The following is a 70,302-nucleotide window of genomic DNA, read 5'->3' on the forward strand; positions in this document are numbered from 1 at the left end:
ATTTCTGCTGTAAAGAAGTCCCATCCTCAACTGCAGAAATTTATTATAGAAGAACTCTGTGAAGCCAAGTTCAGTGATAAGTTGACTATTGAGCAAAAAGAGAAGCTGTTTGAAGTCCTCTACAATAACAACTTTGCCTTCTCCAACACCAACCAGCCCCTTGGTGCCATTAAAGGTCATGAAGTTCATATCAAGCTGACAACTGAGAGACCCTATCCTCCTCTCCTCAGAAGACCTCCTTATCCTGCCAGCCCCAAAAGCAGAGAAGCTCTTGAGCAACACATTGAAGAGCTAGTAAACCTGAATGTTCTAAGGAAAGTTGGTCATAATGAAGTAGTTGAGATCACTACTCCTGTAATCATTGCCTGGCACAATGGAAAGTCCAGAATGGTAGGAGACTTCAGAGCTTTGAATTCCTACACTGCTTCAGACAGATACCCCATTCCTAAGATCTGTGAGACTCTGAACAACCTGGCCAAAGCTAAATATCTGACTAGCATGGATGTACTCAAAGGTTTTCACCAGAATGTCATTGCAGAAGATTCCAGACATCTACTCAGGATTATCATGCACAAAGGAATCTATGAGTACCTGAGAATGCCCTTTGGGATCAAAAATGCCCCCTCTCATTTCCAGAGAATGATGGACATTGAATTCAGAAAGGAAATTGATGAGAAGTGGGTCATTATCTACATTGATGATATCATCATTATGTCAAACACCTGGGAGGAACACCTCAGTAGGATAGACAGGATCCTGAAAGTTGTCATTAACATGAACATGAAAATCTCCTTGAAGAAGTGTAACTTTGGATTTGATCAGATCAAAGCTCTAGGCCATCTTGTGTCTGGTATTGCCATAGGAATAGACCAGAATAAAGTAGCTGCTGTCCTCCAAAAGCCTGTGCCTAGTAGTAGGAAAGAAATGCAATCATTTCTTGGTTTTGCTGGTTACTACAGACAACACATTGAGAAGTTTGCAGAGATAGCAAAACCTCTGACTGAACTGACAAGGATTGATGTCATATATGAGATGACTCATCATAGAATAGTAGCCTACAACTTGTTAAAAGAGAAACTGACCACAGCTCCATTGCTACTGTTTCCTGACTGGGCCCATCCCTTCACACTATATGTAGATGCTAGCATGACTGGTCTAGGTGCTGCTTTACATCAAGTCCAAGTCATTGAGGGAGTGAGAAAAGAAGGACCCATTGTTTTCATATCCAGACAACTGAAGGACAGTGAAACAAGATATGGTGCTAGTCAACTTGAATGCTTATGTCTGGTTTGGGCCCTGGAAAAACTCCATTACTACTTAGATGGCAGTGTCTTTCATGTTGTAACAGACTGCACAGCTTTGAGATCACTGCTGAACATGAAGACTCCCAACAGACATATGCTCAGGTGGCAGATTGCTATTCAGGAATACAGAGGCAATATGACCATAATCCACAGAGATGGGAATATTCACAAGAATGCTGATGGACTGAGCAGGTGGGCTTTACCAAATGATCCTAGTAACCCTGCTTATGACCCAGAAGACAAGGATGATGATAGATTCCCCATCATGGGCATACATGTCTCTACTTTCAAGAATGAGTTCTTTGACTCAGTGAGAGAAGGCTACAAGCAGGACAAGAACACTACCATATTGTCTGAACTTTTGTTGAAAGATGCTAAAGATGCCCAGCTAAAAAATTCCTTACAAGATCCTTGGAGAAAGCTATATGATGAAGGAAGATTCTCTATATTTGATGGCCTCATCTACTTCAGAGAGAAACACAACTCTGTCCTAGTCCTAGCTGACAAAGAAAGTATCAACACCATCTTGCATGAATGCCATGACAGTGTCTACTCTGGCCATCTTTCTGAAGATAGGACTTTAGAAAAAGTAGCTGATACTGCTTGGTGGGATAACTGGAGACAAGACACTAGTGAATACTGCTCTTCCTGTGATAGATGCCAGAAAGCAAATAAAGCCACAGGCAAAAGATTTGGACTGCTCATGAAAATTGAGGAACCTTCAAAACCATGGGATGTTATTAACATGGATTGGGTAACTTCCTTGTCCCCTGGAGGAGCTGCTAGTTTCAATGCTTGTCTGGTAATAGTGGACAGATACTCTAAGACCCCTATATTTGTACCCTGCTTCAAGGATGACTCTGCCATGGACACTGCCATTCTGTTTTGGAACAGAGTAATGCCTAGGACTGGCATCCCCAGAATCATCATCTCTGATAGAGACCCTAAGTTCACATCTGAATTCTGGACTGGTTTACATAGTATGTTAGGAACAAAACTCTCTTTCTCCACTGCTTACCACCCTCAAACTGATGGATTAGCTGAAAGGATGATTCAAACACTTGAAGATATGATCAGGAGGTTTTGTGCATATGGTCTAGAATTCAAAGACAATGATGGTTACACTCATGACTGGGTTTCACTTCTACCAATCCTTGAGCTAGCATATTGCACCAGCATACATTCAACCACTGGAAAACCTCCTGCCATCCTGGAAAAAGGCTGGATCCCAAACCTTCCCAGGAATTTCTTGAAGCAAGACTCTGTAGACATTCATCCTACTGCTCTTGCCTATGGAAAGATCTTTGAGAAAGCTAGAAAACATGCTGAGCAATGCATAACAGAAGCTACATCTTACAACAAAGAGAGATGGGACAAGAGTCACAAAGAACCATCTTTTAAAGTTGGTGATAAAGTCCTAATATCCACAGCAAACTTCAACAACCTGTCTGGCCCTAAGAAGATGAGAGACTCCTTCACTGGACCATTCCTTGTAAAAGCTTTACATGGGAAGAATGCTGTAGAAGTGATACTGACTGAAGAGTTTAGCAGGAAACATCCCACATTTCCTGTCAGCTTGGTGAAACCATACAAAGACCCCAATCCAGAAAAGTTCCCTTTGAGACAGAAAGTCAAAGTTGTCATTCCCCCCATGGATAAGACCCCTCAGAGTAAAGTCATACAAAAGATTCTCAGAGACAAGAGATTGAGAGTGGAAAACAGAGATGTTATGATGTACTTAGCTAGATACAAAGGTATGAGTGCTGATCATGATGAATGGCTCCTTGAGAAAGACATCCCAGACTCTGCTATCCTTCTCAGGAAATTCAGAAGTGAGAAGAGGTCTAACCCTGTGGTTTAATTTCTTACAGAAATCCAACCCTTTTGGTGGTAGGGAATGTCAGCCTTAGAGTCATCACAGCTGACCTAAAAGCTGCCTGTTCTACCTTTGTTACATATAAATTACTTTATATCTTTTTCATCTTAAGAGATAACCTTGTTTTGACTTCATATTCTGTTTCCTCATGCAATTTTAACCCTAGTTACAACTTATCAATTCCTTGTAACTATACTCCTTCCCTGAGTTACTGAGTTATGGCGCCCTTGCGCAGTTGTGACGTGTCAGCGCTACCAGGCGCGCCAAACCACATGTACATATGTAAATTACATAAGCAAACTGTGAAAATTTTCGTAGTCAGGATCCCCCTTGCCTGAGGCGGATCTACAGACTTCAGCACACCAGAACCACCACCCAGATAACCCCAGGATCACCACCAAAGAGCCTACTCTACTCCCAGTATACCTACCGTCACAGGCGCCTAGGATATTGACAGTAAGTAACCTCTTTCACTGAACCTTGATTATCTCAGAGGTACAACTCTGTGTCTTGCTTGATCTGCCTTTTCTTCTTGCTTTGCCTCCTCCTTGATCACAGGGCTGTCCCTTCAATTCTACAGGCCTTTGCCTCTATCTTGATCACAGGGCTGTCCCTTATAATCACTTGGCCTTTGCCTCAAAATCTAGGTTGCAGGGCTGTCCCTCAGGTTTCCCATTAAGAACCTTGACTGTCCAGAGAGAAGTCTAAAAAACTGTGGCTGGATTAAACTTATCTAATCCAGATACCCTCCTGAGAGGAAGCTGTAGCACTTCTAGCACAGATTAGCAGCACTCTTCTGAAGAGTAGCATTGCCAGTGGACGTGCATTCCCACTAGAATAACCTAGTACTTCTCTTCTATCTTAGCCTGCTTGGTTTCTTTCTCTCTCTTTCTCTTTTTCTCTTACAGTTGTATTTTCTTTATCCCAAGAAATCAAACTGTTGTCCCCCATTTCTTGTGTCCTGCTGTCACTATAGAGACTCAGGCTCACAATGAATATGACAATGATGAAGTCCACGGTGAGTTTTTTTTTTCTTTTCTGCTTATTCAACATTGTTTGTCATAACTAAACAAGTACTGGGCTTTTTTTGCTACCTACTCAGATGATATATTTGATCCGCAACTCTCCCCCAACAAGAGCCAAGCCACGCAGCCAGAGGAAAAGAAAAAAGGTCCTGTTTATACCGAACCCGAAGACTATGAGTTATGTCGCGCCTGGGTTCAGGTATCCAAAGATCCCGCCGTTGGAACCAATCAAGAAGGAAGCACTTTCTGGGAACAAATTTCGACCGTGTATCACAAAGCTATGCCTCATCCAATCCGACCAGCCAACAGCTTGAAAAAGCAATGGAGCAAAAACGTGCAGCCCGCAATAAACAAATTCCGTGGTTGTGTTAGTCAGGTTGAACAGTTCTACCAGAGTGGTGCATCTGTCGAGGACCAGTTAAAATGAGCTCTTCGACTTTACACCAAGGACCAGCATACTCACTTCAAACATTTGCGTTGCTAAAATCTCCTTGTTAAAAGCCCTAAGTGGACCGATTACTGTCGTGATAACAAAAAGAAAGCCAAAGTTTCTAAGAAAAAGAGAGCCGCAAGTCCTACTAGCAATCCCCCACCATTGAATGCATCCAAATCAACTGCAGCAAAAAATCCCGCACCATCCAATGCTGTTTCAGAGTTTGATGGTACTGGTACCAATCCTTCAATACTTGAGCGACCAATTGGAAAAAAAAAGGCAAAGTTACTCAACCAAATAGCAACCAAAGACCAAGAATGGAAAGTCAACGTTGCTGATGCTCAAAATAAGATTGCATCCAAATCCAAACAATTCAACGACATCATGAACAGCAATTCACTTTCCCTCGAGCGCATTGCACAAAATGGAGAACCCATGGCACAAAATGCAGAGACTGCTTCTGAGCTATCCATCATGAATAAGAATCTTGCTGGGCTTGACGACGAGCAACAGGAGTACTATAGGTTGAAGAGAAGGGAGATTCTCCGATCTCTGCGTGAGAAAGACAAATCCACATGAATCTCTCTACCTGTACTTGGTCTCAATCACTGTTGTGTTTTCTGTCTATTGTGCATGATCACTTTTTTTCTTTTGCTCTTGATCACTTGTTTTTCTTGTCTCTAAAACTATTGCTTTCAATTGCTAGTTTTTGGCCTTGATAAACCTCCATTGACCTTGAAAACTCTCTATTAGCGTTGATAACTTGTCTTTCCTATCTTGATTGCTCTCAATATCTCACTCAATCAATCACTCATTGTTTTATTGCAATTTTCTTAGTATTAAAGCAAGAAAACTATCTAAGGAGAAACAAACTAGCTAACTGAGATGACAAACTAGCTAGCTGAGATGAACTAGCTAACAAGAAATGAAGATATAAATTCAAGATAATATTGATAAGGAACTTATTGATAGAGTCAAGGTTCTTCTTCAAGTCAACCTTTGATCTCCCATTGATGTCTAACTATATTGCTGCGGAGCTGAAAATGTGTGCTCAAGTCTCTCATTGAATGATAGTTTTTGATGAAATCGGAAAAGTAAATTGATGAGCCATCTCTTGAGATGTCGACCTCCGTGATGATTGCACCAGTAGGGTTCTTGTCAAAGGTATATTTCAAGTAAGTCCCAGCTTGTTCATCCTCCACAATCATGTTGTGGAGGATGACACACGCCTTCATGATGTTTGCGAGGTTGTGATGCTTCCATCCTCGGGCTGGGCGAGCAACAACGGCAAATCGACTTTGAAGTGCCCCAAATGCACGCTCCACATCTTTGCGTCAGGCTTCTTGGAGCTTTACAAAGTGTTTCTGGTTGGCTCCCTGGGCCTGCAAGAACGTCTTCACAAAGGTTGCCCAGTCTGGATAGATTCCATCGGCGAGGTAGTACCCTTGCTGGTAGTTGTGTCCGTTGATTGTGTATTCACATTGCGGTGCCTGACCATTCAAGAGATTCTCAAATAGTGGTGAAGTATCAAGGACGTTTATGTCGTTGTGAGAGCCTGGTAAGCCAAAGTAGGCATGCCAGATCCATATATCTTGTGATGCAACTGCCTCAAGAATGACTGTTGGTCCCTGAAAATGATAGTACAAGGTCAGCATGGTACATCTACCCCACCTTTGCTGTGGGGCCCTTTGAAGCTGATAAGCCTTCATGGCACTATATTTCCACTGGAAAGATTTGCCATGATACTAGGGCAATTCAATCGCATGTGTAGTATAGACCATGAATGCAAATCCTACATTCAAAGGAACCCAATCCATCAAAGCAGTCGGTGAGGGACCATAAGGAAAAAGAAAGTTAATACTTTTTCTTTTCCTTGAAATGCTCCCGCCCAGCCGGATGGGCAGTTCTTCCACTCCCAGTGCATACAATCGAGTGATCCAAGCATGCCTGGGAAGCCTCGGTCAGCACCTTTGGAGAGGAGTCGCTCCAAGTCGGCAGTTGTTGGGTGTTGAAGATATTCCGCCGAGTAGATAGCAACAATATCGTTGCAAAATCTGTCCATACACTCTTGAGACGTGGACTCTGAAAGCTGTAAGTATTCGTTGTTGCAGTCGGCAGCGGCTCCGTATGCAAGAATTTGCAAAGCTGCTGTTATCTTGACAAGGGGCCTCACTCCAGGTTTTCCCAACGTGTCGGCCCTGAGCTTAAAGTAGGCATTGAAGTTTTCAACAGCGTCGGCAATCTTCAAGAAGAGGGACTTTCCCATACGAAAACGTCGCCAGAATACTACTTTGTTGTAGAAAGGTCGCAGGCAAAAGTAATGACCAAAGAGTCTCTGGTAGGCTCCTTCAAAGTTGCGTGGACGGTTGGGCAGTTTACCTGGTTTTGATCCACCATGTGAAGGGAAAATGTTGTCCTCATCTTCATTGTCATTGAGCAGAATCGGAATGACTTGAAGAGCTGCATTTACAGTGGTTCTGAGCCTTGCCACTAGTTGCCTTTGTCAGATTAATATCTGCAATACAGCAGGGTTGAGTACGCCTGGGTCGTTTTCCTCGTTCTCCATGGTGATTTTGTGTTTCCATTTGCTTGCTATACGTTTGGTTCCTGGGATTGTTGAGTAGGGGGAATTGGGGGTACAGCCTTTCACAAGACCCAGGTCCTAATTTTAGGACCTTGCAGTGTGAAAACGATTTTGGGCGGGGGACTATAACTGCGCCGCAGTCGCGCAAGTTGGGGATTTAGTCCCTCAGATAGTCCCGTGCGGTGGAGATGCTCTAATGCTTTGCACCCTGAAGGTTGCCAGGGCCCTGCGCCTGGGCAGGCACAATGCTGGCCTGTACACACTCATCTGGGTGGTTAGTCAGCTCGAGGGCCTAAAGAGGGGGCTATGTCTACTCACATCTCTTCTTGATGACCGGTCTGACTGGTCATCGAGGGGACTCACCTCAATGACTGGCAAAGACCGCTGATTGAGAGGACTGACAGCTGTTGATGACCGGTCTGTACTGGTCATCAAGGGGACTCACATCTCCTCTTGATGACCAGTCTTTGCCGGTCATTGAGGGGACTCGCATCTCCTCTCAATGACCGGTCTGACCGGTCATCAAGGGGACCACCTCCTGATGACCGGTTAGACCGGTCATCAAGGACTCACCACCTCTCAATGGCCGGTCAGACCGGTCATTGAGGGGACTCACCACCTCTCGATGACCGGTACAGACCGGTCATTGAGAGGACTCGCAGCTCTCAATGACTGGCTTGTGCCGGTCATCGTGGGGACTCACATCTCCTCTCAATGACCGGTCTTTGCCGGTCATCGAGGGGACTCACCACCTCTCAATGGCCGGTCAGACCGGTCATCAAGGGGACTCACCACCTCTTGATGACCGGCACAGACCGGTCATTGAGAGGACTCACAGCTCTCAATGACCGGCTTGTGACGGTCATTGTGGGGACTAACAGCTGTCGATGACCGGTCTTTGCCGGTCATCGAGGGGACTCACATCTCCTCTTGATGACTAGTCAGACCGGTCATCAAGAGTAGATGTGAGAATGTGACTCCCCCACCCATCACTTCAGGTCGCATGGTCCCTTCCCCTGCCGTACTGCTTGCGAGTCAAAGGCCTAACTTAACTAAGTCCCTCTATTGGGGGGGGGGACGCCGTCCAGGGACCCTCCAAAGGAGGGACTTGTACACTAAGTGGACCCCGCGGCTTGGCAACTCGGCCTTTTCCAAGCCTGTTCAGCTTCATCACATCACATTATGTGATTGAGTTGTAGGGGAACAAAATATGCACAACATCTAGGAGAATCTTCCCACCTATTGTGCTATTTTTAGGGATATTTAATGACAGTGAAATGTCTTTTTTTGCAACTTCATTAGTTGACTATATCCCGTATCACACATGTTGCACTGTACAGAATCTGAAATACATGAAGTTACAACTCTGATTGCAGCTCAACAAGAGGTGTTGAGGATGGGAAAAAATGATGGAAAGATAGCGACAGCTTGGGCCGCCCCAGAAATGTAAACAATATCAAAAATGGTGCAGAGGCTCATGAGTGAGATTGATTCTAAAAAAGTCCCCACCAAAAGTCATAATTCTCTCAGGCTGCGGGGTCCACATAGCGCATAAGTCCCTCCTTCAGAGGTTGCTTTGCTCCAAGGAGGAGGGAATTAGCTAAGCTAGGTTGAAGGCCCCCTCCCAAACTGACAGACATCCCACAGGTAACCTGAAACAGTGAAGTGAATACAGTTCCTTTGAGGCAAAAAGTGACACATCAGTCTGCTTTTTTTGCATAGCTCTGACAGGTGTATGTACAGAGGATGAAAATCAGAGGCAACTTTGCTTTTTTTGATGATGATTGCAATCTGTGAGACAATGCCCCTAGGGACCCACATCTTACTCATTATGAGGCCTTCTTGCTAGCTGATTTCTTGACCATTAAGGTGGGGTGATATATAACAAAACAAATACTGATAGATGCGCAGGCTTCTTGCCTGTTCATGTACATTGAGCAAACCTGACATGCCAAAAAAATATATTTTTGCAAGTCCCTCATTTGCAGGCGGGCACTTTGCGCCCAGGAGGGACTGAGTTAAGTCCATCCCCCTCTGACCAAACACCCTTGCCCCTGCACAGAGCAACTGGAAAGTGTCAATGGCAATCCCTGCCGCACCCACTCCAGATGCTTCTCCCTGGGGCCCTCCTCCCGGCAACGTTGATCAAACTCCAGATGGACTGGGTCACACAACCAGACAGCGGGGATCATGGAGAGAGATTGCTTGGATATGGAAGAGTATGAAGTGATTAGATGAATCATAATCAAAGTGTCCTTGGATTTTTTTAATCATTTTTGCTATAAATTAATCAGTCTCACAAAAACATTGTGGCTTGACTTATTCAGATTAAGACTTGTGCAATCCATTTTTTTTTTGCATGAAATTGATTTGAATGAGAAATTTGGATTTTTTGCATGCATGGGATGCAATGGAGTGTGTGTTCCTTAGCAGGGAATGGGGGATACTTCACAACAGCCCACTTAGCCAGATTTAAAATCATTTTTGCCTATCTAATATGGCTAGCCTGTTAAGGGAAGGGGTGATTGAAAGTGGCGGAAGGGCTATTGAATTTGCAGCGGCAAAGCCGCCTTGGCCTCTAGTATACACAAATCCTTTGTGAAGATTACAAAGATCTGATTGCTCAGAAACTTCCAATTAGGTGCAGATCACTTATTTTGTAAAAGTTTGTTGACAATGATGTAAAATTGAACTTTGAAACCTACTAAGTTTTGGAGCTCACAATTAACAAGCTACAGCACTACTGAGGATGTTAAACAGCTCCAAATTCAGACCAGAAGTGAAAACTGCACAACCACTCAGCTAAAAAACTTATTGTGAAACTTACTAGCAATATTGAATGGTGTGGAAATAAAGGTTGGTCTTGGTAGTAAATATCCAAGTCCTTCTTCTAGAAGAATGTTTTCCTGGCTTGAGTGATTATCAATGACATCTGCTCTGCATTACTATTTTCTACTAATCTTCAGTACTCCACAATGAGCCTGATCTTTACTGTAATAATCCACATGTGAGCCTGAGTCTCTATAGTGACAACAGGACAAAAGAAAAAGGGGGGCAATATTTGGATTTCTTTGGATAAAGAAAATACAAATATAAGAGAGAGAGAAACTGAGCAGAGTCAAGAAGAGCAGATACTCAAGGTTATTCTGGTGGGTACCAACAGTGGGTAGTTACAATAATGGTAACGGCATTGTAACGGTACCGTATTGGTTTTTGGTGGGTTACTGTTGGGTGCAATACGATATTTTTTTGCGTCAGAGGTTATAATTTTATTCAATACAATAGCAGGAGATGTGTTTATTAATTTTTACTGGTAACAAAATCTATGTACGCAAGAAGGATTTGGCATTCAAGCGCCCACATTCTTCTTGGGTGCAGAAACCAGAGCTGCCAATGCTCTTCCCGCCTCCTCAAAGTCACCGGTGAGAGGGAATTGCTCCCTCAACCACATCAAGCTGCTGACACAGCGAGCGGGGGTTGAAAATAACCTAACCAATTCCTCATTTGGTTAAATCTCCATAGTTACTAATCCTCCAGAAAAATGATAAATGCTCTTACATACCTTACTGATTGGGTTGGGATGATGAGCACACCCCAACTGTGTTTGCCCGTGCACCTTGTGAATTATTTCCTAAGTTGAAGCTCCCCAAGGAGAGCCTCACTTTCATAGAGGCCCATATAATGGCCAGCTTGCCCCTCTGTTAACTGTCATCCCACTTCTGCTGTTTCATTTCCTAGCATCACCCCCAGCTGCTTCCCCATCTTAGTGTTATTCAGGCCCGGTGCCTCCCTTGATTTTCCAGCTTTGTTTGCAACCCTCCATTTTTCAGCTTTTTTTATTCTTGTTTGTGACACAAGCTACATACCTCGTTTTGCATATTTTGCCATAATTTTGAGCTTCTACTTTATCATCACAGCACCGCAAAACTTTGCACTTCCCCAATTTTCCCCCTCTTGACTCCGCACAAGTTTCCCTCTCTTGACCGCTCTCAACCCCTTTCACCATCTTTCGCCCAACTTTCTCCTCTCAGCGCCCCTTGAGTCGACTCTGTCCGCCCAATCTCTTTGATTCCTGTCTCTCCGCTTCTCCCACCAACAAAAAGCCAATCCAATAAATTTTGCCATCCTAATCCCCAACCATGACAGAAACCTACCCCTTCATTGCCAACATCGAAGACCTTGTACCCAAACCCACCACCTCAGAGGTGCCAGCCCCCTACGGCACAAAAGCCCACCTCTCTGCAATGCAAATGGTCCAATGGCTAAATGGTGTAGCCCCGTCATTCCCACAACACCCATTCTGCTTCTCCATACCCGGTCATTCTATGTGGGACGCATATGATTTTGTCAAGAAGATGCAGGAGACGGTGCGATGGACCCGCCAGAACGGATACGGCAATTATAAAGCTATTGCCGCTGCCGCTGCCTCTTCATCTCAGAAAGCCGGCCGCCCACCAGAGTACCACTTCAAGATCTTTTACACCTGTCCTTGCAGTGGCCACCATGAAGCACCCCTCAATTCCCGCAAAGAAGCATCTGATAGAAAGTGTGGCTGCAAAGCCAGGTTCGAGATTTCACACCACCTTGCTACGAACACCATGAGAGTCAAGTGGCATTGGAAGCACAGCCACAAACTCAATACTCTCAAGGACATGCAGGCCACCCGTCTTCCTGTCTCTGTGCACCAGTGGGTTGTTGACCGTTTCAATTTGGGCATTGGATGGAAGGGGATTCAAAAGCTCCTGTTGGCCCCGGACCTCAACACAGTAAGACAAATTTCTTTTTTCTGATTGGACAAAAAAAGACACTGATTCCATCTTTTGACACATCATCAGCTTTGCAAGACCATCTATGCTGCCCCCGAGGGCCGGCGCATTATGTACAACCTTGTTCACAATCTCATTCGCACCCAACTTATTGATCCAAACGTCTTCACCTCCTTGGCCCTCTGGCAATCTCACCTCAACGGGCTTGGGTGGTACACTTTTGCCCCGGCACTTGTGGACTCCAAAATGTTTCTCTTTGCGCTCCAGTCCCCATGGCAACGCGAGATGATGCTTGCGCACGGGACCACCATGCTGTTTGTTGACGCAATTCACAACGCGGTCAGCAACCGTTTCCTTTAAGGTAATCGGAAGGCCAGCCTCTATACCATCATGATCCGCAATCCGGTCACAGGCAAAGGATTGCTGGTCTGCTGGGCTTTCACGGGATCACTTGCAATGTCAGTGGCCCAATCTCTCATTCTTCCTTGACTTGCAGCCCGCTAATCTCTTCTTGGTTTTTAATACAACGCTTTAGTGAACCCTTGGAACAGATTCTCAGGTGGTTACGGTCCTCATCTGGGCTGGTCCCTCATGCTGTCATGAGTGACTGTGCATTGGCAATCAAAACAGCTGTTTCCTCATGCTTTTGCAACCTTGGGGACGGAGCACCAAGGCACTATTGGTGCTACTTCCACTTCATGAAAGCCTTCATGGCAAAGGCAAGATTATATTTGGGTCAACATTCAGCCGAGGCGATCAGTGACTTCCAAAATCTGATGCATGCAAAAACGTTCCCGAAAAGTCAAGCAATCATATTCCTCAGCAAATGGCGCAAAATTAACAAGCCCTTTGTGTTGGAATTTCACATCTCTGTCACTCACTTCTTTCCTGTCTCTTCCCTGTCACTCCCTTTTCTCCTGCCAGTTGCATATGCAAATACCATCTTCTGCCCACATTTTGTCCCCCCAATGTAATAGCTTAAATATCCGCTCAGATAGATAGAAATAGAAGCATCAGTTCCTGCGCCTTTTCCCTGAGACCCTCGAGTCTCTTGTAGTAAGAGCATTTTTCCCTCTCACAAGCTAGCAGCCTAGCCCTCTTTGAGGGCTTCCTTGTTTTGTGTTTCCGCCTCGAGCTTTTTTCCTCAGGCTTGTTTTTCGCTCTTCCCATTGGCTCTGAGTCCAAAATTCTTCACTTTGCAAAGTACGTAGACTCACAGTGGTACACGCATATCAAACATTGGTCAATGTTCTACAGAGTTGTAAGTGCTACATTTTTCTCTTGGCTGTTTAATACCATAAAATCTGACTAGAGAATCTTTTGTCACAAAGACCGCTCACCAGAATATGCACACCAACAATTACACCAAAGCATGGCACCTCGTACTCAAGACCAAATTCATTCCCCCACCCGAGCGTCGTCAAATCAATGAGCTGATTCAAATCCTCTGTGATGTTGTTGAACCTCACTTCAGCCACGGGTTCTACCAGGTGGATACTGGATTCCGCAAGCAAGTGGCAAATTTATACCAGGAACAATCAAAGACCTGGGCAAACAGATACACAAGGGAACATTTGGCAGTGATTGGTGCCAATGTTCAAAAGTTTGCAACACATGTTAGTAATATTTTTCATTGCGCATGGAATTGATGTACACAATGTCTAATTGCAATCACTACAGTTTGTTGTCTCTTCTTTCTCATCCCCGGGCTCACAATTCTACCAAGTTAATTACGAGGCAGCGGTTGGGCATTCAAAAGTGCGCCTAATCAACTGCTCTTGCAATCATTTCACTTGAGTCGGCAGCGGTTGTTTGCACATGTACTACCTCGCCCAAGAGCACCAAATGTTGGTCGTCAAGTGGGCGCCTACCAGCCATCATGTCATTGACCCAATACATATTGATAGTGACTCGGAAGTTGAGGTCGTCCAGACCGCACAACCAGTAGGCCACAAGGGAAGCAACTCAGGTGTCCTCTCGCCTTGTGAAACAACTGGTCCTAAGCGCAGCCGACTTGAATCATCACCTTTCCCTGCTTTCAGCGCTTCACACCCGAGCCTATGTGTTTGACCGCATGACCTGCCAACTGCGAGTACTAGTAACCCTACCCACCCTGGCAATGCTCTCCCGACCCCGTTGAACCACAATCTTTATCAACAGACATTCGACAAACCTCACTTCAGGGGAGAAGTTGGCAGAGTACTTACCTCACCAATGAACACCCTCAAGCAAGCCATTGAAGCACTGAAGAAGAAGAAGGCAAGGTCCTAAATGGCTGATGCCACACCGCCCGCAATCATGAACCAATTCCAAGGGGTATGCCATACCCTTTTGCAAATGGTGGAAGAGCGATTGCCGGGACTATCTCAGACGCTTCCACCGGTCCATAATGGGATCAAAGACACATCTTGGCTGAGTAACGCGGAGGTTTAGGTAATGATCCTTCAGATGCAGGAGGGTGCGCTGGCAGCTTTGAAGAAAACCTATGGCTTGTTGAGGGTCGACAATCACTCAAAGGCGTTCGTTGCAAATTCAAGTGAGTTATTGGTGGGGTCGTTCAGAGAGGAATGTTTTCAGGTTGTTGGCGTAATTGAGGAGGCGAAGCTTTTGGCCGCAAGGGTTCAGGTGCGATAAACGGATTTGAGGCAATGAAGATGTGGGTGGATAAACAACTGTCAGAGGGTGTGATGAAGAGTGTCTACCAGATTTTTGAACGGATGGAAGCCATGCAAGGAGGGGGTTTCTACAGATGGGCGTTATGGAGCTCCGTCTGGTGCTAGGACGGCAGCAGCGCTGGGAGTGGAAAAGGTGTTGTGAGACTGCCCTCTCGGATGGTCCAGAAATGAGTCGTGAGGATTCGAAGTGATAGCTGGGGGGAAGTGGTTTTGAGGTAACGTCGAGCTGTGGAGTCTCGACAGCGGGTGTTGGTTTGGATGCGTGAGGATTCTGGAAGGGACTGGGGGATCGGATGAAGGACTCGGACTCGGGATTCTTGATGATGATCAAAAAGGTGATGCCCTTATTCTTGGATCAGAATGGCATACCGCTCCCTTCCTCCAAGTTCTGCAAACTTGGACTCAGGGAGGCAACCTGTCACATGAATTTCATCACATCCTCTGTGCGCTACGCGCGCACAGACAACAAAACAGAAGAGAGAAAGAAAGAAGAGAACAAAAAAAAAAAACAAAGAAAACACAACACAAAAGAAAGGAGGAAACAGAAAGATGAGAAAGAAAGAGAACAACCAGGACCAGAGAGGAAGAATAAGATGAAATGGAAATCACAAACAAAACACAGAATAAATCCACAGCAGATGCTGTGTTAGGACCAAGAAGGATGGAAGGGAAGTGGGTGAGAGGGGAGACAGTAGAAATAAAAGAAAGAAGTTTGGGGATGGGAATGGAAAAGTGGGGGGGGGGAAGAATTTGAAGGATAAGAAAGGGATGGGGAAAGGGGAAGTTCTTGAGGATCTTGAAGTCTTGAGGATGAGTGAGAATCTTGATGGTTGCTTTTAGATCTTGATGCTTGCTGAGTATCTTGCTGATCTTGATGGTGGTGGCAGCAGACTGCTTCTGACTAGCTGACAACCAAATGGGTCACCACATCCACCCACCACTTGGAGTCTGTCCCCAGACTCCTTTGATCCTCCATGCGGCAAGAGAGAGGTAGATAGATCTGAACAGAAAATAGAAACAGAGGTCCCATGGGCGGCTCACGGCAGTGGCTAAAGTAATGCTTACGACTAATGGTAGTAGAACCCAAGGTGCATACTAAGGAGGGGGACTTACTTTTAGTCACCAATGCCCCCACGTGAAAAGACTCTCTTGAACGGATCTGCTGCAACATCTACAGCTTCCAAATGAAACAAGACTAGTTTATCCTCATTGCGGAGGCTGATTGGAGACGGAAGTGAGGATAGACACTTGTCAGACTTGTGTATGGATTGAGGGGAATCATCGCAGAGGGTCATGGAATCCAGATCAAAAATTGGCAAAAGAGGATGATCGGTGGAATCGGATGATAAACGGAGGGAACAAGATGAATTAAATCCCAGTGCTAAATCTTCAAACACTAGGGGAGGCAGCTGATAGTTGTTGGTGGGAGGATTAATGATCAAAGGAGTCGCTAGTTTAACCTCATCTTGGAGGCGGTCGGACAGGGTTGAACGCTCTGCTGATGGTCGGAGCTGGCTACTAGAACAGCGATTGGGATCTGGATCGGAAGATCTCGAGACTTGAGAATTGTCTTGGTACGAACTGTGAAACACCAGATGGCAGCTGTGAGCTAGGAGGCCGATGATGGGAAGCCGAGACAAAAGAGAAACGAGAAACGGAGCGACTTATGCACCTGTGAAACAGATGGCAGCTGTGAGCTAGGAGGCCGATGATGGGAGGCCGAGACAAAAGAGAAACGAGAAACAGAGCAACTTATGCACCTATTCGGGTGCGTGAGGAGAGAGACAGGAACGGATGAGTGAATTGCATGGTGAGCATAAGAAAAGAGAAAGACAGAGAAGAAAACATCATAGGGAAGAGAAAGAAGAAGAAGAAGCAAAAAGATACCTGTGAAACACCAGATGGCAGCTGTGAGCTAGGAGGCCGATGATGGGAGGCCGAGACAAAAGAGAAACGAGAAACGGAGCGACTTATGCACCTATTCGGGTGCGTGAGGAGAGAGACAGGAACGGATGAGTGAATGAGAAAAGAGAGACGGAGCCGCTACAACTATCAGACTAGATACAACAGCTAAACCTAATCTAATGATGAACAGAGTTGAGCGGATCCGCACGCTCGCCCGCCTTGCCGCAGTAGCCCCACGCCCTTCTCTGGCCTGTAACGCCACACGAACTAACAAGTGAGAACCCCCTTGAATCAGGGATTTGATCTTGAAAGTCGGAACATTTGACCAGCTTGACTGGCACCGCTGCAGGAGGCGCGACGGCAACGGGGGCAGATATCGATGATTTTCTCTTAGAAAGTTTGGACACAGAAAGACCAGGTTCCATGATCTCAGAGATCTTCTTCAGGATGGAGTCTATTGCCTGCCTAGATGGGGTTCAAGACGGTGGAGGAGCATGATCACATAATGCGACTCCGGGATGACTAGGCTCAGAGGCGAGTGACTTGCAGATTGATCGACAAGGATGAGGCTGGGAAACCGGGGGATCTTTGCAGGGCTGTGACGCTTCGTGCTTCTTCCTAGCAGATATGTGTCTTGGAGATGGTGGTAACGGAACAGCAGGCGAGTACCATGGCTGGAGGGCGCCACAACCAGTCCTGAAAGGTGCTGAAACAGAGCTACTTGATGGTTGAGAATCATTAAAAGAGGCCACCACTCGGCGGATCGGGCGGCTGCGATCGAAGGGAATGAGCGCGCCGTTGGGGAGGAAAAAGTTGCTCCCTTGCTGCTCGAACAGACCGTCATCCCTGTCTTTCTGAAGCTCCAGACATCCGGCAGTACCATGACGCTTCCGGTGACAATAAAAACAGGTCATGGCAGGTCGATCAGCCGGGTTCTGAGCCAAGTCTCTCTTCAAGTATTGTTCCAACGACTGGAACATCCTAATAAGCTCGTCAATTGAGTGGGCCGGTACCGGGGCAGAAGTAGCTGGGGTCGGTTTCTGATCCTTGCTCAACTTCTTCATGATCTCGTTCGAGGCTTGGAACGGTGGAGCTACGGGGACCGCTGATCGAGAGTCCTCGAATGTTAAGGTGATCTGACCCTCCATGACCTCCTCAACCGCAGCTTTGAGGACCTTGAACTCAGGGAGCCTTCCTCGATTGTCCAGGGTGACTACCATAGATTTATCCTTGATCAACTGCGCCCGAATCCGCTCCTGAATACTGAACGAGAAACATTGATAGAACTCTTTTCTGATCTCCTCCACCGAATCAATATGTTTCTTCGCGACGAGATATGACTGAAGCGGGCCCCAGGTTTTGCGAAACTCCTGATAGTCGGCGACCGACGATACACCACCCTTAGCCTGCCAGGTCAACACCAGCGCCTCCAAGTCGCGCTGAGTGTACAGCGCCGTATCGAGTTTGCCCCAGTGAGAGATCATGGCGGCCTTGAGTTTGGTCCAGTCAGGCGGCTTGTAGCCATCGAGTGTGCTGAGAATCGTGCGCGTCTCTCCCAATTCAACAAAAGAGCCGACCTGACAAGCCTTGGCATAATCCGACGCTCCGTCTAGCTCCGCGGCTAGCTCATAATCGTCCAGAAACTGCTCGACGTCGGATCCGCTGAACTTCAAAGCCTTATCTTGAGGATTAATCTTGACCATCTTCCCTTGAGGAGGATCCGCGGTGACATTGGCCATGGCGAGGGAGGATCTGAAGAAAGAAACAAGCGGAAATCGAGGAGGTGGCTCACAGCGGTGGCGATGATGCTTTGATGATGAAGTAGTGCTTCGGAGGTGCTGCTGATTTGAAAGGGACTTACTTTTGCACCTTCAATGCCCTGCCGCTGAGCACCTAAAAAATCAGAAAGAGAAGACGAGGCCTGAAACGAGGGCTAGTTTGTATCCGAGCTTCCTTTAGGCCTCTGATCGAGAGAATGGAGACTTGGTGCTTTTGCAGAGAACTCTGGCCCGTCCGACAGCAAGATACCCCCACCGGGGAGGTGTGCAAGCTGGAAGATGCCGATCCTTCGAGTGGGAAGAGGCCGTACAGGCTTGATTGTTGATGTTTGTGACTAGGGTGAGTCCTCAGGCAAGGGTCTGGATCTTGAAACAAGCTAACGGGTCCGATTGTTCGCCAAGCGCGCTCGAGATCAGTCAATTTGAGTGATAATCAAGGAGAAGCACTTTCAGCTCTCCTTCCAAAGAGGATCAAGATTGAGGCAAAAGAAAAGAACCCAAAAATCAAAATAGAAATAACCGCCAAGCGCCTCAAAACCACAGTGCGAGACTGTAAATCTTGAGGTTGCTGGTTCGATACCGGCTCGGGGGACCAAATATGGAGCTCCGTCCGGTGCTAGGCCGGCGGCAGCGCTGGGAGGGGAAAAGGTGTCTTGAGACTGCCCTCTTGGATGGTCCAGAAATGAGTTGTGAGGATTCGAAGTGATAGCTGGGGGGAAGTGGTTTTGAGGTAACGTCGAGCTGTGGAGTCTCGACAGCGGGTGTTGGTTTGGATGCGTGAGGATTCTGGAAGGGACTGGGGGATCGGATGAAGGACTCGGACTCGGGATTCTTGATGATGATCAAAAAGGTGATGCCCTTATTCTTGGATCAGAATGGCATACCGCTCCCTTCCTCCAAGTTCTGCAAACTTGGACTCAGGGAGGCGACCTGTCACATGAATTTCATCACATCCTCTGGACAACAAAACAGAAGAGAGAAAGAAAGAAGAGAACAAAAAAAAAAAAAAAAGAAAACACAACACAAAAGAAAGGAGGAAACAGAAAGATGAGAAAGAAAGAGAACAACCAGGACCAGAGAGGAAGAATAAGATGAAATGGAAATCACAAACAAAACACAGAATAAATCCACAGCAGATGCTGTGTTAGGACCAAGAAGGATGGAAGGGAAGTGGGTGAGAGGGGAGACAGTAGAAATAAAAGAAAGAAGTTTGGGGATGGGAATGGAAAAGTGGGGGGGGGGAAAGAATTTGAAGGATAAGAAAGGGATGGGGAAAGGGGAAGTTCTTGAGGATCTTGAAGTCTTGAGGATGAGTGAGAATCTTGATGGTTGCTTTTAGATCTTGATGCTTGCTGAGTATCTTGCTGATCTTGATGGTGGTGGCAGCAGACTGCTTCTGACTAGCTGACAACCAAATGGGTCACCACAGCATAAATGGAGGAGGGGGAAAGGAGGATCCCTTATAAGTGATGTGTCTCCATCTAGGTAACTGCGACTTTGCTCACTGAAGGGTAGAGTTTGGTTGGCAATGTCAATTACACTCTGGCACATTTTTATTTTTTGTTTCCTATGCTCCTCCCTCGTAATCATTTCATTCTTTGCTGCTCTTTGTTACATCACAACTCAATTAACTTTATGTAACAAGAGATTGTTTTTTTAATTATACTTTTTTTTTGCACTTCGGCGCAAATCTGCAACTGTAATTGGTTAGGTTACATTTGGGAATGCCATAGCAAGACATGATTGAAGGGAGTAGGCCACCTCGCCTACTGCTGCAAACATCAGAAGCAGCCAAAAATAATCACTCAACTGTGCATGAACTCCCCAAGCAACCAAGGTATGCGCAGGCCATGCAAGAGAGTGCCGGATAGGTGGTGCCGTTGGCCTTCCACCACCTCAACGGAGTGGATTTGTTGTGTATTTCCTTGTTGGTGAAGGTCAGATCCACTTTGAGGAATGTCTTGACCTTGTTTTTGTGTGGAGTTGCGGGCTTCTGAGCCATAGAAGATGCCAGGCAAGCCATGAGCGAGGATGGCTCTGTCTCCAAGTCCAGTGGTTCTTCAATGAGGGTGACCTCTGCTTCAGGGTTGTCCAATGTTGAGACAGAGACACCTGGTTTTTCCTTGTACTCCTTGAATCTGCAATTGAGGAGTTCAACACACTCCTTGACCTCGGCACTGTCCAGTCCAAACACAAGTTTGAAGATATGTATCCGGTAGCACGGATGCAGAATAGTCGCCAGTTGGAGTGTCTCACACGCCATGGCTTTGGCCAAGTACTTCTCCACGCGCACCAGCATTGAGCAGTACATTGGATACAGCATGTCCGACTCTTTTGACCGGTCCACTTTTCCAGAGAGCTGCTCCTTAAGCTCTAGATATTTTGGTATCACATGCGCGCCGGTCCCCTGATTTCCTTCCATGTGTAATGTTAGTTTGACAAAGACCTGTTGATGTTTTTTGTGTCAGTATAATAGCAGAGCAATTATGTTTAGTATGAAACCCACATACCTCAAGCTTGCGATTCAAGTTGTCAATATTTTTCCAATCCTGAGGAGAAAACAGTACATCATTGAATATTCCAGCTTTGTTCTGCTGTTGATCTTCCTTAAGAAGTTGGTCAATTACTTCTCTGGCATCAATGGCTTTGCGGTGGCTTTTGTATTTTATGTTCCATCAGATGCCGTAACCGGCAATCAATGGCGCTACCTTTATGCCTAATTTTGCTGCCATACAATCAAAACTGCCTTGCTGAGCAGCAGATCAGGTGATCTGTTTGATCACTGTATCAAGCTTGTTGATGAGTACTTGAATATTGCTAGTCTTCTTGTGCTTTTTGGTAGCTGCTGCAGTGGCAGGTTGATTGCCATTGAGAGCATTGTGAGAGTTGCCGGTATCAGTATCAGAGAGTTCATCATTCGTAGTTGCTTTCAGAAGCACAATCATCTATGAGGGAAGGTGTGAGGGCCGGTGATTCTGAAGGAGCCGCTAATCCAGCCGCGCCATTGAGATCTTCCTCAGCCTCCTCGGAGATTCTCCCCAGAATGGGGAAGAATCCTAAGACAGACTCCTTTGTTTTTTCTGGAGGAAGAGTTTTTAGTGATAACGCATTGAGGCCAGCTTGTGACAGAAGCACCAGATGTGCATAGTCATTGGATCCCATGAGTCTGTGTTTGGCGGCTCATTGGCATATAACAAGCTATGTATACATTTTGTCGGCCATGGTGTTGTTGTTGGAGCCAGAGTCGGTAGTCTGCGCCAACATCTTTTGAAATAACTTCTTCTTGTTGAGGAGGCTTGCAATGGGCCGCGCAAGCAAATTACCATAATGTTCCCATGGAATAATTTTAAGAGTCAAATGTTGGACTGTATACTCCCAGTCCAAATTGATGTAAGCCACTGAGGCACCAATGAAGGCAAACCGGTTCCCCTTTGTTGTCCATACATCATGGATCAGGGTGAACTTGGTGTTGAGGTTCTTCATCAAGAACCAACAGTGTCAGTTATACACTCATATTCACAAGAAGGAAGTGTAGAAAATTTACATTCAACTCATCAAAAACTGTCTTCTTGAGCATTGAGTACAACTTTTTGGACTCATCAGCCAACCACCTTTGACCGTATAGAAAAGCCTTTGGATTTGTGTACTGAAAGGCCGCACAAAGTGTTGGGTCTTCAATCCAAGACCATGGCAGCGCCTGTCAGATCTTCCAGATCATTATCAATTGGTTTAGAACCCAATTGACAAAGATCTGCTTGTTCTGAAGAAAACCGCTGATGGCGGGCTGCTTAGGATCACCCCCGCCATTGGCTTGGGCAAGATTGCACTCAGCCACTGAGAGAGGTAATTTTGCACCTCTCTTCTTTGCTTCATCTTGCCTTGCGCAGCCGTGGCTCTTCTTTTTGGACTGATTGGAACCATCACAATGTACCTTCAATTTCCCTTTAGAAGTCGCATGCGCACAATAAATTTCTCCGCACCATTTACATTGATAATTTATCGGAGTGTTTATCTTGTCGTTTTTCTTTTGAAACGGCTCTTCAAAGTAATCCAAGATATTGTCATACTCTTTTTCTATTTTTTTTTTAGCTTCCCTCAGACCAATCTCAATCGACGCATCTGTATCCTGACTGAAGTCATGGGCTTTGCCGTTTGATTTCAACTAACAACCACGCAGTAAATATTGTCAACATGATTTTTAAGGTAAGATCACCCTTCTACACGCACCTTTTCCTGCCCCGGTGAGCTCTTGTTAGTTGTCTTCTTCGGCTTTGTTTTTTTTTGACAATAATAGCAGGGGAGGCTTCCGTTGCAGACAACTCCTCTTCAATCACCATTTTCTTCTTTGGCCTAACCCTGGGGCCCGGGGCTGTTGAAGCGCCAGATTCCGAAGAAGGGGCCGCCATCTTTCTAGCTGGTTTGGTCAATTTGAGCCGGGAGTCAGAGCCAGTTGGGACCATGCCTGGTTTGACAGTCACAGAAGAAGCTCAATTGGAGTGACGGAGTTGAGACTGGTCCGTCGTGTATCTGCTGGCATTCGCGTCTTTGGTACTATTAGTTTGATTGTTTGATTTTGGTGGCATTGTTGATGAGTTTGATTGAAATAGGCAATGGCAAAAATGAAGTTCAAACAGCAAATACAAGGCTTTTTGAGAATCAAATGACTACAGACTTTTTTGAGAGATCCTGTTGGGTAATAGACTTTATCCTGGACAGTTATTCACGATGCATTCCATTAAACTGCAGGGGTGACACTGAAACTCAGGGGGGTACAGGGGTCAAACGCGTTACAGGGCGCTACCACGCGTTGCAGCGCGTTTTGTTACTGCATCCTCAGCCCAAAAAACATTTTGCCCTTGTTACGTTACCCCCCAACCACAGAAACAGCCGTTACTGCTAACGGTAATGGTCCATTTAGATAACGGGGGTCAATTCAATACAAAATTGGGCCCAATATCATATTAAATCATATTGACCCAGTGTTGTGGGTACTAACTTCCACTGGCAATGCTACCACCTTAAGGGAGTGCTGCCAAGCTGTGCTGAAGAATGCAACAGCCTCCTGTCACCAAAGAAACGTGGAGGGCTCCTGGATTAGACAAGTTTAATCCAGCAACAATTTTTCAGCTTCCTTCTGGATAGTCAAGGTTCTTTAAAGGGAAACCTATGTGGTTTGTTTCTTACAAAAACCACAGAAAAAGAAGGATGTAATGCAGCAGAATCCTTTGGTTGATGAAGTCAAGACAGGTGCAGACCTGTGATCAAAGATGGGGCAAAGGCCAGCAAAAAGGAGAGCAATCAAGCAGACACAGAGTTGTACCTCTGAGATAAACAAGGTTCAGTGAAAGAGGTTACTTACTGTCAATATCCTAGGCGCCTGTGACGGTAGGTATACTGGGAGTGTTGTAAACTCTTTGGTGGTGATCCTGGGGTTATCTGGGGTGTGGTTCTGGTGTGCTGAAGTCTGTAGATCCTCTTCAGGCAAGGGGGATCCTGACATCAAAAATTTTCACAGTTTGTGTATGTAATTACATATGTATATGTGATTTGGCACTCCTGGTAGCGCTTACACGTCACAACTGCGCATGCGCGCCACAACTCAAGAGCTCAGGGAAGGAGTAGAGTTACAAAGAAATGATAAGTTGTAACTAGGTTTAAAATTGCATGGGGAAACAGAATATGAAGTCAAAACAAGGTTATCCCTTAATATGGAAAAGATATGAAGTAATTCATATGTAAAAAGGTAGACAAGGCAGCTTTTAGGTCAGCTGTGTTGACTCTAAGGCTGACACCACAGGTGGTAAAGCTCTGCACTCTGCAAGCACTAATTCCGCAATAGCAAGTAGAATAAGGGTCATGTAAAACTCTTCTGATACTTGAATTACCATCTATAAGTGTGATTACAATGATAAGTAGTAAGATGATGAAAAAGGAAGAGAAGAGAAAATGTAAACCATTTTTCCCCTCCTCCCCTCCACACTTGTCTGCCTCTTTTCCCACCTGATTCCACGCTATGAAACGTTCCCACACTGTTCCACCATCTTTGCCCAACATCTGTATGGTGAACTCCTCTCCAACACTTGACCTCCCATGTCCTCTGGTTAGCCCCTGACAGTCAGTCTCTCACCAGTGCCCCACCCCAGTTCCACCCGCTGGTGGAACCCTGCCGTGCTGCTGCTATCCAGTCCATGCCTTTGGTATTCCACAGTCAAGCTCTAGCTCTCTGCTTTGGTCTGCCTATCTGGTCTGACCTCCTGCAATCCACAATCTGTGAGTTGTCCTGCCCTGTGATTTCCATTTGTGCAGCTTTCCACATGCATTTGATTATGCTTTCTGATGTCACCATCCACTATGAAAAAAACTCAAGAAACTGGTGTCAGTTGACATGCAGCATACTTGAGTTCAGTCTCCCTTAGAACAAGCTTCATACAAAATGAATCCCAGGGTGGTGCACCCTGGAATATTTGGAATTTACTCAACGGTTCAGGCTAAGCAGTATGTTGAGACTCTGCTTAGCCACACTAACTTTGGAGATGCTCAGCTGGCACAGCAGTGGCACCTAAGTACATACACTACCAGTGCCCTTGTCAACTGGGAGGCATCCCTCCAGCAAACACACAAGGCCTTAAGCTTGACATACACCCGGGAGGGATCCCTCCTGGAAAACTGCTTCATGCACCAGTTGTCCGGGAGGAATCCCTCCCAGACTACAGATACATACAACGTCCATACAGCAGTCGTCCGGGAGGGATCTCTCCCGGACGACTGCTTCATACACCAGTTGTCTGGGAGGAATCCCTCCCGGACGACAGATACATAAAGAGTCGCCCGGGAGGGATCCCTCCTGGCCGACTGCTTCATACACCAGCCGTCCGGGAGGGATCCCTCCCAGATGGCGGCCCCATACAACAGTTGCCCGGGAGGGATCCCTCCCGGACAACTGCTTCATACACCAATTGTCCGGGAGGAATCCCTCCCGGACAACAGATACACACAAGAGTCGCCCGGGAGGGACCCCTCCTGGCCAACTACTTCGTACAACAGCCGTCCGGAAGGGATCCCTCCCGGACGACGGCCCCATACAACAGTCGCCCGGGAGGGATCCCTCCCGGACGACTGCTTCATACACCAGTTGTCCGGGAGGAATCCCTCCCGGACGACAGATACATACAAGAGTCGCCCGGGAGGGATCCCTCCTGGCCAACTGCTTCGTACAACAGTGGTTCAAGAGGGATCCCTCCCAGGAGACTCTTGCATGTATCTGTCAACCGGGAGGGATCCCTCCCGGGCGACTGCTGCATGGGGCCGTCGCTCGGGAGGGATCCCTCCTGGACGGCTGGTGTATGAAGCAGTCGGCCAGGAGGGATCCCTCCCGGGCGACTCTTGTATGTATCTGTCGTCTGGGAGGGATTCCTCCCTGACAACTGGTGTATGAAGCAGTCGTCTGGGAGGGATCCCTCCCGGGGGACTGTTGTATGGGGCCGTCGTTCGGGAGGGATCCCTCCTGGACAACTGGTGTATGAAGCAGTCGGCCAGGAGGGATCCCTCCCGGACGACATTTGTATGGAGCAGTTGTCCGGCAGGTGACAACTGTTATGCAAGGCCATCGTCCTGGAGGGATCTCTCCCGGGCGACTGTTGGAGGGATTCCGCCCGGTTGACTGTTGTGTCATGTTGTCAACCGGGAGGGAGTCCTCCCAGGTAAGACAGTTGCATATAGCTGTTGACCGGGAGGTATTCCGCCCGGTTGACTGTGGTGTTGCGTTGTTGACCGGGGGCAGGAGGGATTCCTCCCGGTCGTGTTATGTTGTTGACCGGGAGGAATCCCTATTCCTCCTGGTCCACGTGGGTGGGTGTATGTGGCCTTGTGTGTAGGAGGGAGGGATGCCTCCCGCTTGAAAGGGTGCTTGTATGTATTCTGCTGTGCCCAGCTCAAAACAAACTGTGCACAAAGTTAGTGTGGTGGCTGGTGTGGTTAAGCAGAGTCTGAACATACTGCTTAGCCTGAGCTAATCCATAAAAATACATGGAATCAACCAGGAATAAAGCTGGACAAACTCAGGTATGTGGCATTGTATCAGCCCGGATCTGGCATGTCAACTGACACCAGTTCCTCAAGTTTTTTTTCATAGTGATCAGTGCTTATTTCACCAAACGTGGGGTGAAATCAGCAGCACATGCATTCCCACCCAGGCTATTGCTGGGTGGATATTCTGTTAAACACATGCCCACATAAACCACCACAACAGTACTTTTTTTAATCAAATGTGAAATTTATGGTTATTAAACTGATACACAGATCTCAACTCTTGCCCAATCACACCAATTGAAATTGGCCCTTATTTCCTCAACTCCAAGTAAGATACAATAGCAGGGCACACAAACAGGATTTACAAGGAAGGAATCAAGGGCACTCAGTATCAGTGGGAACTGCCATGAAGCTTCACTTTCTAGTCAAAATAAGTTTCTTAACAGGATAGATGACAACTTCCAACCTTTGGTTGTTAATGTGGGTGTTATTTACTTGTAAATTGCAAGAGCTCAGTAAGAACCTCAGATTCCTGAGTTTCTTGCCAAGAGCTTAAGATAAAGCTAGAAATTCAGAATTAATGAATTCCATTGCTGAATTCAGCCTACCAATTACTTCAATGATGGTAGAGTCTTTTTAAAAAAGAATTCTTAGCACACAAAAAGCCCTGGGTTATCAACAGTTTTTGTACTGTTGTATTGGATTACAGAACCTCAACACCCCAACTGAATTCATCAGACATGGTCAAGTGGTGTAAAGTAGGTTCCCAAGAATGGTTTTGTCAACCACAAAAATGAAAACAATTGATGAAAACTTGAATAAAATTGACATGTTTCAATTTTCTTGAAGAACCTTGTGACTGCTCTAACAAAGCACCAAAAATTGGAACAGAAATGTATGACATGTGAGAACAGTGATAAAAAAGGAAATAAGTGATCATCAACAATTGCTCAGGGCCCAGTCTGTCCATACTGTTGGCATACCAAATGATATCGATTTTGATACTTCCAAGAAATACATACCAAAAAGTACGCCACGGGCAAAGCTCAACAAAATGATTTCAATTGCCAGCTGATATCATTTTGGTTGGTCTGCCTGCAAGGGGGGACCGTCGCCAGACAGTTGGCGTTTTCACTGGAAAATTCCAGGAACCCTACTGGAAGGCAATCCAAAATTATTTTGGATCCCCAACGCACTTCCGAAGTGCTTTCGTGTGCAATTCGGAATGGTTACGGGCCGTCACAGGTTTTGGAGGGCTCAAAACAAGGTTTCGGCAAGGTGGGCGGACAAAAGGGAGGCTTGAACATGCAACATGCTTCTGATCCACCCCAACCAACACAGCGGGCAATCGGGTGTCGCACGCAGCCCGCAGCAACACCCGCATAAAGGGGGTCCCCTTGGCTCGGGTGTCGCCGCGGGCTGCGTGCGACATCCGATTGCCCGCTGTGCAAGCTCCTTGCCAACTGCCCCAGACACACTGTGGTATGGGGGTGCTGTTATATATATAGGACCATGCTTCTGTGAGGTGTGGTCAGCCATATTTGGAAATATTCCGGGGAAAATCCAGGAAAAAACCCGGAATGGTCTGTTTCCTGGAATGAAGTCGAATCAATTTCGACTTCATTCCATTTTGGACGCTACCCGAATTGCGATCGGAATGGTTCCGGTACTTTGACCATACCGGAAGCAGTCCGATCGGTTTTCGGTCCTTCAACCATACCGGAACGATTCCGATTGGTTTTCGGGTTTTCCTACCATCCAGTAAATTTTCTGGATGGAAACTTTGAATCTTCAATCCTGATCTCCATGTCCTTCGAGTCATGGGTTCCGCTGCATGAAGAACACTACCACGGGGGTTCGAGGCCTCTTTGAGGTCCGTTGCAGCCCCCCGTGGTCACCGAAGGTGGTATCCCTGCTGCACCATCACACGTAAAAAGTTTGACGAGACGATCAAGACATCGTGGAATATCCCGTGCTGATATTAGCAAAACCTATATGTATGTGAGTGGCTCTTCTTCTTTTATTGGATCAGGATTCCTGATTTTTTTTTTCCCACCACAAATGGTGCAAATAGGATTTACGATGAACGTTCCCGTTACCCCAGCGCCCAGACGGCCAGGCAATGCCGGCGTTTCGCTGCGAACCCAGCGTCCGACGACCTACTACGATGGCGAGAAGGATGCATCATCGGGTCCGCTCCCGACTGAAGGTGGTCGCAAACCTTCGCGGCCAGCGGCAGGGATTGATGGCCTCCCGGGAGGACCGAGACCTTCAGCCAAAGGAGGACATCCTAATCGGTTTCCTGCGTCCGAAAACACGAGCAAGGGAATACCGATCGATCGACCTGGCGGTGCGCGTTCCACCGAGAAGAGTAAAATTGGCGAAGCCCTGTTGAACAAACGACAAAGTGTTTCTTACGGCCATGCCCAGCCCAAAAGCACCCCGCAACCCATGCCGCCCATGCCAGCAATGCCCGGTCGCTTTGGTGGACACAGGAACGATGACCGGATCGCCGGTCGTGTCAGAAACCAAGTCTCATCTGGAGCGCCCCTGATTAATATCGATAGTGAAACTTTGGCCCAAGGAGACTTTGACGCCGAAAAATGTGCAGCCCCATCAGAAGTACCATTCACAATCATTATCTCAATATTTCGCCTGCTAATTAAAGATCGGGGACGTTTTTTTTCTAGTCATGATGATTCACTTGGCCACCTTAGGAGGAGGAGCCGCCGAGCCAGAAACCCTGAAGGCATTCAAGGATTCACTCCGTGCCACACATCTGACCACCAACCAATCACTCCAAGAAAACGCCTACAAGTATGTCTTTGATTCATTCACGTCATTATGGCCCATAGCGCATGTACGTCTTTGTAACCCACTGACGCCACATTGTTTTCTGCAGGAACTACGGGGCATTTGTTGCAATCAGTAAGGAAATTGCCACGCTGGAAAACGAAATGTTGGAGTTGAAGTCTGTTCTGGAGGAATTCAAAACTCTACCGAATGATCTGGATATGGGCCTGGGTACGATGGCCGAAAGCAGCCTTTGTGAGTGAAATCTGCTGAGGAAACCGGATCCCGGATCGGACTGGGGCTTCTCTGGGATCTGATTCAAGGTTAGTCTACTTTGACAGCGGGGGAGTCGAAACGGAAGGCGGCGAGGAACTCCATTGCCGACGTGAACGCTCTCTACAGAAACCAACTCGAGTCGCTCTGGGAGAGCGTGGAAGGCTCACAGAAGTTCCTCCCGATCCAGCCCGGCCGACATATCCTATCTGAGACCAAGTCCTTCGTCGAGCTCAACCCAATCACATACCAGCCCAAGCAGGCTGTTCATCTCTTCTTACTCGACGACAGCCTGCTGATCGCAGTCCAGAAACAAAGCCGTTCAAGAACCGGAAAAGCCAAGCTGATGGCCGAGAAATGTTTCAATCTGGCCCAAATTTCGATCGTCGGTCTGGATGATGGCCCCGGTTTGTTTGATTGCATTGTCAAATCAAATCTTGAATCCAAATTTATTTTTGCCACCTCCCCCTATAGATCTTTCCAATGCACTTCAGATCCAACGCAATCAGGAAAAGGTTATTCTGCGAACCGATCGCCCTCAGGAAAAGAGAGAACTTTTAGACTCCTTCAGAAGAGTAACCGAAGAGATGGCTCGCAAGAAACGGAAGCAGAGCACTATGGACATTGGCATTCCGGTCAGACTGCTGAAATCTCGATCTTGACTCTGATGATGATCATCAGAAAGAGCGGAACTCACCCATATCTATTTTTTGTTATACTTACAGAATTCTGACCATCCGTTTCGAGCCAGCCTCCTACTGTCCTCCCAAGGCTTGGAGGGTGGCGCGAGCCAGTTCCCTCCCGGGAAACTGCTGGGCTTGGGAAAGGATGACCGGACACACAAGATGTACAGCCGGGTCGGTGATCTGCTAGACGAGGTGTCTGTAGGGATAGCCTGTCGACGGTACGAGAAGGCAATTGAGCACGTCGAGCTGGCCCGTAAGATGGTGACCGAGTGGGCCGCGGGTGAGGCTGGGATAGGGGAGGTTGTGAGTCCGTTGGAGGGACGCATCGAGGCCCGGGCACAAGACCTGGCCGACCGATTGCTGGCCGAGTTGGCCGAGACGAGCGTCAAGAAAGCCCACTTGGTCCGGACGGTCACGCTGCTTGGCCGGCTCGCCGGCCCATCCGCGCCCGTCGAGCGTGCCAAGGAGGCCTTTCTCGTCATGCGCTCCGAGCTCGTCCGGCGACAGATTGGTCAGATCAAGTTTGAGGGTGATCTGGCCCTCTGGGTCTCTCAAACCTCCTTTGTCCTTTTCACCCTTGTCAAGAATACGTGTGAATGGTACATGACCGCCTTCAGGGATAACCGATTGGCCTCTGGTGCGTCATCCCCCCCTCCATACTCAGACCCTGCCAACCCATTCACGCCTTCCTTTCTCCCCCAGGGTTCGTCAAATGGGCCGTTGATCAGCTCGACTTTTTCGGCGAAATTTTCAGACGTCAAGTATACGAAGGTGATGAGGATCAATGGACGATCAAAGAATCGATTTCTGTTACTCGAACGCACGCAGGCATGGTTAGCCCTCTTTCACGCTTTTCTATCACCAGTCAATATCAGTTCCAGTTTTGAGCATTGGTTATTTATGTTTCTATTTAGTTGAAAGAAGTTGGATTAGACTTCGGCTTCCTCTTGTCCAGCGTCTTGTCCAACCAAGCCCAAGCTATCCGTAGCCGTCACCGTCTGACAACGACTGGCAAGCCTCGGGCCCTCTCTGCCGATCCGGAACGTCCCCGCCGACTTCCAAGCACCCTTATCCCTACAGAATCGCGTTCCACAACGACGGACAACACTAACCGGCTGGGATCGAGACCCAGTTTTCTTGGGGCTGCTTGAAAGGTTGTTTTCCAATGAAGCATTTTGTTCTTGACCACCCTTCACTTTCCCATGTTTTTGACATTCATGTGGATGATCCGTATGTGGCCTCAGGGCAGCTCACAAGCCAACCTGCCCTGGCTCATAATGTTCACTTACGGGCTGGGTCACACCCAAATATCCTCACCAGGAAGAATGAACTCTGACTAAAGGTGACACTGACATCACCTTGAGTCCAATGAGCTACCCGTCGTGTGCAAAGTTGGTTGTGTGTACCACCCCCTAAAAGACACAAATGAGACATTGTGGTCGAGTTGTTGTAGAGCCCAAGCATGAACAAAGCTGTAACCATCACTTTTCATATAGTGACTGCTGATTTTTGCTTGTAAAACCCTACCCTGCTGAAACAAATGGCTCAAGGGGATGGCCTAAATCCCCCGTAGTATATACTTGTCCTGGCTTCATGGGCTGGGACCTTCTGCTTTGACAAAGCTGATCAAAAGAACCAAAAACACTGTAGGTTTTGGCACGGAGTTTTTTGTAGACACCCTTGGTCAATATGCCCTGATCCACCTTAGATTTCGAGAAAAAGCCAGCAGCTGCGAAAACAATGACAAGCCTTCACACCCGTATCCGCAAAGAAATGAGAGTGCAGAGCCTTTACATCCAGGAGAGTCGAGGGCCTGATTTCAAGCCGACAAGATGACCAAACTCCAGAAACCAGACGTCAGAAGTCCTGGGCTTCGGGCAGGGGGAGAATGCGCACCCAAAAAAATGAATAAATACATGATGCTTGAACGAAATTGGAAGTACGTGATGGGCGGAAAAAAAACACGGCGTGCGAGGATGCCTCGGAGGCGGGACTTGCAGAGAACTTAAAATACACACCTTTTTCGTGTTGAAGGGAATCATGGACAATGCACGTGGAGGATTACTAAGTAGTAATGATTAATTGACACCCAGCCATTGAAGTAATGTTTATACAACTTTTTTTCTGAATTGTGGAGTCTCCATCCTGCCAGTCAATCAGTCGTCGTCTGTGGACACAAGATACAGACACAAAGAAAAAAAGTAAATCGACCACACAACGAGGAGTCTTCTCTTTTCCGCTTGCGCACTACTTGGCTCTTGGTGGCTGATCGAGTAAACTATTGTTCATGGGGATTTGTGGAAGGAGAGGAGACCATGACGTTCGAGATATTCTCTTTTGCAGCCTCCCATTGTTCCAAATTCTACGCGCACACACACACAAACACGGTCAATTTTCACCCCGTTCATTCGAAACGAAACGGATGATAGGGGACAAACTTTTTTGGAGATCTCGATATGTAGGCGCGCAAAAGCCAAACACATCTCCTTCAGATCGGCGACTTTCTGGCGCTGGAATCGGTCCAGATCAGCCTGGATAGTTTGTGAGCAATATCTGAGATCAGCCGCGGCCGCACGAAGCCCTTCTTCGAGCTACAACGACAATTAAAAGGTGGGACGGAATCAGTAAGAATGATCTATGTGAATGGATGGACGCGAAGAAGAAGGCTGACGTTAGAGATATAGTCTTTATTTTTCCCGATGCTATTTCTGCGCGTGCTTTCGGGATCAACATCAGTAATTCCATTCAGCGAGTGACGAAGCGCGCCGAGGAATCCCGTGGAAGCGGGTTTACGAATGGGAGTGATGAGGGCGGGGCCGGAGGAGCCGATGAGATGGGAGGTAGCCGAGTTAGGCTCGGGGTCATCGGCGGATTCCTTGGAGGATCGTTCGAGGTCGAGCTGGCGGACCCGACTCAGGGCGCTCTCGAGCCGCTGCGCCTCGCTCTCGCTCCGCTCCAGATCCTCCAGCACTAGTCGCTTCGTATCCAAGATGTCTCGCGCCATCTCGAATTGGGCTTGCTTCATGTGGCGGAAGCGTAAGAGGTGCTTGATCACATTCGAGAATTGCGCGTATTCGTGCAGCGGCTCTGTGAACTGACATTCCCAGTCTTGGAGCTAACAAAAATGAAATCACTGTATCAGCGGGGATTGAAGACAAGGTGGGTGTAGGATTGAAGTGGTGCACCATTGCGTTTGTAGAAACATAGGTGGCATCTATAGCTTGCCCTGTTCTTTCGATGGCTGTGCTAGTGGCCTCGGCAGTTTCCTGAGTACTAAGCTGACCATCACCGACGATACTCCCTTCGACGAGAGCGAAGCCATTGAGTACGCCTCCGAGTTCGGCCTGATCCACGGCATAATCTTGCCAGCGTTTCATGAGACGACGGTTGATTTTCTCGAGACTGTTAGTAAGATGGGAGGAGAACTTTTGTGTGAAGACTTCGGAGTCTTGGAAGCGTTGGTCGGGGTCTTGGAGCGGGACTGAGGACGAGGAGGGGACGGGAAGGTGGGAGAAGAGTGCCTGGAGGTCCGGGTCCGCGGGGTTGTGAGCCGGCGCCTTCAACGGATTCTTCGGCAGATTTGTCAGCGGCGGTTGCTGGAGGACTTCAGACCACGACACATCCGGGGCTAGGAACTGCCACAGGACTCGCTCGCGGCCCAAGACGGGGTGTCGAATCAGGCGGTTGAGGAACACGGCTAGCATCCGTTTGCGACGAGCAACCGTCACCGGATCTTCTTTAGTCTTGGCCATCGAGCTCGGATGAAAGGCATAATCACCTAGTGACTAGGAGAATAATGAATAATCGTGTCAGTATTACATTACTAATTTTCGTGGGGTTGGTTGGAAATTGAAAAAGTGGGAAATCAAGCTGACTTGTTTGTCTGGAATGGGGGGAACGATCAAGACGGGATATAGGGCCACAAGGGACGATCGAAGAGACTCGAATTCCGAGTACCTGTGCCTCGACGTTCCGCGCTACGAAGGTGACATTATTGATCCGCGTAAGGGGTGCCAAGTCAGACCTTGAGAAAGAGGATGTGATGGGGGGAGGGACTTGTATGCGGACGGGGAAGAGCTGGATCTGGAGGACTGACACTACTTTGAATGACATAGGCGATGTACGAAGATGCACCTCCCTCGCTGGTTTTGATGGCCTCGGTGACCTGATTTTTTGGCAAGTGTCAGTGAGGGTCTGCCTGGATGTGAACAGATCGAGCTGACCCTGATCTCTTCGACGTCCTTAAGATCCCTGAGGGTTGGACGACCGCCGCGGCCGGGGGTGGTGACAGCAGCGATGGGCGGGATTGGCGATTTGGGGGTGTTGATGGAGGAGGCGGGCGAGAGTTGATTGGGGCGGTGCTCGACCTGGTAGGCATGAACGAAGTGGGTAGTTGGGCTTGATGAGGTGGGTTGGAGTGAGCCTCTCCGGGTCGGCGAGCTGCTACTGGGGCCGGCTTCGTAGGTCGGCGATGGCTCGCGGGGAGGGGAAGGGCTGTTCCTGGCCGGCTGGCTGGGCTCAGGATATATCGTTTCCTTGAATGGATCGATGTCGAAGTCGGTGGAGCTGGCCATCCTGCTGAGCCACCAATATTAACGAGTCCGTCCGGCTCTCCGTCAGAAGATTGCTAGGTTGAAGATGTCCAACTCGGGTTACATATAATTTGCCGGTTCTCAAGCGTCGAGGGCTGAAGCTGGATTTTCGAGACAGTCGGGCAGAGGTGGTTGGATCGAAGAAGTCGATGATGTCAAGCCAGGGCTGGAGGGGGCCCGGGCTCGAGGGGGGCTCCCGGGGGACCACTGCGCATCTGCGGCCAGGCAAACATTGAAAAAAGGGTTTCAAATTGGGATCACCTTGTGTGAAGGGTTTGCCCAATCCAAACTTCCGGAGGAGTTCCAGAGTAACTCTCATACAAGGATAGCCATGCGTAGTGATCTCATCCAGGAACACTGAGGATGAGTATCCCCCAACCCCGAGTACCCACGCATCTTTCGTCACCGAGTGATGTTAATGGCAATGACAAAACACTCAGCCGCCCGATTGTTTCTCCAAGCCACGCCTCTCGGGTCCCACACAACCACCCATCCACCTTCCACGTATCAGAGCAAAGACAAACTGATTTCTTGGTGTGAAAAAAGAGACATGAACCAAACAAACAGCTTCTATGTTGACAAAAACAGAGAGAGAGAGAGAGAGTGGGGAAGGGGGAGGGATTGGAAGAGAGAGGGAGGAACGATAAATGGCGATCATATAAACACATTCGAACGCGATCATAGTTCATCCCTACTGCCCCCACCGTCATGGCCACCCGGCGAATGTTGATGGTCGTCTGCAGAGCCATGCTTGCTCGGTTGGCTATCCGGGAGGACATCCTCTTCTGCAGGCGCAGTGGATGCGCGCTCGTCGTCGTCGATTTTCTGGCCGGCCTGGACGGTGATCATCGCCGCCGGGTCGTCCTCGCCGTGCGTATTCTTCTTCACCCGGCTCGCCAACCCCGCCACTTCTTGGTCGTAGGCGTCCCATTCCGGGATCAGTCGACGCGCCCGCTTCAGCTTGGGCTCGTGCGTCAACGGGTTGTTGCATAGATCTGGGCACACAAATCGCATTTATGAATCAGCTCAGATTGGACTCGCTGGGGAGGCGGGCGCCTTTCACCTATCGTCTTCGCCGTCTTCAAGCCTTCGTCCGAGCACCACGTCTCACACCACAGCCAACTTTGATCCAAGGTGAACTATAAAGAAAAAAAAAAAAAAGACAGATGGCCGACGCCTTCAAAAAAAGGGAAACACGGCTTTTCTTCAAATGGCAGCAACAAAACTGACTATGGGGAGGATTCCTTGCATGTTGTTGGGCAGGTCTTGGTCGAGATTAGCCAAGCTTCCAGGGTCGGCAGACAGGGCTTGATAGTGTTGACGCAGTTGGTCGCCCGCAGCGACGGTTCGGAAGACCCGCAAGTCAACGACGTACAGCGCGCTTTTCAAAGCGAGGAAAGATCACTCAGAAGTTTCTCAACACAAAGTAACAACCGACGGCGGATAGATGGGACGGTACCTGATGTGATACGGCCGGCCTTGGAGACTCTCCTTCCAGTATCCAGTGTCCCAGAATCGGAATCCCTGATAAGATTCATTCAGATCAGTCAACACACCTCAATTAAATAGGGAATGGGAAGAACAAACCTTGGTCTCGTTCCGGTCATTGCACATTGGCGCATACGCATAGGGCGCTCCCCCCAAGTCGAGGTCGACCAACGCTTTCAAATCCGTCCGGACGATCTAGCAGACAGACAGACAAAACCAAGAAGAAACCACCGATCAGTTCAGAAACGCGAGAGTTATGGGAGTGGATTCGACTGACCTGATCGGAGTCCACAAAGATGACCCGGTCGACCTCTAGGGGGAAAAGGACGTCCAAGAAGAGGATTTTATAACTAGCCAAAAAAAGATGCACCGAAGGTGAGCCAGTCGCTCATTGAAAAAGCGGGGCGATAAAGAGAGAGAGGAGACGGACCCCCAGATCACGCGCTGTTTCTCCTTCTGCGCACGCAGCCAGGAGGGCCAGCGGTAAGTGACCAGCTGGTAATCGAAGCGATACTCGCGGGCCAGGTGAGGGATGAAGCGCTTGAAGGAAGGCGAGAGGAAGTTCGAGATGAACCAAACTGCGAAAGACATCGTCCCAGATCAGATGCCATTTCTTTCGAGAAAGAAAAGGGGGAGAGAGAGAGTACATTTCACCGGACTCGTGGTGTGTCGCATCACACTGACACACATCAGATACGCCATACGCTGTGGAGATCGGCTTCGAGGTCAGCTGTACGCAGTGAGAAGAGGAGAGCGGTCGTCACAGACCTCGTACAGCAGTCCCGACGCAACCGTAAACACATTGATCACTGAGCGCGAAGTGCCGTTGGCGAGATCGAGTCCATGGCTCTTGAGCATCCCCGTCGCTCTAAACGAAAGCCAAAAAAAGGCTGGTTCATATCTCCGGAGATACACGACGAGATGCGCGAGCCTGGAGAGGACACGACGTACAGATCTTTGACCTGGCCCATGAGCTTGGAAAACTCGCCCGCGGGGCCTTTTCGGGAAGAGGTGGGGGAGGTCGAGAGCGGCTGGATGAGGCTTTCGGCGGATTTCTCGGGGCGTTTGCGGACGCGAGGGTAGATGGTCAAGCCGTTAAAGGTGGCCAGGGATAAAGCCTGGTAAGGCTCGGCATCCGGCCCGCCCGACTCAGGCTTCTCGAACTGATACAGCTCCAGGCTGCGTCCGGGACGGATGGACAGACGATGGATCCCCGGCGCAGACTTGAATTGGAAGTACCCTAGCTGCGAACCGCAACCTCACTTGGATTCAACGGGTGTGTCTGAGAGACCTCAATAGAAAGGGAACGGTGAATTTCTGCACTGACATTGGCCATGATAATCGTGTCGACTTCGGTATTTCTGAGCAGGTCTGATAGCACTATTTGCAGGCCCCTCGGCGGGATGTCGCTGGGCACCTCGCGTGCGTGGCCAGCCAAGATGATGTGCTCCAGCTGGAAGATCGCCTCGACTCCCTGAGAGCTGTAAGCCGCCGGGAGCTCCGAAAGCATGATGTTATCGAGGTCATGGATCGAATCATGGGGAAGTGCTAGCCAAGCCGGCGGGGTGTCTATTGCCAATGTGAACAGTGTTTCGGTCGGGATGCCCTGGAAACTGACCAGCGCCGGGACGACTCGGCTAATTCGACACAACAGAAAAGATGCATGCGTGAGAGCTCAGGGCACCAGTCAATCCACGATTAAAAACCTACCCGTTCTTGTCGAACTCCAAAGAATTCGAGATGGCCGTCCTGAAGAAGCGCTTGATTGGGAGCTCGGTGAGCTCCAAAGAGGGATTGAACCAAACCTTGATCGCGACATCCGAGCGGTGCGATAAAGTCTACGAAAAAAAAAAAGCTAGCAATTCTTAGTTATCTGCTTTGCCTTCAAGACGGACGATCAGCCGTACCTCCAGCAGCGCCGACCATCGCTGAGCAGCCTCGCTAGCGGGATTCAGGACGACGCTGAAGTCGAACAACGCCTTTGCATGGTCACCGTGTTGATACGATCTGCCACGAGCCGCACTGAGACCAACGACCGGCGTCCTGGAGAAGGGGATTGACACTCACGAATAGCGGCCGTTGCGAGAGAGATGCTTGTCCGAGCGGGTCTCCGCGGGAGAAGACGAGTCGTCGCTCGAGCCCACCAACACATACCCGACCGTGGCCATGATCATCGGCACATTTGCTCGGTGTCGGCCGAACTCAAATCTGTGGTCGAAGAGAAAACAGTCAGCTGATTAGACGCTTGCTGGATGCATGGGACGGGGCAACTGACTCGTCCAGACCCTTCAGCGCTTCCACCAACGGCGTGATGCGCTGCTGGGCTTCGTACTCAACAAGCAGCACGAGATCTTCGCTGAGCAGCTTTGTGCCAGAAGAGACTTGCAAAACCTAGAGGGCGAACCAAAGTCGCACTCTAATCAGCCAGCAGATCCGGGACCGTCACCCCCTCCAAAAAAAAAAACAAGAGCAGTCATACCCGGCCGTTGATGATGATCGCGATGCTACCGCTTTGGGCGCGGACGGCGCTTGCAAACTGCTGTGCGCCGACCCATGCGGCGCTCTTTGTGGGGGCGCGATGCAGCCGATTTCTGCGAACGATTCTCAAGACCAACTCGTCGGTGTCATGGTCGGAGACAGCGGACGTGCCCTGCGGGTCTGGAGCGGCGACTGGATGGCCATGACGCCTCAGCTGGGCGAGCAGATCCTGGACGGCGACCGGTTCGTCGCCAGAGCCAGTGATGTGTGTCGCTAAGCCGGCCGATATCTCCGCGGATGTCTCAGCCTCGTCGGAAGACACATGGACGAAGGAGACTTGCACAGATACGTCGGGGGACGGCTTCATCTGTTGCACTCAGATATTAGAAAGAACACAGCACTTGGAGTCTTGCGAGGGAAACGATGCGCACCAGCACGCCCAATGCGGCTGCAACGGCCGCCATTCCGCCACTGGAATCGAGATCTCCGACGACCCATAAGGATGCGATGGGGCGCGCCGCATCATCGTCCCCAGGCGCATCTACACCAGTCGACGAGAGAGTCAGATAGAAAAGAGGGGCCCAGGGGTGGGTGGAAGAGATCACGGACCATGGTTGTGGAAAAAGACATTAGCTGCAAGGGCGTCGGTGGATCGAAGCGTCTCGGCCAGGTCGACGAACCGCAGGGGTCGGGCCTCAGAGGGGAACACGAGGTCGTTCCGGGCACGATGGACTAAGGGAAGATCGTAGAGGTACTCGGCCACATCCGCATCGTCTTTCAACAAGTTGAAGTACACTTGATGCTGGATGAATCCCGTATGGAGCGTCGCCGTCTCTTGCAAATGGCTGCGATAGTTCTGGGCAGCAAAAAATGGCGGATGCAATACACTTATCAAGCGTTGAGAAAGCCGTGTCTGTCAGAGAGAGAGAGAGATCCAGAGGTGCCGAGCTCTCACCTCTTCCATGGGGAAGAACCGCCCATTGATCATCATGCAGGCTGGAAGACTGTGGTCGTTCGAGCACAGCGACAGTCTGGACGAGTACAGCTGAGACTTGGCGAGCCAGACGGCGAACTTCTCGTCCTGAGAGGGGGCATCGTCGGGGGACCCATTTGTGGCCGAGACGCGTTGGCTAGCCTTGGCAAGGAAGTCCTCAACATCCACCGTTCCCGCATCGGGCTCGAACTCTGCTGTGAACTGAATGCGAGGAAAAGGCGGGGGCCAAGTCAGCCACGCAGGAGGCACGCGCGAGCGGGTCGACGCCAGACCGGCGTACCTCTTTGACGAATCTCAGGGTCTCGATCGGCCCCAAGGCCTCGACCAAGTCCCAAAAGCATCGCGTCATTCGCTCTACAAAGCGACGCAACATATCAGAAGAGAACGGGGCAGACGAGTCTGTGGTGTCGACGGACCTGCCTGGGCCGGGTCCTTGGTGGGGATGGGGACGAAGCCCCAGCGGATGGGCAAGCTGCGCGAGATGAAGACCTCGATGACGTGGCCGAGGTTGTGCAGGTTTTGGCTCCGGGTGAGGTCGAGGCCGAGGACGACGTTGATGATGTTCCGGCCGATGGGGTGCAATTGGCCGGGGAATGTGGGTCGCAGAATCTACGAGAGGAGCGTAGCTGTCAGAGGCTGAGGAGACGCACATGAGAATTGGGGAGGAAGGGCTGACTGCACGCAGGGTGGTCGGCCACATGGAATATCTCTCGTCCTTTTCCAGGTCGTTGAACCAGAGGATCGCCCCGCCGCCCTCTTGCCGGTCACTCGCATCGAACCGTGCGCCCAACGCGCTGGCGTCGATCTCGCCGCCAGCGGATGCAGCAGATACCGCTTCGGGGTTCATAGCCGCGTTGAGCTTCTCGTCGACGACCAGCGCGCGGGCTTGGCGGGAGGTGAAGCCTAGGGCAGTCAGAGCAGTGATCCAGCGCCGTTCGCTGCGCATGATCTCGACGAGCTTGAAGAGGTTGAGGTTTTCCAGGGAGACCAGAGGCGAGAGCTGCAGGCCGTTCATCCAGACCACCGACTGGCCGGGAGGGATGCCCTCGGCCATGTTCTCTTTCAGCTCGAGGCGCAGCTCTCGAGAGATCCTTCCAGGCACCCATTCGTTCGCAAGCGTGTGTGCAATCAGCGGGAAGTCCTCCGTCAGCCGCCGCAAAGCCGACAGAGGGGAAGGCGACGAAAGGACGTGCTGAGTGGCCTTGGCGCCGATATCGAAGATCTCGGCCGCCTTCAACGGCTTCAGCTTGGCCTGCTCCGAAGAATCGAGCGCCGTCTCCGTCGCTGCCGCGGGGTGACCATCGAGAACTACTTGCGCGGGGTCCTCACTGGAGGCGGACTCCACCGGGCGGTCATCGAGCGTCAAGTATTCCGACTTCTTGATATCTAGACTGGCGCCCCATCCGCTCAAAAGACTGGCTGAAGACTTGGAGGCGGCCGTTGGGGCAGAGGGTATTATCCATCGGAAGATATACGCGGCCTTCGCCGGGATCGTCGTGGATGCTTTGTGCAGCACTTGGTGGAAGGGACAAAACGAGCGCGGGTCCGGGGAGGCATACAGGATCACCGTCGGTAAGCGCGTTTTTCCTGATGCCTGGCCCTGCTGATGGTCGAAGGGAAGAACTTGAGGCTGGGCATGGGTTCTGTGAAATGATAGCAATCAGCTTGGTGTTTTGCACTCCAATGGAGGACTTCCCTTTGGTTTGCTGTTTCTATGCTAAGAAATAGAAAATAGAAATCACTGAATCGCCTCACGAGACTCACGTTTGAGAGAAATCGTTGGAATCCAATATTTCGGAGAGCTTTGAGAAGTCGCAGACTCTGGCCGAGCCGACGAGTGCCCAGCTCTGACAGCTGTGATTATGGGCGTCGGAAGGGCGGGTGAGAGTGGGGGGGAGGGAGGAGTACCAGGCGCGGAAGGCCTCGATGGCGGGGTGGGCCTCCTTGAGGGCGATGCTGAACGCGAGGGCCTCGAGCTCGGCGGGGCGGTCGAGCAGGCCGGGGGTGCGGAGGAGGCCGACGAGATGCTCGTACGTCTGCTGGTCGGTGGCCGGCGGCGCCGGCCCCGTCTCCGCCCAGGCCGAGCACGCCGCGTCCAGCGAGGGGAAGAACAGCCCGGGGCGCTCGAGCGCAACCGATTCCCTGGCCGCAAGCTCGTCAGCTCCGGGGCATGCCACGCACAGAAGGACAGGCTCACAGGACTTGGACTACCATCGCCGGCTCCGGCCATGTCGCTTGGATCGAGACCGTGATCGGAGGCGAGCCGGCTCGTGCTGGGACGCCCAGAGCGAGCAGCAGGGCCAGTCGGTCTCGCAGGCCGCGCGGTCGTTTCATGCTCGGGCTGGATGTGTTTGGGGTCAGTGGTGGCTGGGCGGCATGTCCTCCGGATCAAAGGCACTCACGAGTGTGGTGGCCGCTGCGTGCATCCAGCTCGCGCAACTGCACTTTGCATTCCATACATATCAAATTCATCTCCTTGGAGTCACACCCTCAATCCTACATAGTCAACCTTAGCCAACACAAGCACAAATCAAGTCTGCCGTCTCAAAAAACATTGTCCCGCGCATCCGTTGCCGGACGAGAGCATCATGAGCCTCTTCCGGTGTGCATCCCTCATCATCCAGCGCTCCAAAGCGGCGAATTCCAATGGGCAGCCTCTCAAGCCGCACTTCCCGCCCCCGTCCAACTGCACACCCACATATGTACATACACGGGGAACGGGAGAGAAGTTGCCGATAGGTTGATTGGATTTCCTGTGCAGCATGTGCTTGTGCCGCCCCGTATGAATGGGGCAAGAAAGCACCAGGCTGGCCGACAGACGGCGCCCGAGACGCCCACCCCACATCAGCCGTTGCCGAGGCTAGGAGCACTACGACAGCCGGCCTTGGAGACCGAGGTCGGGCAGGTCGGGCGCAGGAGCAGGAGAAGCGTGTGGGCTCTGTGCAGCGGCGGGCCTCCGTTTGTATATGCACGGGTGGGAGGAACAAGAGCCCGTCCACCGTGTGTGTGCGAGGGATGCAGCGTCAATCGAGTGATTCAGATTTGATTACAAGGGTGCAGAAGCCGACGAAAGGTTACATCGTATACGTGTGGTGAGAATATACGATGCGCAGGACCGGGGGAGGAGAGCGCGGACATCATAGGGACTGTTGCGTCCGATCCCGAGTCAGCAAAACGGATCTCGGAGGGAGAGAGAGGGGGGGGGGGGGGGACTTGCCTCCATCTGTTGGACGACCTCCTCGAGCTCTCGCTTGGACGCAATGTACTTCTCCTGCGTCTCTTCCCATCTGGCCCACACAAACAGCGTCAGAACCCGCTCGTCCGGGCGCAAGAGCGATACAAAGGAGGGGCGTACTTCTTCTCCCAGGAGTCTCGCTCGGACTCGATGCGCTGGACTTGGCGCTCGAAGTGCTCGGCCTTGACGTCGACCTGACGGAGTCTGCAGCACACCGACCCTGTCGCGCTCAGCAAAAGTCTCTGGCCACGAGGAGGAGGAGGGGAGGGATGTACTTATCCGTGGTTTCCCTCAAGTTTTTCTCGGCGTTGTCTAACTCGGACTCGAGCAGGGCGATCTTGCGGTTAAGGTTTTCGTTAGTCGACTTGTTGGACTCCTCCTCCTCCTTGTGGACCTTAGCGTCCGAGATCTTCTTCTCGGCCGCCTCAAGCTCCGTCTCTAGAGTGCTGACCTTGTGTTGCAGGCTGACCAGCTCTTGGTCCTTCATCGTGCTCTCCAACTCGAGCTTCTTGAACTTCGCCTCCGCTGTCTCCGCTCGCTCCATCGCTGCTCCCCAAATAAAAATAAAGTGTCATGTTGGTCAGCTGGAGGGAGTATCTCTCTCTCTCTCTCTAGGGCGTGGGAGAGGCAGCGGATCATGACCTGACCGGCATCAGCTTCGGCGCGGAGAGTGGCCAATTTCTGAGAAGAGATCGGATTCAGCTAAGCATCTCATTGTCAAAACCTGAAGACCGATCGACGGACCTCTTTGATTTTGTCCTAAACACACACGCACACACACACGAGCCAGACAGATCAGCAGGGCAGTCAGCCAGGAGAGCGGAGGGGGAGACGCACCATGGTAGCGGGGAGAGAGTATTCGGACGGGTGCTAGTCTGTGTTGTGGATGGTGCTGGTGTGGGGGTGGAGGGCCTGGTTGGTTGTCGGCGGCAGTGGTGTTGTTGGAGTGACGCATGAGGTTCACGGCTTTCTGGGGATCTGGCTGTGACAGGTGGGTCTGTCGCTCCTTATCATGTGCAGACACACTCTGACGCACCCCCCGATCTGGAAATGCAATTCTGCTCCAAGAACACCCCTCCATTGCTGATTTGACATCGGCCAGCCAAGCACAGATGCCCCACTCATCTCGACACACACACACCCCACGACTGCGCAAATCGCGCACAATTTGCACTGCGCTCCGTCCCCACCACCACCGACAAGCGAACCCAGCAGACAAGACACGGCCAAACACGGCCCTACATAACACAACACGACGTACAACCACGCAAAGAACATGAAAACATCGGCAGACTACATATTTTGGGGGAAGCAAGAAGAAGGGCGCAAGGAGGTTACAAAGGGGGAAAGGACGGCAAGAGCGGGCGGGGCGAGTCAAGGCTTGCGCTCGACCTTGTCCCGGAGCCGCGGGCTAGACCGGACCGCGGGCGGGCCGTCCCGTCGTCCGGCCCGTGTCGGTGCCGTGGGCGGCGGAGCAGCAGGGGGATCCCGGGGCTCGCCGGGGTAGCTGGAGTTAGTGATCGGGGCGAGCGGGGCGGATGTGCGGGTGTTGGGCCGGGGCAGGGCGGGTGCTTGGGGCACGAGGGCGGCTGCGGGGACGGTCTTGCGTCGGGAGTGACGCAGGGCGCTCTCCTCCTCCGGGGCGGGCTTGGCCTCGACGGCGCGGGATGCCGGGCCCAGACTGGCCTTGCGTTTGGCGCTCTTGCGGGCACGGGCCGGGGGGTCGGGCGCGGGGAGGTCGGGAGTGGGGCCGTCGGGGTCAGGCTTGAGGGCCGGCGACGAGGCCTTCAGAGTGGCGACGGACGAGCCGTCGTCGAATTCGGTCTTAACAGGTCCATTGTACGCGCGTCCGAGTTGCTCGACGAGCGCCAGCCAGCGGGCCTCGGTGGGGGAGGCGGAGGGCGCGCCGAGGAGGGCCCAGAAGCGGGCCCACGTGTCCGTCGCGGCCTGCTCGTTCCCGGCCACGGAGGCCGTCCAGGCCAGGAGCCCGAGCTCGACGGGCGGACATCCTTGCTTGCGCGCCCGGCTCTTGAGGGTCCGGGCCAGCCGGGCCAGCGCGGGGCCGTCGCGGGCGATCGCGGCCAGGCTTGCGCGCAGCTCGCCGAACGAGCCCGGCGGGTCTGCGCGCTCCTCCAGACTCGAGAGCAGCTCGTCCACGCTCAGAGGCTCGCCCGCACCCGCCTCTTCCCGCCCGGAGATCCAGCGCGGGAGCAGCAGCAGTGTGCCGATGAGCGCGAACACCGGCGTCCAGAACACGTAGTCGGGCGGCGGGAGACGCCGGTCAGGCGGCGGTGACACGGGCTGGGCCGTGCCGTTCTTCTCGTCTTCCGTTGCGGCAGCCTCGTCGAGACGCGTCGGAGGCGGACCAACACCAGGATTGGGTGATTCTTCCTCCGCAGGGGATTCGACCGACTGCACAGGCTGATGGGTATCGGGGGCAGACGAAGATTGGAGATCGTCAGCCGGCTCGGATTCGTCGCGAGAAAGTAGCACGACTTGGTGTGGCTCGGTGTCGGGGACAATAGGCGGGGCTCCGAGGGGTGAAGGATCGTCCTTCTCCGGCTGGTCGATATCGGGGACAGATGCTAGTCCGAGATCGTCATCCGGCTCTGTTTCGTCGCGAGAAAGTAGAACGACTTGGGCTGGTTCGGTGTGGGGGACGATGGGCGCAGTATCGTCCTCTTCAACAACGCGCGGCTCGTTGATGATTGCGGCCCGGAAGAGGTCCTCGGTCGGAGCAGGCCCACGAGCAAGCGGATGATTGAGGGGAGCGCTCTGCGGGCGCGAGGAATAGAGCCGATAGACCAGTACAGATGCTGCAGACATGAATAGGAAGAGGACCAAGCGGCTTTTGGCGGGGCTGTGACGCGGGGGGGTGTGGGGGGCCTGCGCTGGCGCGGATGGTGGCGACGTTTTGGGGGGTATCGCGGGGGATGGGGTGCCTTTGGACGCTGCATGGCTGGGTTGAGAAGACGCCGGCCGGGGCGCTGGGGGGCCGGGATCCGCGGGGGCACTCCTGGGCGCCGATGGGGAGGGCGTAAGGGCGGGGTTGGGTGGCGCGGCTGACAAGAGCAGCTCGGGTGTGAGATAGGACGAGGAGAGGTCCATGGCCGGGTCCAGGGGACAGTCCGCGGCGCCGCCCGCGGCCGGCGTCTGGGCTGCCGGATGTCGATCGGGTTCTGGGACGGGCAGGTCGGCCTGCGCGGGGGTAGCTGCTGCTGGTGGTGGTGGTGGGGGTGGCGGCCTGTGGTAGACACATTGGGAGGCGCTGTCGTTGGGGCCAAGATCAGTGGTGTATTGACTGTAATCTAGACTCTGTGTCCAAAGAAAGAGGTCAGGGTCAGGAGGGTGTAAGGGTTTTTTTTGTTTTTGGAGACTTACTTGGCTGGGATCGGCGGGTTTCTGGTTTGTGGTGGAGGGCAGGACCGTCTGTGTGAGGCTGTCGATCATCGGGGCGTCTGGTTCCTTGGCAGCTGGCGGCAAGTTTTCGATCCACAGCTGGCATTTATGCTGGTCTTCAGGCATTGCGGGCGGCGGTTCCTGGGGTGGTTGGGTGGTGTTTTCCTGGTGATAGTTTTGGGCTGATGATGATGATGATGATGATGATGGTGGTAGTGTTGATTGTGGTGGTTTGGGGTTGGTGGATAGGATGGACCAGTCGGTGTCGCTCTGGGCGGTGTTCCTGGGGGAGGAGTGTGGGGATTCGATGAGTGAGTCTGGCTCGGGGCGGCTTGCGAACTGGAGTGGGTCGGTGGGGTCTGGGAACTTGTAGTCGATCTGGTGTCTGCTGCTGCTGGCAGTCATCGTTTGGTTGGTTGGTTGGTTGGTGCTGGGTTTCTTGGCAGTAAAGTTGGGCGCAGATAAATATGCAGAGGGTGCTTAGGTAAGCTTCTTGAGTAGCCCAACTGAGCCATCAGCCATCCGCACTCAGCTTATGTAAGCCCAGCAAACCATATTCATCCCTTGTATGGTGTGCTCACAACGACAAAGTGCCCGTCAAAGGAGTCCTTTAAGTCCCTCTCATGGCTGAGGCTTGGCGAGGAGAGAGTCCGACCATTGACCACATCCCACGCAACAAAGAGAGAAAGAGAAAGTCCTGAACCCCTCACCTCCAGCCTCTACGAGAATGGCCCCCATGAACACATACTGGCAGCTCCTAGCCGATAGCCTCTCCGAATGGAGAGAGCGGGCGAGTGGCGGGAGTCGAGCGACCCAGCTTCCTCCAGCACGGCCTCCCTCAGCCCCGGCCGCTCCACTTCCCGCCGCATCCCCGCCTGCCCGGACCCCCTCGCCGCAGCTCTCAGCCACCCCGCAATTCTCGTCGCCAGCCCGGGCCCATGCCGGCGCCGCCGCCGATCCCCTCCGCCCAGGCCCGGGACCGTCCGGTCCGCCAGGCCCGTCTTCCCCCGCCGGGAGCTCCCCCCGCCGGCTGGTCGAGCAACTAGAGACGCTGGCCGAGCAGGCATCCGTCCCGCACAGCGTGGTCGCCTGCCTCCGTCGCTTGAAGGCCTCCATCCACAGTGCGCCCTTCCCTTGAACCCCCCCCCATGCCCCCCAACCCACTCATGGCCCTAGTGTTTGTTTGGCGATGCGTAGAGAGACGGCGGGCGCCGGACGCGGACGAGGAGAGCGAGCGGCGCGCAAAGGCGCCCCGGACCCAGCCCGTCTTCGCCGACGGGAACGCCGCCCTCGCCGGCTACGCCCGCGTCTTGAGCCCCGCCCAAGCCGCCGCTGCGCTCCCCAACATCCGCGCAATCCTCGCCATCATCATCGCCAATCGTCCCCCGCATACGCCAGCTCCTAGCACCGCGGGAGCGCGCCTGACGTATCGGGCCCGTGGACTCAGCCCGATGGACTGGCTCAAGCTTGTTGAGCAGAAATGTACGTCGCTGCCTCCCCCCGCATCGCATCTTCGTGTGCACAGGCTGGTGACCCCCGTCATTCCCCCGCAGGTCCCGACATGTACGTGTTCCCAAACGCACACATCTTGGCCGGGAACCCATGCGTCGACCGTCCAGCCCTGGAAGCGGCAATGAACGGGCGGGGGGCGGCGGCTCCGTGGGCCGAGAAGCTGTTCGTCCGCTTCGCGCACGCCTTCCAGGCCCACCGCGCCTCCTCGAGACTCGGCCTCACACAGGTCGTCCTCCGGGCCGTGTATCTGGCGAGCCCGACGGCCGCGGACGAGGCCGGTGCGCCGCTGGACCCGCTGGTGGCCCAATACATCGACAGCGCGCCCTTCGAGCAACTCTACTCCTGCTGCCAGAATCTCGTCGCCGCCATCACTAACCTTCGCGGCCTCACCAAGGCCAAAGACGTCTCCTTTGCCCCGCTTGCGTGTTACTTGTCCTCCGGGGTTCGCGGCGTCCTCTTTGGGCCGCTCAAAGCTCGTTACTGTCCCCCTTCCTGTGCAGCCCAGCTATTCCACATGCTCACGATGTTGATCGACCGAGGTAGGCGACCGAGTTTCCCTCCTCTACGTGTCCCTTTTCCTGGCTATACATTCTGTCAGATATCCTAAATTTCTTCCTCGCCTTCCACAACATGTAGACGTCGCTCTGCCTCAGGAGACATTTTGGACACGCACGCAGGCCCTCCTCCACGACCGGATCTCCCAGGCGCTTTCAGCTCCGACTGTGATCGGTCCGCTGCCACGAGCAGACCTTGCCCGGGCACTCTCGGCTGACTTCTTGCAAGGCTGGAGTAGGGCGGGCGAGTCGTCTGTTCCCTGGGTCTATCCAAGGGGCTGCAAAGGCTCCAAGCCACCCCACTGGGACTTGATGCATCCTTTGACATGAATCTATGGGAGGCTGTGGCTTATCTTGTGCCCATGGACTTGAGGCCATCGTTGACCGTTTCTCTCTTTTCTCATCCAATTATTGATCATCTTTCTAAATGTTTCAATAGAAAATCTCTCATCGTCATTTGAGTTCTCATTTCCTGCTATTGAAGATTCTCACAAATCCGGCTTCCTCTCGATTCCGGCTGCTCCAACCCGTGCTTTTGCGCTCTCAGTGTCTCAAAACGATACATAAAGATTAATAAAAATGCGTGTGTGTTAGTGATGAGTTTAGACAAGCAGAGCAATGTTCTGCTTGGAAGAAGCCATATTTTCAAGAGCCTCTTCAGAGAAGAACGCGACAAATCGGACAGCTGCCATTGCCGTGTTCGATCATCCACCGCACGGTCGAATACATCTGCGGTGGAAGGCATGCTGCACTCCTTCATCCTTGCAACTTCAGAGAAGCATCACTTTAGCTCATTCTCGACTATACTTGTGTAGGAGACTCACATAATCACCAATAACAAATTGTACATTGATCCGGGCCTTTTCGCCTAAGGTTATGAAATGCAAATGTTTATTGGAAGTTGAACTGCCGTCATGACTTTCAGTGTGCAGCTTTTTCATGATGGGTGAGATCGTCCTGGTGACTGTGAGCCCCAGTCTATGTTCAATGTTCTTTAAGTTGCTGCTGAATCTACCTCCGGCATGATGAGTGTCGGCAAGTGCTTTACTTTTGCCTTGGCGGGATAGCTGCTGTGCTGGCCAGCAATTGTCAAGCGTGTTCCAATGAGACTGCACCGTGTCCAGTTTCGATGTGCAACTGGTGCCGTTCGTGATGAGGTGTATAGGACCCATTCATGAACGCTTGCTACGCGCCCATATGAGAGCACCCTATGTGGGACGCGCCATCAACACCCAAGGATTCCTGAGTCGCGATGGCCTAGTCATTCATGGCGCGCTCGCCAAGGAGCAGCAAGAAGCTAAGCCGGCTTCCCTGAACTTATCCCATCGCACTGAAGCCTGAGCCTGAGGAGGTTCTTCCTTGAGCCTGGCTGGCTTGCTGGGTCCCTGTAAGAATTGGCGAGTGGCCGACTGCCCGCAACCCAAGGCAACCAAGCTACCAACAGCGGTTGCAGATGCCTGTTCCGCCTCGCTCGCTGGTTGGTTTCGAACAGGTATGGTCTGTCTGGGTGCCGGGTCAGCTCCACCTCCAAGTGGACAACGCCCTCAGAGTCGTATCATCGTCTTTCGGAGGCCTCCTTGTCTTTCCTTTGGTCTATAAAACCCGCATCCAGATCGAGCCTTGTCTTGTCTCCCCATCCTACCCCACTTCACCATCCGCTTGTTCTGTATTGTGTCTTCTGTGTATCATCATCTTCTTCATCTAAAGCTCAGCTTTCCCAAAATATCTCTTCAACTGCATTCTCCCCTCGTACATATATTATAGTTCGACTTAGTTCATCTCCCTCAGCCTTACAAACCAGATAGTTCCTTCGTCTCGAATCTGAAGCGGCTTCTAGCTCAACCCGAGTCCGATTCTCGATCCCTGATCCTGCAAACTTCGCCACCAAGCAACCCAAAAACCGCCCCATCCTCCCAACCTTCCGCGATGGCCTTCTCACTCCAGCTGATCTCGATGGTGATGATGGGGTGTGTGCTGAGCGTCCGCGAGACGGTTGGCCACCCTTTCGGCATCCCGAGCGGCCGGCCGATGGCGCCGCAGGGAACAGCGGCGACGCGAGACCCAGTCCATCTTTCGCCGTCCTGCCAGGTGGCAGCCTCGGCCTTATTGGGCGGAGAAGTCAGCCGGTGCGCGAACATGTTCGGCCTGGCGTCGATCTTCGAGGCCAAGGAGTCCCTCGTCTCGCCCATCAACGTCAGTCCCACTCCTCCCATCCCTCCCCCCTTAAAAACTCGAGTGTGCTTACCTTTTTGCCCGCCTCTTTTTAGGACTGGGTCTCCGGCGCTTGTGCCGCTTCCCCCTGCTCTAAACAAGCCCTCGCCTCGGCCAGTCATGCGATCAAGACCGAGTGTGCGAGCGATCTGCAAGAAGGCGCGATAGCGGCGGTGGCCATGTACAGTATCCTCACCCACTACGACGTCACTAGGTACGCGCTCCCTTCCCCCCTCTAGGACTAACCGTCCTCATATTGACCCTTCTGGTTTTTCTTTCAGGGACATGTTTTGCACCCAGTACACTCAGAACTCCGCGTTCTGTCTCCCCTCCGTTCTGGGCGATGTCGAGGCACAATCCGGCGAGAAGATCACGCTCGGCGAGGTCGTGTCCCTGATCTCCGGAAAGCTGACGGAGGCGGACCGGGCCTTCATGGCTGTGCCCAAGGTACGTCTCCCCCACTCTGGCCTACGATGTCGGCGGAAGAAAAAGAGAGACTGATTTGTGGTGTGTGGGTGTGGTTTTCGTAGGCGACGTATTGCACCCCATGTGCCCATGCGATCGTGACTAAATCGGCGACGATGATCGACGCCATCCGCGCCCACCCCGCCGGCATCCCCTTCGACTACACCCCCACGTCCGCCGTCCACCAGATCAGCGAGATCTGTGGGCGCGCATTCGAGGACCACAAGCTCCCTGGCGCCGTCCGCGTCGCAGCGTTCCCCAAGACCGGCGCTCCTGGTGGCCCTGCTGCCGATAACTACCTGGCTTGATGCGTCGGAAAAGACACGGGCGCTCGCGAAGCGTCGCATTCCAGATTCCCTCACATTTCTTTCAAGTCTTGATGACACGTCCTAACTTATTATTTATGTAAAGCGGCGACCTGCCGTATAATCAGCGAAACGAAGAAAAGAGCTTGCAAGCGTGTCCAAATCATCGTGTGTTTTATTCCACTCTTCGAACTATGTATATTTTTATGTATATTATGAACTATTTCCTGGCCCCAAATTTTGTTGCCTTCCCCTCCTCTGCAGTAGACCTGTTGTATTTTTGTGTGTGTGTGTAAAGCAAACTTTTTCAAATACCTGATCCGAATTCTGGATCCGAAAGAATTATCTGTGGTTGTCCTCCCGGTGTGATGGTTCCAAATAACATGAGTCAGTGTGGACTGGTGCACGATAACTGCACATTTATCGGGATGCATATGTTTTTTGAAGAGGAGTCGCACTGCACAGGGCTCTCCAAACCGCTCGTAAAAAGGGGGCAGTCACAAAACCAAACTTGTCCCAAAAGAATCATGCATTTTGTCAGCATCACCCAATGCTTCTCTTTTCCAGAGCAATGGTGCTCTCAGCCTACAACTGTCTCTCTTGGCCTATAGTCGTCCATCATCTGCTATCTCTTGAATCATCCTTGAGTAATCCTTCAGTAGCATGGCAGCAACACTCATGGAGCCATGGCGCTTGATTCTTCAAGCTCGCTTATTCTAGATCAGAACGGTCCATCCAGGCGCATTCTTTCAATTTCATTCTTGCGGCCACAAGGTGATGTGATTGTATTGTGACATTTGCTTGAGTGAAGCAAATGGTTAAGAAGGTGTATTTTTGGACTCAGATGAGATGAGACTGACATTTCTAGCCTAGTATGATTGAGAAAATAAGACCGCTAATCAAGGTACTTTGACACTGGATAGAGGTGCCCAACAATGTTATGAAGCTATATGACTGAGAGCAAGCAACCATAATTGATCCGGACATGACATGGGACAGGGAATCCATTCAGAATCCCAACATTGCAATAACTGTTGGTCAAAATGTAGATGTATGATTACCCCCAAGTATAGTATTATTGAGCTCTTCTCTGATTAGAAATATGTGGTGATCTACTGCCAGCAGTGGTGTAGCATTGCGAGGGGTGCCTTTTGGGTTTTCTCTTGCAGAGACTCACACATTCTTGGTTGCTGACGGCCCCCTCCCCCATGCAGAACATAAACATTTTAGAGGTGTATGTTTACTGCCAAAAAAGGGCATTCAAAGATTTCTGGTTTGCACCATTGTGGGGTTTGGCCCCCAAAAATCTTTAGCCTTTTATGGGTCCTATGATGGAGCTTGAGACATTGCAAGATGATGATGCAATTGTAAATACATGGTTTTGATAGGGGAAAGATAGCGTTTCGTTGCCTGTTCCTTCGTGGATGGAGATCTGAGGAATTATTCAGGTTTTCTGGGAAGGGGAAGGAAAAGTGTGCCGATGACACAGTCTCCGCCGGACTCAGATCTCCGGGCGATTCGACTCCGCTGACACTTGTCTCCTGGCCGACCTTCCTGGCCCATCAGCCATGGAGCCTGACGGTGTCCGCTGTTCGCCACCATCAAGCGGGTGCTGCTCGTTCATCCAGTGGCCCCTCCAAGAATATCTAGCCGAGGTGTTGCTCGTGAATACACAAGCGAAAAAAACCGTCGATACAGCCTGGGGAAACAGTTTTATCCCTCGCGGATTGTGGAGTGTGCGGTTTCTTCGTGTCGGTCGGTTTCTCAATCAAGCCACTTGTCTCCCACTCCCACCCTCCAGATACAGCCCACCGAAAACCGAACCAGGCCAACTTCTCCCTCTCCCTTTCCAGAAAAACCTCCACGCACACACACACACCTGCCAGACCCATAACGATTACATTATTACCTTTATAAATACCTAATCAGCGGCACACTTGCTCCACACAAACCAAACACGAATACCACCTGCCGATTAATATTCAGCTCAGTTATTCACCCTTATCGCCTATTCCACGTCACATTATGTTGTCGTCTACTCTCTTGGTCCTCCTCGTCTCCTCCCCCCAGTTGATCTTCGCCCAAGGTCACGCCACCTCCGACCAGGTATCCGACTCGGCCACCAAATACGACAACCTCGTGAGCCCCCATGGTCCCCCCTTCAGCCTCCACCAAATGCACACTGACCCTTCCTTTCTTGCCTGGTGGCCATTTGCTGCGTCGCTTCTTTTTTTTAGTTTCTCTCTGCGCCTTACCCCGATGGCTTTGGCATCCCGCTAAAGGTGCGCGACGACTCATCCCTCCGATGACCCCCTATCGATCCTTGACTCATTCCCCGGCTTACTTGCTTGCAGGCACAAGCAGTCCTTCATGTGGCATACCCGAGCGGACCCATCACCCTCGGAAAATCATACTCCGCAGAAGGTGCATACACTCTCATCTCTTCTCATATTACCGGTCTACTCACAAAGTTTTTCTTGGCTTTCACACAACAGATGTCAAGACTCTTCCTACGATCACTGTCATGCCTGCCGACCCTACCGCCTTCAAAGCCCCCAACGCCTTCACACTCATGTTAGCCGATGCGAATGCTTTGGGAAACCCAGACAAGGAGTACGCCTGAAAGAAACTCTTACCTGAAATCACACGCTCAGAGGGCTAATTAGATGATGTCCACTTATGAAGGGGTAACTACCGCCACTTCCTGGAGAACGGAGCGACTTTCGGCGATGCAGGAGCCGATGGCGGGATGGCGATGAACGTGGGCTCGGGGACAGTCGTGACGAACTACGCCGGCCCGGGTCCTCTCCCAAACACGGGCGAACACAGATACGCCTGGATGCTGTTCGCCCAGCCGTCCAAGTTCGCCGCGCCCTCCAACCTGACCGCCGCTGGGACTGCCCCGGGACATTGGTATGTGAACGGGTATGTGGCCAGCAGCGGGCTTGGCGACTTGCTTGCTGCCAGCTTCTTCACCGTCGAGTACGTTTTGTTCTTTCTCCTACTTCCTTACGACTAGTCACTCAACCCTCTTCTCTCTCTCCGCCTTTTACTGCAATCAGGAATGGGCACGCTACCTTCCCCCACAACGCCACCGTCGTCCACAGCAATCCCACAGCCAACACTGCCACTCCCTCTGGCCAATCGGGCACCATGGCCGCCGCCGGCTCCAACTCTACCCAGGCTGCTGCCAAGAGCGACGCCGATGGGCCGCTCTGGAACGACTTTGCCGGAACCGTTAAGAGCGTTGTCATGGGCCTCGGCGTCGCCGTCTCTGGTTACATCCTTGTCCAGTAACTCCGCACTTACGTGTACCCCTCCACTTCTCTAGTATTTTTTCTTCTCTTCGATCGACATTTCTGCTCTCACCCCCCCTTTTTTTATAACGTAAAAAAATAATGATGTGGTTCGTTTCTGTTTGAATGAAGAAATGTTTTCATCAAGATATCAATTTCTCATTGATTCTATGCTCTTGAAAAGTAATCATCTATCTTTATGAAAGTTATTGATGTTCGATCAAGTCAAACCCCATGCAATGACAGCAAATCGCTTGTTGGTTTTAACTTTCCGCGTGGCACTGAGTGTGCAACACCGAAGATATTTTTACATAATATGTATATATATATATACATTTATTTTACATCTGAAAACAAGAGTCTTGAGGACCAGCTTCAAATCATTGGTTGTAATCTCTGGTAGTGTGTTCAACCCTTAAGACCGCTGCCGATGGCGCCTGTGATCTTGGCAGCTTTCCCGAGTCCACCTGCGCCAAGTCTAGAAAATGACGAATAGAAAATAGGTTATATAATATGTTCTTGAGTAAAAAAAGATCCGCAAGGATGCATACCCTTTGGATACGGTGTCCATTACCATTGCGGCTATTCCAATGCCGCTGCTAAGAAATTTTGTGCAAATTCGCCGGGAGAAATGTGATCAGAATAAATCAAACAGACGTGAAAGAGTATGAGTAAGTGAGACTGGAGAGTTATAATGCGCTTTGGAATCTGGGTATATGAAAGGGATCTGCAGAAGAAGCTAGAAATCTTGACATACGTCGTTGGTTTAGGAGTAGTGCTAGGATCTCCGCCATCCCTGTAAAAAACAAAAACAAAATAAAAGGAAAAAATCAAAATGGTTGGAGCGTGGGTCAGCTGGGTCCGTTTTTTACAGCAATGCTCATCACGGCTCGGGAGAAAGGGAGAATAAGAGTTTGATTTAAAAGTGGGAATGGAGAGTAATCCACTCTGGAAACTGGATGTATAAAGTGTCAGAAGCAAGAACTCGTGACATACGTTGCTGTTAGCTTAGTAGTTGTGCCAGTATCTCCACCATCACTGGAAAATCAAAATCAAAGTAAAATGAAAACCGTTGGTTAGCTGGGTATGTTTTTTTTACAGGAAACCTATGCAATCAAGGCTTAGACGTGCTCTGTCTTAGGTGGCCCGCCGACTTCGGAGAACGCGAAGCCGAATCCGTCTCCAACTTGCCTGGGTACAGCCGCACACAAGCCCATGGAGAACACGGCCAAAAGAACTATGCAGTTTATCAAAAGATTCATGAGGGGCAGATGCGTGTCGGTGGCGTTTGTGGATAGTTGATGCGTCCAAAGGGGGAGCATATATGTGTGGTAAATTTTCTAGGAGAAATATTTCCGGGTTGGTGGGTGGTGTGGATTGGGCAAGAGGGTGTCTAGCCTTCGCATCAAATGGTTGTGTCCAGAGTTTTGTTGTTTCCCCTGATTCAGAGTACCCTGGCGCTGAGCCCATCATTGGTGAGTGTTGTCGTTCCAGGGGTTTCTGCCTGGTGGGCCTGTCCTGAGGCCTGGCATGATCTCATTTCCATGGCAGGGTCCTTGCCATACCACACAAATCAGGAAAGGGACGTAGCAGGAGGGAGCCTCGGGATACGACGTCTTTGGGAGTGAAGCCGTATGAATCTGCGGAAACACGCCTCGGCGGGATCTCAAACGGTCGGTGGCTTTCACGACTGATTGGACTGCCTCGCTCTCCACACACCCTGGATCAGGAGGGCGAGAGTGATTGCGTCCCGACTGAGAACCTCGGCGGCGTGTCGCTTGCTGCCGGAGTGCATGCGCTTCAGGAAACTGGCCCGAGGGTCTTGATCTCCACAACCCTCCGTCATGGTGTCCAACCTGGCCGTCTCGGCCCGCGCAGAAATCTTTATCAAGTGGATGAAGATGTAGAGGAGAATTCTGTCACCGTCAAGGAAAGGGTTTGTTTTTATCGCCTGGACCGCATCAGTGGGCTTGGCACACCGTCGACCTCCGTCGACCGCTTGTTCGGCTATGGGACTACTTACCATACCTTCGTGGTGGCCTTGTCCCTCCATCTGTGTACAGTGCCCCCCATGACTTCTCAACTACCCCTACAGGGGGGTTCCAAATTTTGGAGATTTTTTTTCCAAAAATTATTTTAAAAGTGGGCTGATGCTGGGCTCTTTTTGGCCCATTTTTTGATGCAAATGTCACATTTCACCAACCAGACCTGGTAACATGCATGATAATAGTCCAAATTCATTGAAATTTCACTGGACTCGCTGCCAACAGAGCAATTATGGTGTTCAAAGTTGGTTTGCATAATTTTATGCATGCATAAATCATAAAATCATAAAAATATTTTGGTGAGGAAATTTTGTATCACATAATCAGACAGTCATATCCCCTGCAAAAAAGATTTTATGATTTTATGATTTATGCATGCATAAAATTATGCAAACCAACTTTGAACACCATAAATGAAGAAAAATTCTTCACATTGCCACATTCCAAAGAGTTCACTGTTGATGGATATGGCAATCATCAATAACTAAGGAGGTGCATATTTACATAAACACCTACACCGTAGTATGTATGTACATAGGCCCCGTTTGGCACCGGTATATTCATTGATATATTTCACAAGTATTTCACAAATATATTGATGAAATACCGGTGGTGTTTGGCAGACCAATATATACAATCGGCTGTAATTACAATTATTTCACCTCTAATCTATTGGTAGTTCGATCTCAGACCCGGCAGCTCACAAGGTCTAACCAACAATGCACAACCAAAATCCACCCAACCCAACACCCGAAAACTCTCAAGAACACCAGGTGCAATTGCCTCAAACTCCTAATCGCCGAGGTTCCAGCAGCGGAAGAGGTCGTCCGAGAGGAGGAGCCATTCGACACACAGGAAATTGTGCCGCCACTATCCGAGCGATGCAGCAAGTGACTGCCTCACATCAAGATTCTGATTCCCATCCAAGCGCTGCACGAGATTCCAGAACTGGCGACGTTGAAGATCCTGATGACCAATCACTTCCAGCCCCAACTGCTTCCCAGAAAGGCGCAAAAAAACTGCGCTGGACCAGACCAATGGAGGTTATGTTGCTTGAGCTGTATGTCCAAGAGGTTGAGAAAGGGAAACAATCAGATAACAGATTCCAAAACACGTCTCACTGGCACGTTGCACAACAGTTGAGGGAGGCGTTCCCGGAAATCAAAAAACTCCTCGACTACAACAAATGCAAATCCAAGTTGAACCAATCGTTCAAAAAGGATTACGACACCTTCCTGGCCTGCAAAGAGGCTAGTGGTTTTGGTTGGGATGAAACTTTGTGCGAGGTGACTGCTTCACACGATGTCTGGGAGAGATATGTAGCTGTGAGTGCTCTCGATATCCTTCTCTCTTTGTGAACATCAAAAATGATTAATTTTTTATTTTGGCATGTATCATGTATGTATAGGTACATCCGAACGCTAGGAAGTTTTGGGGAGTACCGTATCCCGAGTTTCGCAATCTGGACAAGATCTTTGGCACTTCATTGGCTACCGGCGAGGGATCTCGATCCCTTGGGCAGCGACTTCTTATGCCCTCCCAACCAGCTGAACCTGATCGCCCAGAAGGGATGGAACCCCAAAGCGACCAAAACAACAGCCCGACTAACTATCTCTCACGCGGTCACAAGAAAGACTCTATTGCCAGTGCTATCAGTGGGTTGGTAGGCTACATGAACACCCAACGCGAGGAGCACGCCCAAAGAATTCAACAACGGGCAGCAAACAACCAATCTAACCTTCAGCGCGCGATGGCCTTGTATCAAGAAGTTCATGCGGAAGAAGCCAGTCAAAACAAGCAGTTGAAAGCTTTCCGAATCTTCCGAGACGATCTCAATGCCCAAATGTTTACAAGCATCTTGGACAAGGATCTGCGAACTGAATGGCTGCATCGTGAGATGGATCAAATGCATCAAAACTGATGCATTTGATCAATCTCTTTTTTTTACTTGGCACTTATAGTCTACTAAAATCACTACTAAAATAAATAAAAAATGATTTTCATTTCATATCTAGCAATCAATGATCTATAAAAAAGGAATAAGCAAATGAATGTTCATTGTTGTTGCCTTCTTTGTAAGGTTGCGACATATTGTTGCCATAGAGCCTTGGCAATGGAGTCTCTCCAATTCTCACATTCCTCTTGTTCTCGATCATTTGAGTACACGCCTTTGGGTGGCGGATCAAGGACTTCCTGATTGTGGAAGTAACTGTTGCTGCTATCCAAGGTTGCTTGTTGGAATATCTCATCCGTGTGACCGTTCCGAACAATATTGACATTGTGGATGCAAGCACAAGCAAACACAATGTCGTATTGCTGCTCCAGGTTGTACTTGCTGGCCTGCGTCAATATCTTGAAGTGTCGTTTAATCACGCCAAAAGTACGCTCGATAACATTCTGGAGACTTGAATGTCTCAGATTAAAAAGTTCTTCTCGGTTAGCAGGTCTAAAAACCAGGGTCACCAAGATGTCGATTCGAGCTCTAGTTGCAGCAAGATTAAAATCAATGAAAATTGACCTTTGGCCAACCATTGCTTGCTCTTGTAAGTGATATTGTGTACCTTGATATGGAACCAAGATATTTGGTTCGAGAGCGTAACCAGCATCAGCCAGATAAAAGTGGCCGGGATCGACATCAAAATCCTGTGACCGAGCATCTTGAAGTACTCGGGCATCATGCGCACTGCCCTCCCATCCGACTCCCATGTAGGTGAACTTCATGCTGAAGTCGCACACACCGAGGAAATTTTGAGAGAGAAAGCCTTTGCGATTGCGGTTTGCTGCTGCTCTTTCAGCAGGTACGCTCACCGGAATATGGACGCCATCGAGAGCTCCAAGACATTTGTCGAAAAATGGTGAAAATTTGGGATTCAAAGCAATGTGGCAATGTGATTGTTTGGGCGAGGGAGGGATGAAGAATTTTGGGGCAAGCTGCACTAAAAGTTCGAGGATATGCCGGAAAACCCTAAGGAAAAGCATGGTCATTTTCCAAACAGAAAGCAGCCAAAATGAACAATGACTCACTTTGATATTGTCTGACCGGAGTGCTGAAAGCGATCTTGAGCTTGTCAATTGGAGTTATTATGTCCGATAATGTAGAGGAAGATTGCGAGTTGTTCTTCCATGGGCAGTAGCTTTGAGATGGGTTCAATTTGGACAGTTAGGAGCTCATCACATAAGAAAAGGAACGTCGAAGTCGTTACTCGAAAGACATCAACTGTGCGGCGGGGATTTCCCTGAAGGATTGCCAAAGTATAGTCGGCGCCAGATAAAGGTAAGTCGTTGTAGGGTCTTCGAACGGTTTCGTAGCAAGTTACTGTCGTCAGAAGGAGGGAAAATCCCATCAGCAGTGTGGTTTCTTCCTGACGAAAAAAATCCTCTTCTTTGCTATTGATTTCGTCCATTGATGCTGTTAGGGTGGGTGGTTGGCTGGGTAGCTTTGTGGCTTTGTGATTGAGCCGCAGGGTTTATCACACCTGTACTGACAAACACTCAGCGATATATTCATTATTTTTTATTTCAGGTGAAATAATTGCCATGTCAGAGATTATTTTGCTGGCAATTATTTCACCAAATATACCGGCGCCAAACGGGGCCATAGATAATTTAGTCTCTAAATACATAATAAATATTCCATAAGTCCATAGTACATGTCTGTAACCACATACTACGGTCTTAAAACCAGCTGTTCCAAATTTTGCATCTGAAAGAAATGAAACTTTTTTTTGAGGCATTGCACAGACTTCAAAGTTATATTTCTGAGTTCTCCTACGTCTTTAGGGCTTAAAAATGTATAGTTTACATGTGATACATGTTTGGTGACTTTGAACACATTGTTCAAAGTTCAAAATTTTTTTGCAGGTGCGGGGTAGTTGAGAAGTTGTGGGGGGCACTGTAAACACCCAACCGCCCACACGGGGCTGCCCAGGCCAGGGGCGCCCCGAAACTGCGGCAAGAGCGTCGGCCATTCACTCTGGAAGGGCTGCGGCACAGCCATTACGAGCCTCACGGAATCCCCCAAACTTAACACAAGTCCTTCCCGAATTTCCCTGTGCTCGCGGTTCGCGCCAAACTTAACACAAGTCCCTCCCTGTGCTCGCGGGGCGCAAGCACCCTCTCGCTTGCGGGAGGGTGCTGTTGTACCGGAACTGGGAAACTCCCCCAAGGCGAAAATCATATTGCCATAGAGGTACGGTATTTATAGTATTGACAAGTATGTAATTGGGTTGGTGAGAAACTATGTGAAGGAAAATACTAGAACTATGTAAATAAGTGTAAGTAAATAGTATGTAGATATGGAGTAAAGTGATGAGAAATATGTAAGAAACTATAAAGCCATAGTCCCGCCACAACAGGTGCCTCCTTGGTATTGTGACATGGGTCACAGTCTTCTTGGCTGCAGCTCTCTGCTGCGGAGGAGACATAGTCTCCTCCGCCATGTCTCCTCCGCCAGAGCCACATCATCTGCATTGATCATCACTGTTACACACATCTCACTGAGTTCCCAAGCCACTGTCTCCACAGGTTATGAGCCCTTGATGTGTCTGGCTCCTGATATTCCAGCTCATCTTTGCTGAAGAAAACAATTTCAAACCAACAAAGAATACCGGTTTTTTCACTCTCCTATTTCAATCATCCTGAAGAAAAATCCCAGACCTTTAATTTTTATTATTATTCTTCTTTGAATTCAGCTCTTCAAAAATCTACTCCCCATCAGATGGATTCCTAGATCCATATGGCGCTTCTGGTTGGATTTGTCTTTTCATGGCCGATTTGAATTTTGTTCTTGGTAGTTTACCGCCTCCAACTCTGCATGGCCCCACTGTGACTTTTAACCAGATCCAACAATGGGTAGTTACGTTACGGATAACGGTAACGTAACAGTAACGTGACAGTTTTGGAGCCGTTATTGTTACAGTTACTTGGCGCATGCTGAGCGCCAGAAAACTGCATCATTGTAGGCTGTTTCCAGCCTATTTTGGCCTGTTAGCGCGTTATCCAGCGGGTAACGTGCAGTAACGACCCCAAAAAAGAGGCCATTACGTCAACGGTGGGCCGCTGCGCTACACTACGCTACAGGGCCACTTAGCATTAGCGTAGCGGCAAAAAGCGCCCGCTCATTTTGAGTAGCGTTAGCGCGCTGTTAGCGCCGCTACGCTGCGCTAACAGCGCGCCAATTGTTTGTTAGTGTTAGCGTGCCGCTACAGTCACTACGCTGCGCTACAGCACTTTTAGCGGAAAAAAGGCCTTTTTTCAGCTAAAAGCACTGTGGCGCACCATAGCGCGCGCTCTTTTGCGCCCTGCGTGTGTAGCGTTAGCGCAATTGCGCGCATCTGCGCTAACGCTACGCTAACAGCTAAATTAGCTGCGCACCCTTTGCGCGTAGCGTTAGCGCAGAGAAGGCGCAATTCCGCTAACGCTACACTAAAATTTAGCGGAATTCCGCTACGCCACGCCACGCTAACGCTACCATTAGCGTAGCTGGCCCACCGTTGATTACGTTACACACAAATGCTGGAAAGACCCCGTTACATATAATGTAACGGGGAGCTATGTTTAACGAGGATTGTTACATTACCCAAAACCCATGGATAACACAACGTAACATAACTACCCTTTGTTGCTAGATCATATCTCACCACAGCAGTTCTTATCAACCAGCATCCTGGAAGCAACAGACTTGCCACTAATGAGGTATCCACCCATTTGAAATAGAAGTTGGCACCTGCAGGCCAAATCAACACCAATTTGACCAGATTTATTTGATCCAACAAGAATCATTGAAAATGGTCTCAGTTTTTTCATTTTTTATCATTCCTGTCACATGCAATACTGTGCTCTGTAATTTCTCTCCCTGGTTTGAGCAATAATAAAGATTCTGAGAAATTTGCACAAAATTGGAAAATTTCCACACTTTTCATTTTTTTCATTTTCATTTTTTTCTGTCATAATCATTCTTTGGAACTGATTTTACACGCCTGCAGCCAATCCCATGACTTTGTGTCTGTTGCCTGAGCTTTTGCAATGAAACATGCAGTGCCAAAAACATTAGATGATCCACTGTACCCTAATATGTTATGGCATGATTTGTACATATTATGACATCATTTGTACCTACTGCCACCAGCTAAAATGCCTCATACCCCCTGTTTATTCTAGCTGAAACCCTAACCCAGGAGCCCCTCTCAGAGGGGGGGCTAAGATATTTCACATTTGTCTACATCCGCCGTCCTTGTATCCTGCCACCCACACTTCAAATAGAAAGCTGACTCCGTCACTGTACAAGGAAATGAAGAAACTCGGTGAATCTGGCTTAAGACTCACAGCTATTCTAGAAGCACTCAAGAAGACTCACCCCAACAAATAAATTCTAGCAACTGTCAGTACCATCTACGCGGCCTGCAGGAAGGCTCAACTAGAATCTCTCCAAGGTCTCAGCCCTGTGGCTCATCTCAACCAAAATTTACGCAACACAGATTTCAACACGGCCACAAAAGTCAACAATGAAGGCACGCTCAAGGCGCTATTCTTTTGTCACACACGATCTGTTGAATTTCTCACAGCCTACAACCACATCATCCTTCTCAATTGCACATACAAGACAAACAAATACCGGATGCCCTTGATGCATGTCTCAGGAATCACAGGCGCAAACAACACTTTCAGCGTGACTTTCTGTTTCATGGCTGAGGAAACCAAAATATTCTACGATTGGGCTCTCAAAGCTTTGCTAGCGGTCTTCAAAGCCCACAATATTCCTCTCCCGGCTGTCATCCTTACTGATTGGGAACAAGAGCTGATGAACTCCCTCCATGCTACCTTCCCCAATGCCAATCTCATGCTCTGCGCGTGGCATATCCAGAAGAATCTCCTTGCCAAAGCCTCAAAATCAATCAAGGATCAAGCTCAAGAGAAGGAAATGCTTGGTTATTGGTCAAATTTGGTCAAATGGCAAACTCAGGCTGATTTCCGCTTGTCTTTCAACCAATTCTCAACAAAATACGGTCCAGCTTTCCAAAAATATGTCACAGAAACCTGGCTCCCTGTTGCAGAGCATTATTCAAACGGTTGGACTCAAAATTTGGGGCATTTTGACAACCAAACAACATCTCAAATGGAATCAGCCCATGCATTCATCAAGTTTCATCTTCTCAGCCCCCAGCACAGCTTTTCCTCAGTAATTACACCCATCAGTAATGCTCTGGAGTCTCAATTCAACAAAATTGCCGCAAAATTCCATCAGCAGAAGATCACAACGCTGCGCTACCTTCCCAAGTTGTTCCACGACTGCCGGGGTGTTATCACAAATTATGCACTCTGCAAGGCCTTCAACAATTTCTTGGAAGCCAAAAACTTGGAGAAAAGGGTTGGTGCCATGGTGGTTATTTGGATCGCATGGGGATCCCTTGCAAGCACCAAATAGCTGAAATCGTGGCCGCAGGCAACACACTTAGCCCTGGGTTGTTTTATTCCCAATGGAATATTCAGGTGAGCCACACTTTTTATTTCATCTCGGGCTCTTTTGTCCTTTTTTTGTCATTTGCAGTCTTGGCGCGTGCACACGCGCATTTTTTTGGGTGTCATGATTTTAATTCTGGGAGTTGGAGTTTCAATTCTGGAGTGGGGAATTGGGAAATTAATCCTGGGAGTTGGGTAAAAAATTAGGGAGTTGAAAAATCGACTCCCAAGAATTAATAAATCAACTCCCAAAAGTTGTTTACGTCGCGCAGACCTTCTCGGGACGTCCCCCCTGGGTCCTCGGGACCTCGCGCGGCCCCAAAAGCATTTTGGGAGTTGATTAATTAATTCCCCTCTTGAGAATGGGAGTCAATATATTAATTTAACAAAAAATGCCGGAATATACAAAAAAAAAATATCTTGTCACTGTTGTACCCAAACACCCCAAAGGTTTTACAGCAATCTAAATAAAATCTTTAGAAAATATTGTGAGCTTCACAGCATTATTACTCCTCAGGGAGACCCTGTGTAGCCGGGGGGCGGATTTGGTGGATTTCCTACTAAGGCAAACCCCCAAAACCTTATCTATGGTGCTCCAAACAGCCCCAATCTTTTTCTGCTATAAGAATACACTCATTGAAACATATGTGAAGCTTGACGGCATTAGCACTGCTCAGGGAGACCCTGTGTAGCTGGGGGCGGTGATTATGTTGTTATTATGATTATTATTACAATTGTGATTATGATTATTATTATTGTCATTATTGTTATTTCATCATATAAAACCAATTGTACATACAAAGATGAAAGATGTAGCTCTTAAAACAGAAAAATACATAAGGTATCTATGTTTGAGAGAATAGTGTGAACGGTCTACAGTGCTCCAAACAGCCCCAGATTCTTTCTGCTATAAGAATACACTATCTAGAAAACATTCTAAGCTCCAAGGAGGTAGTACACATCAGTCACACCTTCTATTGACTGTGGTTTAGCGTAGCGCAGCGCAAACACGCTATTTTTTAGTGTAGCGTTAGCGCAATCGCGCGCACCTGTGCTAAGGCTAGTAGAGCTACGCACAAAATAGCGCGTTTGCACTGCGCTACGCTACACCACAGTCAATAGAAAGTGTGCCTGATATGTAATACATCCTTGGAGCTGAGAATGTTTTCTAGACAGTGTATTCCTATAGCAGAAAAATTTGGGGCCGTTTGGAGCACCGTAGATAAGGTTTTGGAGGTTTGCCTTAGTAGGAAACCCGCCAAATCCGCCCCCCAGCTGAACAGGGTCTCCCTGAGGAGTGCTAACGCTTTGAAGCTTAAAATATGTTTTAAAGAGTGTATTGTTATAGCAGGAAAAATTTGGAGCTGTTTGGAGCACCATAGATAAGGTTTTGGGGGTTTGTCTTAGTAGGAAATCCGCCAAATCTGCCCCACAGCTACACAGGGTCTGCCTGAGGAGTACTAATGCCGTGAAGCTCACAATATCCTCTAAAGAGTGTATTTTGATTGCTTTAAAACCTTCAGGGTGTTTTGGTACAACAGTGACAAGATATAAATTTTTTTGTATATTCCAACATTTTTTGTTAAATTAATGTGTCGACTCAGAGTCCCATTCTTGAGAGGGGAATTAATTAATTGACTCCCAAAATGCTTTTGGGGCCGCGCGAGGTCCCAACTACCCAGGGGGGACGTCTTGAGACGGTCCGCGCGACGTAAACAACTTTTGGGAGTTGATTTATTAATTCTTGGGAGTTGATTTTTCAACTCCCAAAAATTATGGGGGTTGGGATTATTTTTGAGCTAACTCTCACTGTCTTTCCCTCCCTCTGATCTAGAGCGTGCGCCCCACCCCAAAACACAAAAAGGAAGAGGCCCTCTGAACCATTGACACCATCAAAGAGAAACTCCTTGCAATGAACCCCACCCAGCTTGACCTTCAATTGGCCGCAATCAACCACATTCTCAAGGGCACAGGGACCGTAATTGACATCAAGCTGCCAACTGAAGCCCAAAAAACGCGCGGAAGACCCAAAGGGGCGCCAAACAAACCAAAAAAAACTCGCCGGGACCTGTCTGCCTTTTAACATGTCGAAAAAGAGCAACAAAATGAAGAGAAAGAATTCCAGAAGAACAAGAAAGCCAAAATTGAACAACAGAAGGCCGCCGCAAAGAAAAAAGAAGATGAAAAGATTATTGAAGATCAGAAACCAAAGAGAGGAAGCCCCCCCCCCCCCCCCCCCCCCCCCCCCCCCATCAAAAAATCAGTTGCAGAAGAACCATTGAGGAAGAAGGTACTTCCCGCGCGCAAAAGCAAATCAGCCCCGCCAAAAGAGCCAGAATCACCCCCACCCCTGCCAGAAAACCCTCTAGGCAAGCCAGCGCCGCGGCCTCCAACAAAGAAATCTCTATAAAAGCAGCCCCCTCCAAAAACCTGCCAGCAAAAGCCCACACCACCAAAAAACCAGGAAGATGTCTCTGAAGATGAAGAAAAACTGGCACCCAAGAAGAAATTATGCCCAATCAAGAAAGCTCACCAGCTCCCTCCATCTCCATCTCCTCCACCACCTGATGTAACCTCTCCTCTACTGCCAGTCGAACCTGCTCCTGAAACCCCCGCTGAGCAAGAACCTCCAGAAATTCCTTCATTCATTTTGTCCCTTCTAATTTTAATTCAACAAAGTATCCTGAAGGTCTTAAATGTTGAGGCGGATGGACACTGTGGATTACAAGCGGTTGTTTGGGCTTTGGGACACCAATAGGGCAATTATATGCGGATCCCAGAAGAAATGATTGAAAAACTCAAGAACTGCCGTCAATGGTATATCCACCACAAATTCTTTCACAAAATTGACAGCGTAGTGAACCAAATTACTGCAAATTGAGGACCCCTGGGTAGGAGTAAGTGGATGTCTTTCCCAAAAATGGGCAATGTGATGGCCAACACGTTTGAGACAGCAGTTTTTTTCTTCTCCACTGGCTGGTCTCAGACTTTCTTACCACATTTCTGCCCCCCAAACAATAACCCACCCATCTTCATTGCCCTTGTCAACGATCATTTTTTTCCCCTTGTTATGCAAACCACCATCCTATTTCCTGCTCCCCAACTTCTTTGTAAGGATTGGGCTCCCAAAGCTACTCCTGATTCTCTACAATGGGAGCAAAGGTTTTCTGTCTGTTTTTATTGTAATGTAGGCTGGAAGCTCTTGCAACATGTTACACGTTACTAGTTGTATCCAATTTTTATATCTTTTTTGGTTAATTATTTTTAGTTTGTGTTGTCTTTTGATTTTGCCCATCATACACATACATGAATATTAAAACTTTTATCACTTTCCAATCTTACAATGTTTATTCCTTTGGGCCTTTTTGCGCTAAGGCGACTTTTGCAGAAAAAAGGTCATTCTTGCCGCAAAAAGTGCTTTAGGCACGCGCTCTTTTGCGGCGTTAGTGCAATTGCGCGTATCTGCACTAATGCACCCTGTGCATGTAGCATTAGCGCAGATGCGCGCAATTGCGCTAACGCTACACTAAAAAATAGCACATTTGCGCAGCGCTGCGCTACACTGACAGCTATGGTTAGTGTAGCTGACCCACAGTTGATAGAAGGTGTGCCTGATGTTTAATACATCCTTGGAGCTTATAATGGTTTCTAGAGAGTGCATTCTTATGGCAGAAAAAATTTGGGGCCGTTTGGAGCACCGTAGATAAGGTTCTGGGGGTTTGCCTTAGTAGAAAATCCGCCATATCCACCCCTGGCTAGAGTGCTGATTCTGTGAAGCTTAAAATATATTTTAAAGAGTTTATTCTTATAGAAGAAAAAAATTGGGGCTGTTTGGAGCACCATAGATAAGGTCTTGGGGGTTTGCCTTAGTAGGAAATCAGCCAAATCTGCCCCCCGGCTACACAGGGTCCCCCTGAGGAGTACTAATGCCGTAAATCTCACAATATTCTCTAAAGAGTGTATTTAGATTGCTGTAAAACTTTGAGGGTGTTTGGGCACAACAGTGAAAAGATATCATTTTTTTTGTATATTCCGTCATTTTTTGTTAAATTAATGTATCAACTCCCATTCTTGAGAGGGGAATTAATGAATGGACTCCCAAAATCCAGGGGGGACGTCCTGAGACGGTCTGCGCAACGTAAAAGACTTTTGGGAGTTGATTTATTAATTCTTGGGAGGCAATTTTTCAACTGCCATCCTTAACTATTGCTCAAATGTCAGTAGAGACAAGCTGACTGGTCTTGGAGCATGGAAGTATCAAACTTGCTATTACAAATCTTCCTTCACAAAGCATACAAAGGATCATCTTTTGTCAGCTGGCTACTATGGCAGAGCCACCATGACTTAAAACAATAAAAAAAAAGTAGTGTTACATATGAAAGAGACATTACTACTCTTACATATGTAAAACTACGCAAAAAAAAAGTAAATACAAAAAATAATCAATTACTTAGCTTTATGTAACTAACAAGTAAAATATTATATTAGGCTCCGTTTGGCGCTGATACAATTGGTGAAATAATCACCGGTGAAATAATCCGTGACATTTTGATTAGGGGGTTGAGAAATCGACTCCCAAAAATTAAAAAATCGACTCCCAAATCAAGTTTACGTCGCGCGGACCGCCGCGCGACGTCTGTCCCGGGTCCCCATGACCCAATTTTGACCCGGAGGCATTTTGGGAGTCGATTTTGTAATTCCGCGATCCCAAACGGGAGTCGGAATTTTAATTTCGCAAAAAATGCCAGAAAATAAAGAAAAATTTATACCTCCGCACTGGGGCACCCAAAGCCCCCCAAAATTTTACAGCACTCTAAATACACTCTCTAGAGCATATGTTAGGCTTCACGGCATTAGCACACCTCAGGGAGACCCTGTGTAGCCGGGGGCGGATTTGGCGGATTTCCTACTAACACAATGCGCCATGTCCTGAGATACGGTGATCCAAATGCCCCCAAAATTCTACAGCACTCTAAATACACTCTCTAGAGCATATTTTAAGCTTCACGGCATTAGCACACCTCAGGGAGACCTTGTGTAGCCGGGGGCTGATTTGGCGGATTTCCTACCAAGGAAATCCCGCGAAACCTTATCTATGGTGCTCCAAATGGCCCCAAATTTTTTCTGCCATAAGAATACACTCTTCAAACCATATGATGAGCTTCACGGAATTAGCAAACCTCAGGGACACCTTGTGTAGCTGGGGGCTGATTTGGCGGATTTCCTACTAAGGAAATCCCACAAAACCTTATCTACAGTGCTCCAAATGGCCCCAAATTTTTTCTGCCATAAGAATACCCTCTCCAGAAAATATGTTGAGCTCCAAGGAGGTATTACACATCAGGAACACCTTGTGTAGCTGGGGGCTGATTTGGCGGATTTCCTACTAAGGAAATCCCCCGAAACCTTATCTACGGTGCTCCAAATGGCCCCAAATTTTTTCTGCCATAATAATACACTCTTTAAAACATATGTTGAGCTTCACGGCATTAGCACATCTCAGGGACACCTTGTGTAGCCGGGGGCTGATTTGGCGGATTTCCTACTAAGGAAATCCCGCGAAACCTTATCTAAGGTGCTCCAAATGGCCCCAAAGTTTTTCTGCCACAAGAATAAACTCTTTAAAACATATGCTGAGCTTCGCGGCATTAGCACACCTCAGGGACACCTTGTGTAGCCGGGGGCTGATTGGGCTGATTTCCTACTAAGGAAATCCCGCGAAACCTTATCTAAGGTGCTCCAAATGGCCCCGAAATCTTTTCTGCCATATGAATAAACTCTCTAGGAAATATTTTGAGCTCAAAGGAGGTATTACACATCAGGAACACCTTCTATCAACCGGGGGTCAGCTATGCTAACCATAGCTGTCAGTGTAGTGTAGCGCTGCGCAAATGCACTACTTCTTAGTGTAGTATTAGCGCAACTGCGCGCATCTGCGCTAATGCTCCGCGCACAGGGTGCAAATTTATTTTAGTTTTTAGCGTAGCGTTAGCGCAGATACGCGCAATTGCACTAACACCGCAAAGGAGCGCGCGCTGTATTTTAACGTAGCTTTAGCGCAATTGCGCGCATCTGCGCCAACAATACGTGCACAGGGTGCAAATCTCTTTTAGGCTTTAGTGTAGCGTTAGCGCAGATACACGC

General features: G+C 49.7%; 7 protein-coding genes across 7 annotated transcripts; 3 read left to right on the forward strand and 4 right to left on the reverse strand.

The window, feature by feature from the left end:
* Window positions 1-28,456: 28,456 nt before the first annotated feature.
* Window positions 28,457-31,277, forward strand: PtA15_14A292 (uncharacterized protein; the record flags this gene model as incomplete). Its single annotated transcript, XM_053162992.1, has 8 exons — window positions 28,457-28,979; window positions 29,065-29,191; window positions 29,277-29,422; window positions 29,509-29,847; window positions 29,915-30,075; window positions 30,166-30,763; window positions 30,829-30,959; window positions 31,041-31,277. 8 exons carry the CDS (start codon window positions 28,457-28,459, stop codon window positions 31,275-31,277), a joined length of 2,262 nt encoding a protein of 753 aa, XP_053026963.1.
* Window positions 31,278-32,404: 1,127 nt separating this feature from the next.
* On the reverse strand, window positions 32,405-34,700 carry PtA15_14A293 (uncharacterized protein; the record flags this gene model as incomplete). Its single annotated transcript, XM_053162993.1, has 7 exons — window positions 32,405-32,488; window positions 32,565-32,717; window positions 32,798-33,241; window positions 33,312-33,911; window positions 34,002-34,103; window positions 34,223-34,291; window positions 34,350-34,700. The coding sequence occupies 7 exons, from the start codon at window positions 34,698-34,700 to the stop codon at window positions 32,405-32,407; spliced, it is 1,803 nt and encodes a 600-aa protein (XP_053026964.1).
* Window positions 34,701-35,396: 696 nt separating this feature from the next.
* PtA15_14A294 (uncharacterized protein) lies at window positions 35,397-42,012 on the reverse strand (the record flags this gene model as incomplete). The annotated part of the gene is made up of 24 exons (XM_053162994.1): window positions 35,397-35,713; window positions 35,782-35,857; window positions 35,949-36,099; window positions 36,178-36,242; window positions 36,306-36,401; window positions 36,484-36,556; window positions 36,637-36,784; window positions 36,854-36,911; window positions 36,975-37,074; window positions 37,158-37,450; window positions 37,534-37,843; window positions 37,917-38,044; window positions 38,114-38,213; window positions 38,274-38,414; window positions 38,482-38,597; window positions 38,686-39,051; window positions 39,116-39,225; window positions 39,294-39,540; window positions 39,640-39,879; window positions 39,959-40,032; window positions 40,095-40,287; window positions 40,355-41,321; window positions 41,443-41,820; window positions 41,876-42,012. 24 exons carry the CDS (start codon window positions 42,010-42,012, stop codon window positions 35,397-35,399), a joined length of 4,884 nt encoding a protein of 1,627 aa, XP_053026965.1.
* Window positions 42,013-42,547: 535 nt separating this feature from the next.
* On the reverse strand, window positions 42,548-43,753 carry PtA15_14A295 (uncharacterized protein; the record flags this gene model as incomplete). Its single annotated transcript, XM_053162995.1, has 7 exons — window positions 42,548-42,616; window positions 42,757-42,824; window positions 42,892-42,965; window positions 43,034-43,117; window positions 43,189-43,459; window positions 43,561-43,615; window positions 43,751-43,753. The coding sequence occupies 7 exons, from the start codon at window positions 43,751-43,753 to the stop codon at window positions 42,548-42,550; spliced, it is 624 nt and encodes a 207-aa protein (XP_053026966.1).
* A 534-nt stretch (window positions 43,754-44,287) lies between these two features.
* On the reverse strand, window positions 44,288-46,717 carry PtA15_14A296 (uncharacterized protein; the record flags this gene model as incomplete). Its single annotated transcript, XM_053162996.1, has 2 exons — window positions 44,288-46,228; window positions 46,295-46,717. The coding sequence occupies 2 exons, from the start codon at window positions 46,715-46,717 to the stop codon at window positions 44,288-44,290; spliced, it is 2,364 nt and encodes a 787-aa protein (XP_053026967.1).
* Window positions 46,718-47,039: 322 nt separating this feature from the next.
* PtA15_14A297 (uncharacterized protein) lies at window positions 47,040-51,362 on the forward strand (the record flags this gene model as incomplete). The annotated part of the gene is made up of 8 exons (XM_053162997.1): window positions 47,040-47,433; window positions 47,510-47,794; window positions 47,866-48,363; window positions 48,461-48,633; window positions 50,143-50,571; window positions 50,646-50,803; window positions 50,871-51,036; window positions 51,120-51,362. The coding sequence occupies 8 exons, from the start codon at window positions 47,040-47,042 to the stop codon at window positions 51,360-51,362; spliced, it is 2,346 nt and encodes a 781-aa protein (XP_053026968.1).
* Window positions 51,363-53,384: 2,022 nt separating this feature from the next.
* PtA15_14A298 (uncharacterized protein) lies at window positions 53,385-54,656 on the forward strand (the record flags this gene model as incomplete). Its single annotated transcript, XM_053162998.1, has 6 exons — window positions 53,385-53,498; window positions 53,597-53,641; window positions 53,714-53,783; window positions 53,855-53,972; window positions 54,045-54,341; window positions 54,422-54,656. The coding sequence occupies 6 exons, from the start codon at window positions 53,385-53,387 to the stop codon at window positions 54,654-54,656; spliced, it is 879 nt and encodes a 292-aa protein (XP_053026969.1).
* Between the last annotated feature and the right edge of the window lie 15,646 nt (window positions 54,657-70,302).

The sequence above is a fragment of the Puccinia triticina genome, chromosome 14A, assembly GCF_026914185.1.
Source record: "Puccinia triticina chromosome 14A, complete sequence".
NCBI lineage: Eukaryota > Fungi > Basidiomycota > Pucciniomycetes > Pucciniales > Pucciniaceae > Puccinia > Puccinia triticina.